The sequence below is a fragment of the Cryptomeria japonica genome, chromosome 6 (assembly GCF_030272615.1).
Source record: "Cryptomeria japonica chromosome 6, Sugi_1.0, whole genome shotgun sequence".
NCBI classification, from domain to species: domain Eukaryota; kingdom Viridiplantae; phylum Streptophyta; class Pinopsida; order Cupressales; family Cupressaceae; genus Cryptomeria; species Cryptomeria japonica.
This window is the reverse complement of record NC_081410.1, coordinates 653960007-654032095: the sequence shown is the minus strand read 5'-3', so window position 1 is coordinate 654032095 and position 72089 is coordinate 653960007. Positions and strand designations below refer to the sequence as shown.

At 37.1% G+C, this 72089-nt stretch overlaps 1 protein-coding gene across 1 annotated transcript; it reads right to left on the bottom strand.

Annotated features, from left to right (window-relative positions):
- Positions 1–38612: 38612 nt before the first annotated feature.
- On the bottom strand, positions 38613–71641 carry LOC131033193 (uncharacterized). The gene is made up of 2 exons (XM_057964338.2): positions 71416–71641; positions 38613–39041 (listed from the first exon to the last, which is right to left on the bottom strand). Exons 1-2 carry the CDS (start codon positions 71532–71534, stop codon positions 38897–38899), a joined length of 264 nt encoding a protein of 87 aa, XP_057820321.2. The 5' UTR covers positions 71535–71641; the 3' UTR covers positions 38613–38896.
- Between the last annotated feature and the right edge of the window lie 448 nt (positions 71642–72089).

Here is a 72089-nt window from a genome sequence, read left to right as displayed (position 1 = left end):
GTTACAAGTTTGATGTTTGTGTAGCTCTAGTGAAAGGAAGTAAACATGATATCTACAAGTTTGACAATCAATCCCTTGGATTGAGTGATGTTTTATAATATACTAATATTTCTTTGGAGTTGATTTCGAAATCAACAAATTCTCCTTGCACCTTATTCATTGATGCTTTCATGGATAGCTTAATTTAGGTTATTTAACAAGTCACAAATTTCTTTGATGTGCGTGTTGATTTGGATGGCACTTGGAGTTTTGGTGTGCACCTTGCTAGGTATGCAAGAAATTATTCTTGGTTTTGTACCCATGCTTGGGGTTCTCGACAAGAATTGATAGAGATTATTGGGAATCATAGAAGTTACCTTCGGAGAAAGGTTCAAAATTTCAGACCTAATGGTGTTATTTTTTTCCTTACTAGCCACTATGTGATTCCATTGGTTCATCTACAAGTGGATTCAAGAGAGATCTTAAGTAAGAATTGGAGCATTGATCAATTACATACTCTTGAGAGTGATCATATTTTCAGATTTGACCTTGTTGATTGGTTGCAGATCAGTCAATTTGCTCTTATTCAACGAAGTTGGTACAATTTCTTTTGTCAAGGAAGTAATGGTTTTTAGTTAAACATTGCTTGGGGGTGTTTTCTAGCCACTTCCAAGTTATTTTTTAGCATTGCAACGCTCAACTTTCATGCTTATTCTTAGAATCTCCATTCGTGCAACTATTGTTGTCTATGCAGAGTACATAAATCAGATTGCAATTTGTAGTCACATAAATCTGTCCACTTAATTAAAATGAATATTTAGTATTTATTTGATTATTTAACCATCAATCAATAATTAATTAAATTAATATATTTAATTAATTTATCTTAACCCTCTTCTCCTATTAATTAAATAAATTATTCAATTTATTTGATTTAATTCACTTAACCAAATTCAGACCATTAATTAAATAAATAAATCATATTTATTTAATTAAATTTTCTCTCACATTTAAATAAATTAATATTTATTTAAATTCCCCCAAAATCCCACCCCTCACATTTAAATAAATTAACATTTATTTAAATCACCTTTATCCTCCACCCACTTGCATTTTCCTACAAATGCAAGTTGCACAACTATTTTAAATAAATCATTTATTTAAATCACCTTTATCCTCCACCCACTTGCATTTTCCTACAAATGCAAGTTGCACAACTATTTTAAATAAATTATTTATTTAAAATCCTATTTATCCTCACCCACTTGAAACCTTTAATGATTTCCCTTAAAGTCTTCAAACTTAATGGCTTCCTTCTAGAGTCTTCTCAAACCTTTAATGGTTTCCTTTAAAGTCTTCAAACTTAATGGCTTTAAAGTCTTCAAACTTGATGGCTTCCTTTTATAGTCTTCTTAAGCCTTTAATGGTTTCCCTTAAAGTCTTCAAACTTAATGGCTTCCCTTAAAGTATTCTTAAGACTTTAATTGCTTCCCTTAAAGTCTTCAAGCCTTTTAATGGTTTCCCTCAAAGTCTTCAAACATTTTAATGCTTTATCTTCGTTTTTCTCATTTAAATAAATTAATATTTATTTGAATATTTATCCAAATGCAAATTACACCATTTAATTGAAATAAAATATTTTATTTTAATTGAAATAAAATATTTTATTTTAATTGAAATAAAATATTTTATTTTAATTGAAAATACCAAAATTCCTTCCACTTGCATTTTCCTACAAAATCCACTTGCATGCCTAAACCCCTTCTAGATTCTTCTAAACCTTTCCTAATTAACCTAATCCATCCCCTAAATATTGTCACATTCCTAAGCAAATTGAAGTCACTTCTCAAAGACTCCAAAGTCTTTGAAAAGTAATTAATGCTTTGTGTATTCAACAAATTAACCTCTAAAGTCTTCCAAACCACTTATGGCTCTTACATGACCATTAATGGTTAATTCCACTTGCACCCATGGTTAAGGACTTTGACCCCTAACTTAACCCTCATGTAACCCATGTGTCTCTTCAAAGCATTTATTTCTTTGACTAGGGTAACCATCATGTCCCCTCAAGCATTTAATGCTCCTTATCTCTCCTCTCAAGCCTCCTCATGGTGACACTTGTCAACATGGGATTGGGTTGAAAGTCTCACATGGATTGAATATCTTTCAATCCTAACCCTTGTTAAGATTACTCAATCTTAACCTTTCATTTCCCCATTTCTTCTATAAATAGAACCCTTCTCCTCAAGCAAAAAAGAAGCATTAGAGTATTGTTGTTATACTGGCATTAGCATAGAGCTTTTTCATAGCATCACTATCTACACTTGCATAGCATTTGCTTATCATAGTCAACCATCTTGAATCTCCATATGGCATCCATGGCTAGTGCTAAAATCTGAGAGCTACACTTATTTGGGACTTGGAGAGGGGAGAAACAAGGGAGAAGCATCGAAAGGCATCATGGAAACATCTTAGGGAGGCTCTTCTCCTTTCTTTTATTTTGTTAAAGTTCTTTCATGCTTTTTGAAATCTCTTTTGATATGTTTGGAATGGTTTTTAGTTCTTTGTTTTGTTTTTATGGTTGAAACTAACTTATTAACATTGAACTTTGTTGTTGCCTTGTCCCCATTTCCATGACATCACAATTCGTTGATTAAGCCATGTATAGCAGTATTTATTGTTTATTTTAGACCATCCAAACTTAAGGAGTTCACCTTATGAAAGTTTGTGTCATAAGTTTTGGCAGTTTACCCTCAAAGTTGGTTTGGGGCATAAAACTTCCTTATACTATGGTTCATCTTTTAGAGGCCCTTAAATTTTTAACAAAGAGTGTTAGCACTAGTGTCCCCTTTCCAATTAGCTTACAGATGAGTTCTAATTTTGATCTTCAAATAAGTTGGATGGTTTCTTTAGGCCAGCAAAAGAGTAATTTTTGATTGAGGATTGATGGTAGAGGATATTTGATCATGGGAAATGGCTTTTCAACTACTCACATACTCATGACTTCTATGTATCTAGTGAGATTTCAGATTATTTACTGTTGTCCTAATTTTTTCGCATTATTTATGGTTACCTCAATCTTTGGTTAATTTGGTTTTGAGCACTTGCAGACTTCAATGCAATTAGTTGTAGGAGATCCTCTAAGTATAGTTCAGTTATTTTTCAATTCCACCTGGGAGAGTATTTGTAATAACCCACCATAATTAACTCAACAAATTTGACCATTCTTTTCCATTTAGAAAGAAAACATGAAGGTACAAGTATTTTAGAAAGATTAAAAGAGAGAGGAACCTGGATCTACATGATAAATGAAAACCTTGTAGTTGAATTGACTCTCGTTTCCTAGCCAACCTTCTTCATTCCTCTTCCTATAATCTAGTAAAAGAAATCTTCTCCAAATCCTCTAAAATCCTATCTCATTTTATGCAATATGTCTACAAAATTTCTCCTACAACTAACATGGTATTGAAAAATAAATTCATAAGAATTTCAAGACTACTTTATCATCCAAAAAACAATGAACTCCCCTTTTCAAAAATTTAGAATTCAATATATAGAAAAGAGAGTCATTTTCCCACTACAAAAGAAATTAATTGATTTCCATATTCTTTTCCAAAAATAATTTCATGCAAAATGATTAATTATCATAGTGGGGGTTACATTTGACCATGCATTCAAAATTCAAATTTGAGTTCTCTTCCAAAAATGCATTTTGTAACTCCTTTGTCATAAAAATGCCATGAATAGAATTATTCTTATCATAGAATAATTTTGTAACTCCCATGTCATATATTTTCTAAATATAATATTTATTCTTTAATATTTTGAATTTCTTTTCTAGAATCTTCTTATTTCTCCTACACCATGTGCTCAATTAAGATATTGAGAAAATAAGAAGTTTCAAATAAATTATGACCTCATGTGTGTGTCACCACTTAAATTCCTTGTTATTTAAAAACTTCAACCTCATTTCAATATATCTTTTCTTTCTAACATTACTCATAAAATTAATGTAGTAGTAGTAGTAGTAGTAGTAGTAGTAGTAGTAGTAAGTAGTCATATCAAGGTCCAAAAAGAGGGTTATGACAGTATTGGTCTTTATAGTTGCTTCTTAATGTTAGCATGCATTCTTCCATATGATGATCGGTTGGTTGCAGTAAGTTGGGCTTGTTTGTGTACTTGAGTTTCTTACCATGTCACTTGGTGGTTAAGTGTCGAAGATATTATTACAGTTGTTGATCATTGAGGGATTACTTGGTTCGCTAATTTCAGGGTTAGTTAAGCAAACATCTTCCCTACTAGACCCTTGATAGTGATAGATCCATTTCTCGTTTAGAACTTCATGAAGAGATATAAAGAGGATTATGGTCTTGGGCTAAGCAAATATTTCTTTGAGTTGCCTAGAACCATGTTAGTTACTGCAATTGCAACCATGGATCTCACTAGGATGCCTCTGCATGAGATGTTTCATGTTGTGATCAGAGTGATGCAGTATCAACATGGTGGATCCCATCTGAGATTGATTTGGAGCTCTAGAATCACTCGAGTTTACAATTCAACAATTGAGAATGAGGAAGCCAATGTTGGCTTACTAGGGTTTACTTATATGGTGATCCAGTTTAGTTATTTCAGAGTGTAGTTTCTTGAGGTGTTGACAAAGTTGGTGCAATATTTGATTCTCTTCTTACTAGTGGTTATCAAAAGGTTTATTGTGCTGGCATCATGCATGGTGCTTTAAGAGGTTGGTGTTATAAATCTCCTAGGTTTACTTGGGACCCAAGATCATTCTTAGTTACAGTTTGGATCAGTCTAATGATTGTGGAGTTGTTTTGGCATTGTTTCAAGATGAACAATCTTTGGGAAGGATGGACTCTCATGTCCCCATTTTCTGGTTCTCTTGTGCATCTAGAGTTGGTGTTTTGAGTTAGTGTCAACAAGATCACAAGGGTATTTCAATGTCACCAGTATATTCAAACAGATTAATGGATATGAACGACACTGTCTAAAGTAAATTACTATTTTTAGATTTACTATTTTTAGTAAGTCACTATTTTTAGCAAGTTACTATTTTTAGTGTTAATTTGGACACCTATTGGTTAGTTCAGATGTTCTGTTGACTTTCTATTTCTAGCAATCATTATTTATAGTAACCACTATTTATGGCAATTGGTCATAGCTTCAGTGCAACATCTTCAGTTTCAAGGTTTGGGTAGTTCTTGCTATTTTTAGCAAATTACTAGTTTTAGTGAGTGTTATTTTTAGTACTTGGTCATAGTTTCAATTCCTCCCTTAGATCAATACAATGGATTTCAGTTGGACTTAATGAGTTATATTGCTTTCTAAAGAGATTTATTTTATTTTATTCACTAAGTCTTTATAAAGTGATTTTTTGAAATATCACCTCTTGGCCTAGTAACAAGAAGTTGTTTTTAAAAGGGTGGCCATTTGACATCCAAAATGGACACCTAAGGAAGACGATAAATATTTAATTTATTGAACTTATATTATGCTTCCAAAGGGACATCAAGAAGGAATAATAAAACATGAAGTAAATTTTAAATGTTTTATTTGAGAACTCAAAAAGGTTTGAACTTCTATGAAGATTTTAAAGTGTTTTCAAGTTTCAGTTTTGGAGGAAAAGATTTCAAATTGAAGGATGGTTGCCCTAATTTCCTTTTCACTCTATATATTCATGTTTTGATCTCTCATTTGACATGCTTGATTTGACAACTTAATGAAATGTTGCTGAAATGAGATCAAGCAGATCTTTTGTTGGTTGAATATGAAAACCCTCTTTTAGTCTTGCTAGTTTTGGTGGTAAGAGACCCACCATAGCTGGTTGGTGTTTGTGGTTTAAAATTTACAAAGATTTTGGCTTTGTGGGTATTTTTGGGTTTGAAAAATATGAAGATTTATACAATTTTCTGATATGTGTTTTACGATATTGGTATGGTGAGTGCTTATTTGGAGTGTGGTTCAAGTTTGATGAAGTTGAGAAGCAATTTCAGTGTGCTAGTGTTAAATTTCTAAGTAGTTGGAAATTAGATTTATGCTCATAACTCAGTAGGTTTGCTTAGATTCATTCTAGGTATCATTTCATTGCATTCCTCATAGATGGGCGCCTCTTTTCAATGTAGTATATGCCTCTTTTGGTGAAGGAATAATTTATTATTGCAAATTGCTCTCCTAGGGAAAAGCTCCAATCCTGCCTCAGCAAGTGGGAGCTGAATGTGGGAGTTTCTGAGCATTGTGGTCTGCAAATTCTTCCTAAAGCGTTGTTGCAAACTTTCTGAGATATGTTTCTAAGTATTATGAGACTTAGTTATTGTATTTATGACTGGTGATAAGATGGAAGCTTCATGGAAGACCTATAGCTACTTGTATGAGCATTTTGAAGGTGATTTCAATGTTGTATCAAACTTAAGACAATGAGTAGAGTTACCTTTCTGAAGGTATTTTATGCTTAGTCTTTCATGTCAAGTGTTTACTTGTTGTAATACAAAGTTGAAAGAAAAAGAATATTGATTTTATGATCAGCAGTACTTGTAGCTCTTATATTTCAGTTCTGATGAGGTGTAGATGGCAGATATGCAAAGAATAAATAAATAATACTTTGTTTTCTTTAAATAATGGCAATGCAATGAACTATAGTTCACGAAGGGGTAGTTAGTAGTTGTTGGCAGTTGGCACTCTTAACCATAAATGGCTCACTCGTCGGACAAGTTTTCAAACTCTGCGAGTAAAAAAGACTTTTACTCGCCAAGATTTCGGCGAGTCTGAGACAAAAACTCGGCCGCAACAACATAATAGAGAAAAACGGCAAAAACACATTTTATTTCATCATTTTAGCTTGGTTTTTTTGCTAAGAAGCGGGAAGAGTGACTCCAACACTCTTGCAAGGTGATTTCCAGTTATTCTTCCCAATTCCAAGTGGATTTCAAGGGGATTTGATGTGGTTTTTCAAGAAAAATCAGATTACCAGGTTGGTTTTTTTATTTTTTTTCTATGTTTTTTTAAAACATTTTGTTTATTTTTCGTTGCATCTAGATGAACTAGAAATCATTCCTAAGTAGTCTAAAATATTTTTAAGTTATTTGAACAAGATTTAACACTTTTTGACAAGTTTTGTTGAAATTTTCACTATTTTTTTGAAGAATCTCTAATTTTCAAAAAAAATTCAAACCCTAATTGTTTTTTGTTTTTTTTAACTTTTAATGATGTCTAAATTTTTTTCAACTAATTTAGATAGTTTGCTAAATTGTTTAACTAAAATGTTAACTTTCTTTTTTCACTTTGTATGTGTAGGTTACTTACACATTAATTATGGCAAGTTCTGATTGGCCACTAGAACCATGCCCATCTGGATATATAGGCACCCGTTCTAAAGGTGCTAGAGATAGGGCTTGGAGGTATGCCTATTAGGGACCGAATCCTGAGACAGTTATTTGTATAAAGTTTGAAAAAAATACTTCATGGAGGCATCAACCGCCTCAAATACCACCTTGCAGGCATAGACAAGCATGATGCTAGAGAATGCCAAGGGGCCAATCCTGAAATAAAAAGACAAATGAATGCCCTACTTGCAGTTAGGGAAGAGAAGAAATTGCAAAGGGAAAGGGCAAAGCTAGCCATGAGATCAGCCATAGATGAATCTCAAGGTGCTTCTATTGATATTGAAGAAGAACAAGAAGCACTTGATGGCATAGTGGGCTCTCGGCATGGCCCACGTATCTGCAAACCCACCACCACCTCGCCCATCGCTTTTGCTTCCTTTAGTAGAGTACCTGGGGCTGGCAGAGGCACTGTTGCATCACAATCAAGATCCACAGGTGATTATTTTGTGCCCAGGAACACACCTGAAGAACAACCATCATTAGAGGCCACTGGATGGAATAGGGAGCCACATGAGAAAACCAACATTATAGCAACTAATTTTTGGTACTTCAACAACATTCCATTCAATTTGGCAAACAATCCTTATTGGTTGAATTTGGTGACCGCGATGATAGTTGCAAGAAAGAGGTACAAGGCCCCTTCTCGCAAGGATTTGAGTGGGATGTGTTGATGTGTTTTTTAGGCACATGTGAACACAGTATAAAATACCCAAGAGTATCTTATCCTCTCATGAACAAAATATCTCAAAATGAAGATTAGCTTAAGGATAACTTGAGAAGACTCCAAGGTTCAAGAATGTAGGGTCACTACGTGTGGATAAGCTCTGTAGGTTGATGTGATTGTTGGTATCACAAGGGGACTTACATTTGAATGTCAGAGTGCTTGATTTGTTGGAACTTGATCATCTGATATTTCAATATGGTGATGCTTTTTTTATCCTAAACTAACTTGAGTTTGAAAAAATGGCAAAAGATGAAGGATTGAGAGAGTCTATTCTAATCCTAAGAATGCAGGAAGATGAATGAATGATTAGATGGAATCCTATTGGGCAAGATCTCACCATCAACCTGAACAATTTGACACAAGCTCAATGCAATCTTCTAAGGATATTTCAAAGATATTCGAATCAATACCATCAAACATCGATCACCATTCAAGTTAATTTATAAGAAATGAATTTAGAATGATTCGAAGTTAAGCTCATATCATTCCAATTGACCACACAAGGCACACTTACAATCAGCAAGAGGCTAGTGGTATGGACAAAACGGATTCAACACAAATACATTCAACAAATTCCTCCACTCAATTTAATCAACATGAAAGCAAATTGAGAAGCAAAGACCATGCGAGTTGTTGAAGTAATAAATCAAAATCATCATGACTTCAATGAAATCAATTGTTCTTTACAACAAGGTTTGGCAACAATATTTCCCTTCTCCTACTCTAACTTCTATTCTAATTGCTATTATATTCACTATTTGCTAGCTATTAACTATTCTCCTCACTATCAACCTGTACAAATGAAGAGCTTGAGCCTTTTATAATGCTCTCATACAATTCAATGGCTCAGATCCATTCGAAATCAATGGCCAAGATTTTACAATGAACACCCTAATTAGGGTTTGTTACAACAAACTCAGCTCTAGCCAATGAAATGATTACAACATTTTGGCATGACCAATAGATAACAAGGGTAGGTGCCTCGAAGTTTGTGTCATCACTAACGAGTCATGTACATTGCATCTAGACATGTTGATGTGGAACTTCCTTGATTGGTAGAGATAGTGACTGAAATGTTGACTAGGACGCCACCTTTAACTTGCACTTGTAGGTTTGATAGATCATCATGAAGGAATATTTCTTGATACTCAACATTGTCCAACTTCCACGATGATGATGATGATCTTCTAACTTTGATTAACTCTTCTGAAACTCTCTTCTCGAATGCTTTGATCATGGCAGTGCAAGGTGTAGATCTTAGTTTTGATAAACTTTTGATGGCACCATTGTCTCTCTCCTTCAGAATTCCTTCTCTTGTGACTCCCTTCATGCTGTTGATGTTGTAGATCATGTCTTTGTGTAAGTGAATGCTTCTCGTGTGATCTCCTTAATTATTTCTTCATCTCCTGCAAAACAAACAAGCAAGTATCAAATACACTTGATATATAGGTTTAATAAGAGCATATAAAGAGAATTGGCCCTCATGAAGCAACAGTTGAAGTTGTTTTTCGCTTGTTGGAGAGGAGTTCTTGAAGTTTATTCCACCCTTGATGTTCATTAAGTTTACCTCATCTTGCCTTTGAATTTACTTTCATTCTTACCGGTTGATATGGACTCCCGACTATCTCACTAATGGTGGTGCTCACCGGTTGAGTTACTTGTCGGTTGCGTTCTCCATTTCTCCTTCCGGTTGAGATTTTTCTCCGATTGAACTATCGGTTGTGGCGCAAACTGGTGCATTACCTCCTCGGTTGCCGCTATATTTTTACTTAACCTAATGGTCGTGGCTCCCGGTGGATTGATCAACCGATTGATTTGTTCACCAGTTAAGGTTTCTTCTTGTCACCGAGACATGGCTCGCTACCGTCATTATTGGTCTGTGCCGGTTTGGGCCCCGTGGCAATTGGACATGTGTGTACTTTTAATTAGTATCTAGTTACGACTAGATTCTTTCAAGATATGCATATAATTACTTGATGGATAAAGTTGGTCGACATTAAGTTGACGAGCTTTGGCTCAGAAGATGTTTGGACACTGTCATTTCACGCGTGTGTGTATTCAATTGGCATGAACTACTTGCCTAGCGTTTGTATCCCCTGGTTTGATGACTTTCTATTTAACAATGGAATGCCCTCATTTTTCCATCAAACATTTGCATTCTTCACTCAGTGACTTGCTATGGAGACCCCAATTCTCCTTGAAGCTACTTGTCGACAGATGGCCTTCCTAGGCGAAATCACTGACAAACATCTGTAGGAGGTCCTCTACTCTCAACACCCTCTTATTCTTCACAGCCTTAAAAGGATACTGGGGAAGGAATTCCTTATGGCTTATCATAGGTACAGAGCCAAAGTCGATATCTCGGCCTTTTTCCTTGCAATGGTGATATACATGGGGACTAGCAAGCAGAGAGTGAATCTTTTAACTCAAATGGTGTTTAAACATCGCCTGCTGAGGGAAATTGATGTCGCGTTGGACAATATTGATGCCAACCTGAGAATACCGCTTCCCCAAAATTACTATATGTCCTTGGGCAATGGGGCGGAGGTGAGAAAGTTAGTGATTATGAACTCTCTAGACTTTGATGCTCTTCAAGAAACCTGGCCTGCCATTACCAGGAATATTGAATTTCTGCTTAAGGCGGTAGGCATTCAAAATGGCTTCACGTCAGAATGGAGGGAAAATATCTTCGAAATGAAGGGTTAGCGGGTGCAGAAGGATTTGGTATTCTGGAGAATGGAGATTTGGTTGATGGCAATGACTAGGGGTTTGGGCTTGGCGAGGAGTGGTTCCCAAATGACTACCGACTCCCTAGGGAGAAGGCAGAATCGGCGGCTCACTCGACCTGTGGCACTGAATGCCCTATAATCCTGGATGCGGCTCATGCTCCTGTGGATGAAGACTCTGAAAACTGCCATTGATTCTGGTTGTCACCTCTCTCTGGTTTCTCTGTTTTGGTTACTGTTTTTTTTTTGTTTAAAGGCCTCTATTATCTACTTCCAGCATTTGTTGACTGGTGTTTTGTACTTATCCAGCCTCCATTGCTGGTTTTTTTTTGTATAAGGAATAGAGCTAGGGTAGGGGGTTTTCTTCCTGGTTCTTTCCCCCTACCGCTCTCACTGAACCAAGCCTTGTATTCTCCTATTTTGATTAATACAAGGGTGCTACCCCTCTGCAGCTATTTACTTATTTAAAAAAAAAATACTTTCATTCTTGAACTCCGCTTTTGCAACTCAGAACATGAAGTTCGCTCCCTTTATCCATTCATGAAGTTCACTCTTGCATGTTGAGTTTGTGAAGTTCAATATGAAATTCATTCATGTATGCTAATTCATGAAGTTGAGATTTTCTCATGTAAGTTTGAACATGAAACTGAGATTCGCTTATGTATGTTTGAAGATGAAGATTGCTCTAGATGGTGTGCACGTGAAGCTTGTTTCAATCAATTTGATCCAATCTTCTAAGTCATGAAGTTCACCTTTGTAGAAATTCGCTCCAAATCCTCGACTCTTGAAGTTCATTCCAAACCTTGAACTCATGGAGTTCACTTAAAATATCTCAAACATGCAGTTCGCCCAAATTATGAATTCATGAAGTTCACGACCATAGGGAATTCGCTCCATTTTCTCAAATCATGAAATTCGCTCTCAACCTCTAACTCATGAAGTGCATTTATGCTTCTCAATACACTTGAATTCGCTCTTCTACCTGTGATCATGAATTTCGCTCCATTTCCCTTACTCATGAAGTGCATTTTGTATAAAGTCTGCTCCATTTCATTGATTCATGAAGTTCTTTTGAATGGAATTCGCCCCTAATAATCAACTCATGAAGTAGACTTGCATGAACTTCGCTCTGTTTTCATGACTTGTGAAGCTCGCTTGAAATTTCTCAAACATGAAATTCACTCCAGGCCAAGTCATGAAGTTCGCTCCAAACTTGCAACTCATGAAGTATGAAATTCGTTCCAAAACATGAAGTCATGAAGTAGGAAATTCGCTCCAATTTGTCAGTTCATCTAAGTGGTGTGCACACGAAGTCTTATTTCAATCACCTTGCTTGCTAAGCTTGCTTGCTTGCTTGCTAAGCTTGCTTGCTTGCTTGCTAAGCTTGCTTGCTTGCTTGCTAAGCTTGCTTGCTTGCTTGCTAAGCTTGCTTGTCTCTTCCAAACATGAAGTTCGCTCCAAATGTTGAACTCATGAAGTTTGCTTGAAATCTCTCAAACCTTAAGTTCGCTCCAATTCCTTAAGTCATGAAGTTCGATCTTGAATGTTTGATCATGAGGTATTTGCTTCATTCCTTTATTCTGAGCTTCGCTCATGAAGGCTAGAAGGTGAAGTAAGTTCGTTGTTGTATCATGAATCTTGAAGTCTACTGCCCTAGGTGAATTCATGAAATTCGCTCATCTATGTGGATTTATGAAGTTCGCTCTATTTGCCCGACTCATTCAAAATCATCTCCTCTTAGGCATCAAATTAGCTTTAAGGAAAATGCATCTATTTAGCTGCCTTGTATCTTGTCTTGGGTGCATTCGCTCATCTCCTTTTAATCATGAATTTCACTCGAAACTCACAACTCATGAAGTATGAAATTCACTCCAAAATGCAAAGTCATGAAGTTCGCTCCAAACTTGCAACTCATGTAGTAGGAAATTTCGCTCCAATTGCTGAACTCATGAAGTAAGAAATTTTGCTTCAATTTGTCAACTCACGAAGTGCATTTGGAATTGAATCCTTTCAAGACAATTGCTATCAAACATCCTTCATTTCTCCTTCAACTTCGCTCATGTGGACTCGCTTATGTATGCTCATTAATGAGATTCACTCCAAAAGGTGAAGTCATGAAGTCGCTCCAAGAGGTGAAGTCATGAAGTCGCTCCAAGAGGTGAATACATGAAGTTCGCTCCAGCATGGCAAGTCATGAAGTAGGAAATTTGCTCCAACTTGTCAACTCATGAAGTAGGAAATTCGCTCCAAACTCACAGCTCATGAAGTCGCTCTTGATCATCAACTCATGAAGTTGCTTCAATTTTCAAACTCATGAAGTCGCTCAAAATCTCCAACTCGTGAATTTGCTCCATTTCTCCAAGTCGTGAAGTGCTGAAGTGCGCTCATCTGTGGTGATTTGTGAAGTACTGAAGTGTGCTCATATCCTCCAATTTGTGGAATACGCTCTTCTATTTCAGTTTGTGAAGTGCGCTCTCATTGGCCCGAACGTGAAGTAAACTTCTTATTTGCCCTTCAAACACGAAGTCAGAGTTTTTTATTACATTAGGCAATTTTTTTAAACTTTATTTATATTTCAGGGATGCTAGGCGGTCTTTGAAGTTTCTTTGCATCCTCTGACTTGAGCGGCCATTTGATGTTGCTTTGTAGTTTGTTGATATGAGCAACTTTAATGCCCTCCTTTGCAACTTGACACTTTGATCAGCTAATTCGAATGTCTTCGCATCTCCCCATTTGATCAGCTAACTCGGGCAGCATTGCAAACATGATAGGCCAGATTAGGGGACCTTTGCAAACCAAAACATGATCAGTGAAATTGAAAACCTTCAAAGCTTTGTCGACTAGCTGGCCTGGTATGTCATACTTTCAAAGGCACAATATCATTTCCAATGAAGCCACCTTGATTGGACTTGGATAACCACTGGAACGATTCAAGTCTCAGATCTGACCTTTATATTGCCATCTTGGAGGTCAAATTTGCTGAAGAGTGACAAATTCACTGCCCTTTCAATCACTGTTGAAGTATCAAAACTCAATATCGTGGTCCTTCAAGCCTGAGTTCAAAACAAAATCTCCTTGATCATATATCGGTGAGTGAATCAGATTGCCTTTGGGGTGATCTCTGATGATTATCATTGAAGTAAAAGATCAAGATTGCTGCCTCAAAACGATCAAGAATTTGATCAAAATCACAGTTGCTGCTGTATGCACTAGTTGGGTGATCCTCAGTGAAATGTCTTCAAAAAAATGATTTCACCACCTTTGAAGCGAATCTTCTCTTGTGAACCTGGAGATTTGGATTAAATTTATAGTGAAATGCTCTTTATATTCTCCGTCCTAAAGTTTTAGTGGAGCCCAAATATGCCACGGGTGTGAAAAGGGAGTGGAAAGGTGTAATAGAAAAGAGGATATTGTGGCAAAGAAGATGGGGTGATGTGGTAAAGAAGTGCCACCGAGGGGATAAGGTAGAAGGGATGAAGGGGTAGAGTGAGGTGGATGCTCCTTTTATTTAAAATTCATTAAAAACCTTTTCTTTCATTTCAAAATTTCGGTGGAGTCAATGCTTAATAATAAATAAATAAATAAATAAAAAAGACAGACGACGACGACATTCTAAATTCCCAATGCAAAAGTTAGTGGGTCCCAGCAAAGAGTCCTTTAAAAACTTATTTAATTCTCTATTTTGGAGTGTGTGGGGCCCAGCATGTAATGTGATACGGTGGAGAGAAATATGAGAGGGGGACTGGTAGGAAATGTTAAGGGTAGCTGCTACGTGGAGAAAGTGGGAGAATGGGATGTTGGAGGAAAGGGGGACATAAGGGATATAAATGATGGAAGTAGGAGATAAGTGGGATTAGGAGGTATAAGGGGTAGTGGATGGAGTTAGGGGAGGTTGGGGGAGTAAAATGTAATGGGAGGTATAAGGGGGGTAATGAAAGCGTAGAGGGGTGTGGGTTATAATGGGATGGGGTTTAGGCTAGGGGAAGGAAGGTGGGATAGGATAGCATAGGATAGGGGTAGGGGTAAAGTGGTAGGTAAGGGAAAGGGTAGGCTAAGGGAAGTAGAAGGGTAAGGGGTGAGTATTCTAGGATGGGAAGAGGGTTAGGCAGGTGAAGGTAGAGAGGTGAATGAGATGGAAGGGGTAATGGAGGTAAAGGTAAAGGTAGTGGTAGGGGTAGGTTAAGGATGTGGGATGGAAGTTAGGAAATATAAGGTAGGTTATGTAGGTGAAGTAGGTTAGGATATAGGGATGGGTGGAAGGAAGGGTAGATGGAGTATAGAAAGGTAGGTGGGTAGAGGATATGGTAAATGGAAGTGAAGCATTGTAGGGGAGGTGGAAATAGAAGGAAATGGAATGGTGAAATGGTGATGGTAATGATGAGAAATGGAAATGGGAGTGATTGGGTTTGGGCACCCATTGACAGGACTTTGAGAAGTGGAAGGGATTAAGCCTTGGCTGGGCAAAGGGAGTGTTGAAACTCACTTCATTCTTAAGAGGGGGACTTGATCATCTCCTGAGCAACTACGAACAAAAGGTTAATTGCAAAGACTCGACCACAACTAACAACTAAACTAAGACGACTAACCTAGAAAGCGAAAAAGTGGGTTTGGCTTAACCGGCACACTCAAAGCGTTGACTGCGTCGGTGTGTCAGTCCGTGGGCCCACTTAACCTAACCTCTCTAGTCCCAATCCTTTCCATGCTTCCGTTTCAAATAGATTCTGTTTCAATAATTATTTTTAATTCCTTCGTTTTCCCATTAACTGATTCTGTTCCTGTAGCAATTTTTGTTCCCTTTTTCGGTTTCTCTTTCCATTAAAATTTGTACTCCCACATTCAGTGCGGCTTTAACCAAGCTGAAATTAACCTCTTATAAATGTCGTTTGTACGAAAAAAGATAAAAGTGCAGATTTGGAGGCTTTCTTTAAAATGTGAAGCCCCTAAGCGAATTAACATGATTGTTTAAAATTTTGTGTTATGACCGGATTTGACATACCTTTGGCTTAAAATAATATATGTTCAATGAGTTTAAATGAAAAATGTTGAAGTTTTATACAATAATAATATAACATTTATTTTTGAGATTTATTTTTTTAAATAATTTTATAAAATAAACAATTTTAAGCACAATCAATATATATTTGACATTAAAAATTAATAATTTTAAAAACAACCAATATATCTTTGAAAAAAATGAAATTATAAAACAATTCAAGTAAATAATTATTATTATAAAATTATTCTAAGTAAAAAACGAATAATTCTTAGATAGTTTTAATTTTTATTTGAATACTTATTGATTGTGTTTTGATTCTTTTAACATATATATAGACATTTAAAAAAATTAACAAAATTAAACAAAATTTATTAATTAAATAAAAATAAATATTAATTAATTTTTATGATATAAAACAAAATAACTTTAAAATAATTCTTAAATAAAATCAAAATCATAAAATATTTTTTTAAGAAATAATTTAAATTTTATAGAATGTCTCAATATAATTATTGCAAAGCAATTGACATATGTATAAAAATTAAAAAAATCAAACACAAATTTTATAATTAAATAAAAATAAACACTACTTAAAAATTATTGAACAAATAATATAATAGTAGTTAGCATATATATTTTTAGTACATCTACCAAAAGATGTCTAAAGATACCAACCTCGTCATATTATAAAAGAATAGTCATGTCCATTTTGACCAAGGCTTCTTCAAAGTCAAGATTGCCATAATTATTTGAGAAAATAACTTTTCAAAATCAAAATAAATAAACATTTCATCAATTTTTTTCTTTTTGTGCAAAGTTTTTTTGTATTTTATTACTCATCCTCCTATCCATTTCATAATTAAACATTTAGAATAGTTCGTGGCTTTACTTTCAACTATACTTTAAAATTATTTGGTCATCAATATTTAACAAATACTTATTCAAAGGAAAAAAATAACTTTGACTTTGCTAGTAATAGTCATGCCTAGTACTAATTAAACCCTATAATATCCACCAAGTCAAAATGTGATATATTACCTTTTATGAAGATCTATTGATCTTATTAATGAAATATCTATTTGATTATCATAGCATAACATTACAATCCATGACACTTGTACAACCTAAAGTTATTCATAATTATAATGCCATCATTCACCAACAAATCCCACTTTTCAAGCTTTCCAACTTTTGTTATTAAAAATATAATATATGTTTGATGGTGGAGGTCCATTCCAAATTGTTTGGAATAAATCTTAACATTTGCTAATAACTCATTATTGATATCCATTAGTTGTTTAGAGTATAAGAGGAACAAATATGGTTATGGTCTAATAAAAGTCATTATTGTTTGATATTTTAAATTTAATAGAATTCGAACTTTTAAACACCTAAAATTGACACGGTCTATTTTTCATCTTCCTCTAATCTCTTACTAAATTCCTTCATTTTTTAATAATATTTTATTATTTAATTAATATTTCATATCTTTCCCTCTTATAAGTTAAATAAATGTCTCCATTTATTCAATTTTGGATTAACATGCACATGATTATAAATTTGGTCAAAGAATCTTGTATAAGACCCATCTAGCTTTGGAGCCTTCTTACCCCTAATGATAAGGTAGTGTTATTAATAGCATCCAAAGTAAATGCCTTCATTACCTCCCCGTTTTGAAAATCCTTCACTTATTTAGGGATATTCATCAACATTGTTTCCTAAACAAATAAATCTTCTTGCAAGGAAAAATAAAATAATTGGACTCAAAGAAATGTATCCCTTCCTTTGAATAGCCGAAAATACTCCCCATGGGAATATTAATAATTACAACCTTACTATTTTTGCTTCTCATATTAGTTGAAATACGAAAAAGTTTTGTATTACAGTTCTCTTCTTTAAACCATTTTACTTTAGATTCCTACAATTAGAAAATCTCTTCTATTCTTGGAATTCCATTAAGATCGTTCATAGAAAAAAAATCACAGTCTCAAGTTATTTTATTTACATTAGAATTATTTAATTTATTTAAGAGTTATTTAAATTATTCTTTTTATAGATAAATCATAGTCATGTCTAGACCACTCCTATTCTTAAAAAATAATAAAAATAAAATTTTGTATTAGACCCATAAATAAGGGTGTGTAACAACAACTAAAAGGACCTTATCAACTAAAAAAACCTTAGATATATCTAACAAAATCCAAAGCCTTCTGCTACTTATGGAGTGTGATTGAAGATGCATGTTGTGGGTGACTATATTGTTTTTCTATTTATTTTTCACAACCATCAAAATTTTATTGGAAATTTCATCATATAAGGACGCACATTTAGAAGTTTAGGTATCAACATTCCTATCCTCATGAAGCATTGAACCATCATATGTTACTTCTGAATATGTGATTTTAACCTATATTAAAAATAGAATCCTTTATTTTTAAAGAATTAACACAACACATCCTAGGAGGAGACCCACCAATAAATACAATTAGAGATGAAGAATTATGGGTTGAAGCTTTTCTAAAGACTACCACTTTCAAGAAAAAAATTATTTTGAGAGGGATAATTTTGGGCTCTCTCATAAAATAGTACCTTGTGATGTAGGACTAGATTCCTCTAATTCCATATACTAGTGGTGGAGGGAATCATCTTTCCACCACAATATATGAATACTCATGACATGTGAATATTGTTTATCATCTAGGAGAGTGGTGACAATGTAGAGGCACATCAAGCATGAATGACCACATGTTTGGAGCTAGTGACTAAAGGTTTGGAAATCCTAAAAGAGGTGACTAGGTGAATGAGAGAACTAGAGAGACCTTTGGCTATCAATTGAGTGGAAGATAAGGGGCACACAAGTTAGGTGGGGAGGTCAATTTTTCTATTTTATGGTCATGTTTTTATCACTAGTGTTTTTGACTCAATGGTTTTGGTTCTTTCCTATGACTTTGTGTGTGGGGGTATTTTTAAGTATTTTTTGGTCTTCTAGGAAGCCATCGATTCTAGTCTTATAAATAGGAATGGCTCTTTTAGCCAATTTTATTTAACGGATTTTTTTTATTTTTTTTTGATAAAAGGTCGTAGCCTGAAATATATATTTAGTATTAATAAAAGAGTACATAGATTCAAATACAATGAAAATAACCATATGTGAGGAGAAAAAGACATCCTCAAAGTTGCCGACCCTAATCACTACCATAACTACCCAATAATTACAAGTTGGAATCAAGATACTCAATATCAAGCGTCCAAGATTACATCAAATACAAAAACTGTCCCGCTCAAAAAAGATTTGAGCTAGAGTATGGACTCTGTAAATCAAAAAGTGTAGCTAACCAAGTGGAATAAATTCCACTTAAGCCATAAAACTATAGAGAGACATGGGCCCATGGAAGTGTGATAACAAAACACTAAAGAAAGATAACAAATCTAAAGGAACCACCATGAAGTGCTCAATCAAACAAAAAAATAAATAAATAAATAAGTTACTCCTCAAAACTATTTAATTTATTTAAAATTCATTTTATTTTATTTTATTTTATTTGGCAATCAAACTAAAAATAAGGCAATAGAACTGTAGGCTCTTTATGAATAAATCATTTTCTTGTTAATTTTTTAAAAGCATTTAATCTAATTTAAATTATGGTATCATAAATTGCACCACATGAAATTTCATGCTACAGAAGTGCCTTCACTTTATGTTGAATGGACCTTCTTCACCTCTTTGTCCTTTTGTCTGCGTGGCTTGCTCCATCACTCATTATTTTGGCCCTTTCTTGAACCTTGTTGATAGTATGACTCATGGACACCAGCACGTCATGCTAGCATCGCATGAATCTATAGTCTACAGGTGGTCATTTGAGAATTACACTTGTGATTGACAAAGTTCATAACACCCCTCTTAGTGACCAATAAAATCATTTTTGCTCCCCACATGTATATTTTCCATCAGTGGCTTCATTTTAGCTCTCTAGCAACTCATTGGATAAAGCTTTTAACCAATGGTTGGGAGAATGTGCAAACGTTAAAGTGGGGTTTAAGATGGTTAAAAACCTTGTGGGTTTTCTTGTGGAAGAGAGAATGCATTGAATTCTTTGTAAGAGCCTTAATCGTTGAGAGTTGATTCCTTCCTTAATCCTATGGATTAGGAATGTGCAAACACTTAAAGGGTGATTAAGTTAATGATGAGGGGTTTAGAAATGATTAAGGGGAGGGTTAGTGTGCAACTTGCATTTTCTAGAAAATGCAAGTGGATGAGAGGATTTAAATAAAATAAATTAATTATTTAGCTAAATTTATGTGTGGGACGATAAAGGGATTTAAGTGGTTTTAGGATAAGATGAATTAATTAAACAGATATGTTTTGTTTATTTAATTAATAAGCAGAACATGGTTTAAAGAATTAAATTGAATAACTTATTTAATTAGTAGAAGAAAATAGCTAGGGTGAATTAATTAAATATTAATTTTATTAATAGTTGAACAATGGTTAAATAATCAAATAAATACCAAATATCTATTTAAGTGGATAGAAATGGGTGTCTATATTTGCCTGTCTTTGAGATGGTGTGGTTTATTGCATCTTTTCAAAGAAAAACAAATAAGAATTGTGCCCCGACATGCATTAGGTTGGTGGCAAATAAATACCAAATACCTATTTAATTAAGTGGATGGAAATGGGTGTCTACAATTTCCAATATAAAAGGTTCCATAACCCCCCAAGTACAAAACTTGTCAATGAAATGACAACATAGGAAGACTCACCATGCCAGGGGGGACTCTTTTGTATACAACTTTTTCCCAAGAAATGGTTTGAAAGAACTCGTTGTATAATAAAATAGAAAACATTAGTGTGTCAAGTTACAACACCACCAGAAAGGACATTAGCATGTCAAGACACTAGTGCCCAAAAAGGAAACTAGCACACCACTACAAATGTGTCCTAGCAATGTGTCATCATCTTGGAACTACATGAATTTCCCAAAAAGATGGTGTGGAATCTATGGAGTAATATTATTTTTATATTGTGGTCCTAACCACATATTGTAATCGTAGACAATGACTAAACAAATGATTGTTTCTGAGTCTCATACCTAGGAAAAACTATTGGAATAAAAAATAATAATACAACACAAATGACTCCCAAATGATAAAAAATAAATAGAAGCTAGGAGGGACAACCCCGCCCAATCTTCAACACATTGAACAATAAAAGAGATGATTTGCACGGAATGGGAGGCCTATAAGAAACTCTAAAGTGAGTTCAAGGACACAGGGGACAAGGAGAAACACACCTAACATACACTACTAATCCTTCAAACAATAGGAGAACTACAATGACACCACCATGTGGTGAGTCATCACCAACACACAATCCCTAAACTCAATAGATGAACCACACAAGATCATGCAAGAAGCGATGCCAAATTAAATGCTTTATATCACAATAGATTCATTTTAAGCTCAAATCCAGGAATCCTTTATGTTCGTTTTAACAACATCATTGGAATGATAAATTGCAAATCAAACAACATAAGAATTCAACACCAACATCCAACTGAAAGGCAAACAATCCAACAATCCTCTCATAGTGCTTCAATTCACAATAAATCAAAAATCAAAAACTAATGAAATCAATACAATTCCCAATTTTTAGGTTAGGATAAATAAGAAGGAGAACAAGTTTTCAAAGAAACATGAAATCAATAAAAGACTATATTTTCCCTTTAATCACTTTTTCATTTTTTTGAAATAAGTATATGAATTTTTCATAAATTTAAATTAAATTCCTAAACTATTTTTTCAAGGAAAATAAAACAATACTAATTAATCATTTCAAGCAGTTATGATAATATCAATTTTTTGAAGTCGTCGTTTTTTTTCAATTAATAATTTTTATAAGCATAATCAAAGTTGATTTTTTTTTGTTAGAATAGGTTTTTGTTATTGATGAGAAAAATATTTATAAGTAAAAAGTCTTCAAAAATTTGTTAGTTGATTTTTTTTTTATAGCTAAAGCCTTAAGAGTGGAGTTTCATTTGTCTCTTACAATAAATATTTGTTAAATATTGATGATCAAATGATTTTGAAGTATGGCGAAAATTAAAACCATGCACTCTTATAAATTTTCAAATATGATATTAGTTAGAGAGGGAGTAATAAATTATAGGAAAAATTTTGCACACAAAGGAAAATGTTGGTCAAAGTTTGATTTATTTTGAAGTTTGAAGAGTTATTTTCTTAAAATATTATGTTAATCTTGATTTTTGAAGAAGTCTTGTCTTACATAATTTATTTTAACCAACCACATGCCATTTAACCTAAATTAGCATGAATTGATCTAGGGACCTGATGGGAATGGGCTTGGGATAGACTAGCCTAGTCTATGCTCTTTGATCCTCCCCTTGGATCACCAGGTGTTCCAACCACACCCTAGGGTCTCTAGGTCTTCCCTTGCTTGTGGGATCCCCTGACCTTGCCCAATCCACCCACCAACAACATGTGATTCTTCTCCTAAGCTCTCACCTACTCACAAGCTTCAAAAACCCTTACATAGGCTAATAAGGGTTTAACTCTTCCTACACCTTCTCAGGTCCTAGCAAGGATAGGACAGGTCTTTGACATGTTTCTCCAACCACTCATGTGCCCCCAAGAGGTTTTGACATTCCTTCTTGTTACTGATTTCACAATTTTGCTTCTTTCCTACAAAATAGGGCTACAAGGAATGAGCCCCTATTAGGCCTCCATTCCGGACTTTTAGGGCTTCCTCTTGCAAACAATGCCAAAACTTGTAAAACTTCCCAAAGAGACTGCTATTCATTTATCAAATGCTCAAGGATTTTCCTGGTTTTGGGCCCCCCAAGTGTCCATACATTGCCCTAGGTGAAATTAAGGGTTTTTAAGGGTTTTTAAGGGCCTGGCAGGGTCACAGAGTTGGTTTGCTGTCTTCACCACCTTGTCTGGATTGGTGGAAGCTCCTCCTTCTCGCCAATGTTGCTCAACACACCCCTCTACAACTCCTCCAAAGGGTGCCTCCTTCCTTGTCCTTCCTTGCTCTCACGGACCTCTGCAACCTTGACCCTTCCTAGCCGGGCACAGACTAGTCTCGCCTAGGAGTGGGTTTTTGAAAGGTTTTCTTGCATTCTCCAGGGCCCTGCTTCCTCTGAGATACTATACAGGGTCTGTACTCCTATACCCCATGGTTTCATGGTGTTTCCACAATGGGGATAGGAGTTACCAACCCATTTTCACAAAGCAGTCCAAAACTGGACAGTGAAGAGGTAACTACAAAATATTTACAAGCACACAACACCTGCAAAACAAAACCTAATCTAAATGCTCAAAATGAAAGTATAAACACTATACAAGACTCTCAACACAGCTTAGTTTCCAGAACAATCCATTATCAATCCTTTAATGCTCCATTTGTGCCGACTGGCAACAAAAACACAGTCACAGTCAAGGTGTATTTCCTTTGGGTCGTACAATCTGACATCTAACCCATCATTTTAGGGTTTGCAACAATTTATAATGTATTTGCCTCGATTTGTGTGCCAAAGTTAGGGTTCCCAAAGCCAAGCTAAGGTTATGACCAATTTGGTGGAAAAGTTGCATGACAACTTTGAAAAGTTGTCATGCAACTTTTTGCAACTTTTAAGCAACTTTTGCAATGTTGCTTTTCTTGGCTTTTAGGCCTTTATTAGGCTATCCTCTGGACACAACCATGCCAAAAGGACCCCAAACTCATCAATAGGCCCGCATTCCCTCAACCCCAAAAGAAAACTCAACCTAGACTTGTGAACCTAGGACCTAAACTAGGACCTAAACAAAACCAATGAGCTCTTGGCTCTTGTTACATTACATGGCTTCATGAAGAAGCAAAATCACAACAAAAACAAATGGTGGGAGCCCTTAGAAGGGTGCTCCTGCACCGGGACCTATATGGGAAGAACCTAAAGCCCTTGACCAACAATGTTGCTCCTTTAACCTAATCTTGTCTTACATTATAATTGTTTATAGTTTTGATATGGCTACAATATCTTTCAATATCTTTTGGAAAGATGTATATAATATATCTATATTAATTACTATTAGATATTTTCAATGTAATATTTTACTAACATTTTTTAATATAATTAGAAATTTACAAGTGACACAATTGATATTTAAAAATAAATAAACATATATACATATTAATAAAATTAACAACTAATTTTTAAGTAATATTTATTTTTAAATTTTATATATATATATGTTAAAACAATCAAAACACGATGGAAGACTATTCGAACAAAATTAAAACTATTTAAGAATTATTTGGTTTTTCATTTGAAATTATTTTAATTATTTACTTGCATTGTCTTATTATTTTCTTTTTCAAAGATATATTGATTGTTTTTTTTTTAAATTATTTGTGAAATTAAATACATATTGATTGTACTTATAATTGTTTATTTAATAAATCTATTTTTTTTTTTAAAAAGAAATTCAAAAATAAATATCATATTATTATTATATAGAACTTCAACATATTTCATTAAAACTCATTGAACATATATTATTTTAAGCCAAAGGTATGTGGAATCTGGTCATAGCACAGTTTCCACTATCAAAATTTCAAACAATCATTTTAATTCGCTTAGGGGCTTCACATTTTAAAGAAAGCCTCCAAATCTCCACTCTATCTCTTTTTGTAGAAACGGCTTTTATAAGAGGTTAATTCCAGCTCATTTGAACCCGCATTGAAATTTCTAGGGAAAGAGAAACCAAAAAAGGGAAGGGATATTTCTACGGGAACAAAAACAGTTAATGTGAAAACGGAGGAATTTAAAAAAAAAAATTGAAATGGAAGCGTGGAGAGGATTGGGACTGTAGAGGTTGGGTTAAGTGGGTCCCACGGAACGGCACACCCAAGCAATCAACGCTTTGAGTGTGCTGGTTAAGCTGGGCCGAAAAAGTGGGGGTCCCCATTTGCAATGGGGCGATGTGTGAATACCTCACAATAGGAGGTTAGTAAATTACTAAATAGTCCACTTGATTTCATTTTTAATTGTTTTTTAGATTTCTTGTTTATTAAATCAAAATTGTATACTAAGACCTAATTTCACTTTGTTCTTGTAGATTGCTCACAAATGCAGTTGCTAGGGCAAAAGAAGTGGTGAAGGACCAAAAAAATGAATGGACAAAATATGGTTGCACCATTCTTTCTGATGGGTTGACAGATGGCAAGAACTACACCATCATTAATTTTTTGGTTGCTTGTAAGGACAATGTAGTGTTCTTGAAATCGGTTGATGCCTCCAGTGAAGTGAAAAATGCAAAAACATTGACTGGAATGTTGGAGCACATTGTCATGGAGGTGGGAGTAGAGAATGTGGTGCAAATCATCACAGATAATGCAACAGCATATGTGGCAGCAGGTAGAATCCTTTTGAATTACCACCTTTAGCAATATTTTCATTTATTGTGGCTTTGTTTTTCTTGGTTGAATCTTTCTTAAGAATAACTTCTTTTGTAGGTAGAATCCTCCAAGAGAGCCACCCAACTCTTTTTTGGACACCTTGTGCAGCACATGACATTCTTCTGGAGGACATAGGGAAACTTGAGTGGGTGACTCTAGTTGTGGAAGATGCAAGGAGGATCACGAATTTGATGAGAGAGCACACCCAAGGGAAAGATTTGGTGAGAGCTGGTGTCACAAGGTTTGCAACGTCAGAAGGAGAGGTTGTCGCATGCATAGTCTCCGACAGCCAGTTTGCACAAAGGGTTGCAGAGATTGTGAAGGTAACTTCAAAACTTTAATTTTTAATTATTATTGATTCAAGTCTCTCATTACTATTTTTTAACTTCATTAATTAATCTTTTTGTAATTTGTATTTTTCAATTGTAGGTGTCAGAGCCCTTGGTTAGAGTTCTCTGCTTGATGGATGGGGATAAAACCCCAATGGGGTATATTTATGAGGCCATGTATAGGGCCAAGGAGTCTATCAAAAATTACTACAAGGGGGATAGACTCAAATTTGATCCCATTTGGGAAATTATTGATAAGAGGTGGAACAATCAGCTCCACCAACCTATTCATGCAGCAGGGTACTTCCTCAACCCTCGTTTTAAGTTCGGGGGTTCTTACTCAGATCCTAATGGAGAGGTCATGGAGGGCCACACTACATGCATTCAGAGGATGGTACCCGATGTTGAGGAGAGAGACCTCATTGTGGGCAAACTCCAAAATTATGAGGAAGCAAGAGGTAAGCTATTCTCTTCAGAACTAGCTAGGAGAGGAAGAACCACTCAATCCCCAGGTATAACATTTGCCATTTGGATTTTGGGATCTAAAGTGATTGATAAATTGATAAATTATGTTTTCTCTTCTCTTTGCTTTCTAACGTTTCAAAAAAAAAATTATTTTGTAAATGCTTGGTAGCAAAATTGGGTTGGAAACACCCCACATCTCGAAAAATTTGCTCTCAAAATCTTATGTCAGCCTTGTAGTTCATCCAATTGTGAGCGCAATTGGAGCTTGTTTGAATCAATCCACACAAAGAAGAGGAGCAAGTTAGCGCAGCAACGCCTCAATGACCTTGTCTTCGTGCAATATAATCTTCGATTGCGTGCAAGGAAGGTAGAGGAAGTAGAAGGTGGTCCAATTGACTTGGATGATATAAATCCTTACAGTGATTGGACATTGCAAGAGCAGCCTCCATTGTTTTCTAAGGATGACATCACTGATTTGGAGAGGCAAGCTATGGAGGAGGAGGGGGGTGAATTTGGTTTCACACTGGATGACATTGAGGAGGAAGAGGATGAGGATGAGGAGTCATTGCCAATCCCAAAAGCAGGTGGAGACATAGCTTCATCCAGGATGGAGAACAAGTCAGCCATACCGAGCGAGGAGGCACAATCATGCCCACTGCAGACTTCTAGGACTAGACCCTCTAGTTCTACCTCTCCCCTAGTTTTTGCTAGAGTTGGGAAGAGGAAGTTGTAATTGTAATGATGTATTTACTTTTGGTTTTACAAAAACTATTTACTATTTTGCTTCCAGCCCTCAGCATTCCTCATGAGGATGCGATTTTGTAGACATTGCATTTAAATATATCTAAAATCAGCTCGTTTCTTTTGTGTTCTCATTTATTGACTCATCGGATGCATCTTATTAATTTTTGCAAAAAAAAATGCATTTTTAATTACATTTAAGCGTGTTTTTAAGTTGCCGAGTTTTTCGCCAAGTTTTTCCCGAGTTTTTTTTTCAGGCGTTGGCAAGTTTTGTCAAGTGGCGAGTAGTTCATCTATGCTCTTAACCAATCGTCGAATGGTATATATATCTCATGTTGTATGGAGAGCAAGGAGGTAATTGTTGTACTCATTACATGTTTTGGAATACAAGATAGATCATTCTACCATACGTTGCTCTGAATTATGTATTGTTCGTGTTCTTGTTACATTTTTGTTTACATTCAGTAGTTAAAGCACATATCCTATAGGGAGTAAACATTTTGGCGTTGTTGTCGGGGAGGTCACTCATCCCAGTACTAGTCCAACTCGAGCATGCTTAACCATGGAGTTTACTCCAAGGTTAAGCCCACTCAACTAAGGCATCTAGTGGACATGCGACACATGAAGGACATCTTCGGGTTTCAAAACCCGACCCATAGGATGCCCTTGGTACCATTCAGAGGTACCTCACAGAGATGGATGAGATTGTTGCAGTCACTCGAGAGGTGGTTGAACTAGCCAAGCAAGTCAACAAAGGCCTAATACCAGCTGAGGCAGAAAGACTTCTGACGTTTATGAGGAGTGGATACGAAGTGGAATTTGTGTGGCACTTTAGAGCCCAGGAGTGGCCAAATACTGAGACGCCTAAAATGGTGGAGTCATGGCATCAGCCGCATGTTGGTGAAGGACCAAGTGGGGTACTACATACCCTACAGAGCATGGAGGGCACATTTCGTGATATTTTTTATGAATTGCAAAAGATAACGCACTTGGTAGGGGAGGCAAAGGCAGGCAGACTGGCCAAAATGGAAGAGTTGATATAGCAGGAGCACCTTACTAGAGCAGAGAAGGAATGGAGAGTGGCGTTAGAGGCCCAATTAGAGCCACAGCGGGTGGCCATTTTAGAGCAAGATACATACCTAAAAGAGTCTGAGACCTGTCTAGCTGCATTGTCTAGGCAGTTGGAGACCACACAAAAGGACCTCATGGAGGCAATCTAGTTGGTGAAGGTAGCTCAAGAGCACCAAAGGATTGTTGGGAGGGACCTCTGGATTTGGGCTAATCAGGTGCAACATCTCTGTCAACAACTTTCCACCTTTCTGGATGCACACAAACTGACCTCTTCAACTACTCCAAGGACATCCTCTCACATCCCCTCTTCTCAGTAGTTCTAATTGATTAGCCCCATTATGTTTTCGTTATCTTGAAGACAACTTCTTTTAGGGGGGGTTGATGTAGACGACAGATATGTCGTGAATAAATAAATAATACTTTGTTTTCTTTAAATAATGACAATCTAATGAACTATAGTTCTCGAAGGGTTAGTTGGTAGTTGTTAGAAGTTGGCAATCTTAACCAACCACCGAGTGGTATATATATCTCATGTTGTATCAAGAGCAAGGAGGTAATTGTTGTACTCATTACATATTTTGGAATACAAGATCTATCATTCTGCCGTTGTTGTGAATTCTATATTGTTCATGTTCCTATTACATTTTTGTTTACTTCCAATAGTTAAAGTACATATCCCATAGGGAGTAAACATGAGGTTTATGTTGCTTTCTATATATGTATGTTGGCTTTGAATGCTTGGGAAACAATCAAATCAGATAATTACTTGCAATTCCTTTGTATTGGTAAGCCATTGCTTGCTAAACTTTACATTAGCAAAGACCAACACAAAAAAAAAATCAGGGGAGGGGCATTACATTATATGTGGATGACTTAATCATAACAGGAAGTGCTGTAAGTGTGGCTCAGACAAGATGGTAAGACTTTGATTACTCAAAGTATGCAAAGAAGTTGATCCAAAGGTTTAATATGCAAGATTATAAAGCAGTATGTACTCCATTTGAACTGGATTTCAAGTTTTCTTATGATAATGATACTTCAGAAGTCAAAGGGACTTTGTATAGACAGATGGTGGGAAGTTTGAACTACTTGACCACTTCAAAGTCTAATATTGCATATTCAATCAGCATTCTTAGCCAATTCATGGCTAATCATCTTGAAACTAATTGGAGAGCAGCAAAGAAAGTCATTTGATACCTACAAGGTACCATAAATTTTGGCATTGAATATACAAACCATTTGAATGTTGAGTTGACAAGTTATTCAAATTCTGATTGGGCAAGTGATCCAAATGATCGTAAATCAACAACTGGTTATTCATTCAGCATCAGGTACTGTTTCTTGTAGCAGTAAGAAGCAACCAACTATTTCTTTATCATCCACTGAAGCTGAGTACAAAGCATTGTGCAACGCTACCTGTAAAGCTGTTTGGCTAAGGCGAATTCTCGAAGATATAGAACAAAAGCAAAAAGAACCAACTCCAATCAAGTGTGAAAATCAAAGTACAATCAAATTGGCAAACAATCCAGTTTATCATGCAAGATCAAAGCATATTGAAACTCAACATCATTCTGTAAGAGAGAAGATTCAGTCTCAAGAGATAGAGCTGCAATATTGTAAAACAAATGATAACATGGCTGATGTATTCACTAAGCCATTGGGCAAAATAAGGTTTGTACTATTTAGAAATATGTTAGGAGTCCATCAAAATTATGTTAATCCTTAAGGGGGAGTGTTAGAATAAGTCATAACAGCTGTTGTGCCTGCGGCAAGTAAAGTGTGTATGTGTCTTTCACTTTCGGTTTGTTGGCAGCAGACATCAAGTTGTTTTCAAACTCTTTAGTTTCTAGTCCATCATCTACAGTTCATTGTCACTCTTCAGCAGTTAGTTGTCAATTTGTTTAGTAGATTTGTAGGGAGCTGTCTTCTATGTTTGTATAAATTAGTATCATTTGATCAATAAAATGGCATTGGAGTTCCTCTGTTCCCTGTTTTTAATTTCTGCAGTTTATTTCTGTTTAACCCACCCATAAAAATGTATTTTTTATTTTTATATCATTCTGCAATCTAAAAATCCCACACCATATTTGTTCACTGCTTCTTCGTCCAACATAAACAAAGATCTGAACTGTTATAGCCATTTTCAACAGTCTCCCATCTTCTCTGGTCCACATGACACAAATAATATCTCGAAGAAGGAAGCAGGAGCGGGAACAAAATTCTACTTTAATCTCCACTTTTAACGTGACCAAAAATTTGCAATTGTCTTCTTTTTTTCTTTCTGTGAACGGTTGCAAGCAGGAAAGAAAAAATGAACAAAAAAAAAAAAGTATTTTAATCTAAATTTTAAATGTTTTGCATATTGTCTACTTTTCCTTAAATCTTTCACTCATGTATGGTGTGAAATGTGTCTTGAAGCATACGGAGGGAAAAGAGAGTCAGACATTACCAAACAAAAGCAGAAATAAAAACTAACACACCTTTAATTTTAATTTTTTTTAATAAACATTTACACTTAAAGTGGAAGCGGAGATGAGAATAGAGAATGTGCATCTTAGGAGACCACAAGCTTGTTTGTTTAATGTTAGCCTCTTCGCAATGAGTGCTATGAAGCAGCGAGGGTGCCATAGAATATGGAGAGAGGCATGTAATATATTCCTTGGCTTAAATGTGATTGGCTTCTTTACAATAATAAATACCTTTTGGACATGTCATATATTGCTTGACTTAATTTAATTTTTTTGTCGTAAATATGTATATAATTTTTATTTTTGTTGTAAATATGTATATATTTATGATTTTTATATATTTTTATATGAACAAACCAAAAAGAACAAATCACTCATCATATAGATAACAAGATGACTCTTACAAGTAATAAAAGTTCAGGAAAATTTACACATTGGAAAAACTGAGCTTTTGTAAGAAGAGATGAACCCCTTAAATCCTTGCCATTACACAATAAGACACAAGCATTGAAGTTACTGAGTATTTAGCAACCTGTCAGTAGCCCAAGTGAGCTTTTAAGGTCCTTAAGATAGAACCCAGCACCAATTCATGGAATTATATCTATCAAAAAAAACCGCTTCAGAGTTTTCTCGAATGTTATATTGGTCCTCTATTGGAAAAACATGCCAGGAGATAACAACCTTTACAGGTTCCTATCCTAGATTATGATTTCTGGTCAACATTTACCATATCTGTTTAGCATTGACTACTGTATATACAAGTTAACTATTTAGCATTATCCTCACCCCGTTTTAGGGGGTCAAAAATAAGCTACAAACCTGCGCAATAAAATGAGGATCTTTTCCACAATATTAATGATTCTATGATGACTGCTTCAATAGTCACATCTTTTGCCCAGAGAGACTTCTTGTGATGCCCAAAGGACTGCATAATATGTTTTATGCCAGAAAATATTATGTTTTTGTACAAAACAGCAACCTTGGGATTTGCATACCATGAGAAACAATTTAACAATATTTTAATTTAAGGATTTTTGGGGATATCGTCTAGCCAACCAGCAAAGGCTTTTGGTGGGCAAATATGGACACTTCTATATTAGAGATATTATTAATAAGGCTGGCATAGGTGCTTTATGGGAACATCAATTGTTTTAAAGACAGCCAGCTAACATATACAAGATATTTCTGACATGAAACTTCTTCAAGCATGTACTTGAAGTTACATAATTGATCTTATAGATCAGACATCATACAAATAGTAGCATTTATGATTTCAGTCCTTTATAATCATATTGTATCTTCTTCCCCTCTCAGGTCTCCTGTTAAATTTCCAGATGAATTTATGTCTTTTAAGTTTAGGTCTTTGGGCCTGTAGTAAATTCACTAGTGAAATATGACCTTCTCCCCCAAGCCTTACAAATTTGGCTGTGGGATGCTACCCTGGGGCCTATTGGACCTATAATAAATTCAATTTTATGTTGTTATAGATCTCCCCTTAATTTGTAGTAAATCTATGACTCGTATTATCTTCTCCCCTGCACCTGTTCTAAATTTCTTGGTGGGATAATAAACTGAACTATGTGCTAAACCTACCAGTTGATCCATTGAAATATTCTCCCTAGGTTTGAAGTAATTATATGAATGAGACCATCACATACATTTATAAAGAAGAGTTGGACATGACAAGTTTGTTAGACTCCACACTTAGTGAACTTCAACACTCAACAGGTGGACTGCTATGATCATCAAAAGATTCCTAGCCATAAATGGGGTTGGTGTCAACAATGCCAAATTTTAATCATCCACAATCCAGCCACATGTTAATCATCACTGATCTGACTTCACACCCTATGCTTTCATTCCCCAACCTAATGTAATAATGCTTATAATTGCCATAGCCATAGTGTGTTTTTCCAGCTATAGGAAAGGTAGTGTTGATGGGTATTTTGTGACACTCTCAAACACAGAATAAAATACTAAAGTATTCTATCCTCTCTTGAACAAAAAAACCTCAAATGCTGAACGATGTGATCAACTAAGGTAACTGTTATCACAAAAGCTTGCACCCTTGCTAAGCTATCAACTCAGCAACCTTGTGAAACATGGAAACAACCCCGAAGTGTGGGACCTTGCGCAAGGGGGTTGAATCTCCAGAGAAGGTCGTCTTCCTTCTCACTCCAGGTGCAAGTGTTGAACCAACTCAACACTTTAAAACTAATTTCTAAGCCTACCTAAACAACTTGCAGAGGTAAAGGGAAGAGAGAATGCTGGAAATAGAAGGAGGTGATGCACCAAGAAGAGATTGTTCCTCTCCCCGCCGAGATGACACAAAGAAATAACTAAAACACCCAAGAGATGCACAAAATTCAGTTGCATGAGTGACTCCAATGCATGTATGGAGGTTAGAATTTGCTAAATGTCAAGAAGGGAGAAAGATTCCCACAAGTCACTCTCAGAAAACAAGTTAACACAGCATATGTGGAAAGAAAAGCCACAAGACATACACCTATAATGAAGGTAAGAAACATACACAGCATACATAGATTGAAAGAAGGCAAGAATGGTGATTTTCAATTAATCATAAGGCCAAAGGCCAATCTTACAGTTGCAGAAACGCAAAAGATTACAGGCCTCCAAGAGAAGAGAAGAGCATAAGAAAGCTCAAGGCAGCAGGGAGAAAACCCTTTACAATGAGGCTTAACAACCTTATATAGAGAAATGGGTTACAATGGTGATCATGACCCCTGCATGTCAATCTGGAAGTGCAGGGAAGTGCATGCACTTGGCTTGTACATGCAAGCAACCTAGCCATACCTCCAAAGGCAATTCTGAGGAAGATAGATTGATTGACCTTCCAAAGTCAGACATGACATAAGTCACCCAACATGGCCCCTGTACCTCCCTTGATGGAAATCCTGCCAAAACACTTAATGCACCCTTGTGGCTCCACAAAAGAAAGTGTACAAGTCACCAAGTTGTCGGAGCATTAAAAGCCTTGAGTGTCAATCACGCCATCCGAAAGTGTCACCAGGAGACTTCGGAAGCTCAGACTCCCGAAGTGAGGAAGACAAGGGAAGAACTTCGGAACCTCGGGGTTCTAGAGTTCCGGGATAGAGAGAAGAAGAGAAGGAAAAAGCCTTCGGAACCTCTGGGTTCCGGAGTTCTAGAGGAACTAGAGAGAGAAGGCAAAAGGGGAAGGAACTTCAGAACCTCGGGGTTCCGAGGAGAAGAAGGAAGAAGGGGGACGAGGGAACCTCGGGGTTCCGGGAAAGGTAAGGGAAGGGAACTTCCGAACCTCGAGGTTCTGAAGTTTCGGGGAACTGCGCAAAGAAAATTTGGAACCTCGGGGTTCCGGAGTTCCAAAAAGGGAAAGGGCTAAATAGAGAAGAAAACTTTGGAACCTACGGTTCCGGAGTTCTGGGCAAAGGAGAAAAGAAAGGCTAGGAACTTCGGAACCTCAGGGTTCCTGAGGTTCCGGAGTTCCGAAGAGGGAAGGAGAAAAGGGGCAAGGAACTTCGGAACCTGGGGGTTCTGGAGTTCCTTCTTTGCCTTAGCCGCTATCTTCTTTCTCTCTTTTCCCCCGGAACTCCAGAACCCCCAGGTTCCGAAGTTCCTTGCCCCTTTTCTCCTTCCCTCTTCGGAACTCCGGAACCTCAGGAACCCTGAGGTTCCGGAGTTCCGAAGAGGGAAGGAGAAAAGGGGCAAGGAACTTCGGAACCTGGGGGTTCTGGAGTTCCGGGGGAAAAGAGAGAAAGAAGATAGCGGCTAAGGCAAAGAACTTCAAAACCTCGGGGTTTCGAAGTTCCGGGGAAGAAGAAAAGGCCAAGGGAGGAACTTCCTCCGGACAAGGCAACACTTCACACTTCATGATTCTTTTCTTCTTCATCAACTGGGGCCACACTGGTCCATGGAATATATCTCTGATCGGTTCTCACTGATGGACCAAAGGTGTCATAAAATGACAACAGTAACCCCCAAGTTCCTATTGTCAGGTCTTGATAGTGCAATGGATAGTCTCATTGAAATGATGTGATTTGATGTTCTCACAAAGGGACTTATGCTTTTCACTTCTACAAAGCAATTGGAACTTGAACATCCGATATAGCAATTTAGGTGATGCTTTCTTCCTAAACTAACTTGAACTCTTCAAACAAAAATCAAAAGGATAAGGATAAGAGAATCTAATCTAAGACCTATGAACAATGATAATAACGGATACTGCTTTAGATAAATGGATTCCTTAAATCAAGCTTTGCTTCGTTGTGATAACAACTACACAAAATTGATGGGATCTACAAAGGTAATGAAAGATTTTCATATTGTCAACATCCATCCAAATACCCAATGTTGGCACAATTCAAATCATCATTCAAATCAAATCAAGATCCTAATAAGGTTCAGACTAACCATACGCTGCAATTTGCAATCAACAAACCACAAATGGTATGAACCAACGAATTCATCAAATATCTTCACATTTCTCCATTAAAATCAATGAACTTTAACTAAAACTCAAGAAGTAGAAACCATGCAAATGTTGAAACATCACACAAAGATCCACCATATCTTCAATGAAAATTATATATTGATTTTGAAATAGTCTTGGCAACAATTTCTAATCTCCTCCTCCTACTACTATCACTATTCCTGCCTCTATTCACTATTAACCCTCGCAAATGAAAAGGTCGGGCCTTTTATAGACTTTGAGTTACAAAACGAAGGGCCCAACTTGATTCTAAATCATCAAACAAGATAATTCAATAAAACCCTAAGTGGAGTTGGTTATAACTACCACCTCATACATTTAATGTCATCCAATGAGGAAATTACACAACTTTGAATGCATGTCCTTTTAGGGAAAGGACCAATAAAAAATGAGTTGTAACATTTTATTAAATGTAATTCCACATGCCAATTTCCTTCTTTGTAGGAGTCAGGTTCAATGAATCTAGACATGTAGACCTTGGATGGCTTGATTGGTGGAGATGAGTAGACGCCACCTTAGCTCTTGCATGCCTTGTAAAGTTTCCCATTTCTTCTCTTTGTTTCAACTCCACTTCTATATCATCATAAAGAAGTTCCATCCTTCATATCTCCATCGGATGAGTATCTAACTTTGATTAACTCTTATAAAACTATCTTGATCATTCATTTCGCATTTCATCTTCATCTTCGGAATCCTTTGCCATCTTCCTCGATGCCTTTGGTCTTCTCAACCTTAGCAAATTTCTTGACTTTATATCATCTTGCATTCCAGGTTATCTCCATCTACCTCTTCAATATCTTGGACCTTGATCTTCTTGTCATAGTTGTATCCTCCATTTTGTAATGTTCTTCCTTGTCATCATCTTGAAGTGTTTTTCTTCATGTTTCACCATCTTCCTTCTTGGATACCCATGACTTTGAGCTCCTTCACATTGTTTCTTTCATCCAATTCCCTACATTTCCTTCAATCAATCCTGAAAAAGAAAGAGAAAATACTTTGGATCATAATTGTGAATGAAACCCTAGGTGAAATTTGGGAATTCCTTAAAAGAAACGCAAGAAATTAATGATAAGCAAATGAAAGCTCAACCTCGCATTCCTAATTTATGTTGAAGATCTCTAAAGAAATTGTCATCACAATCACTCTTCAATGGAAATTAACAGATTTTATCTTAAAGTACAATCAAGAATTCACCAAAAAATTGTTGAGACATGGACCAGCTAGGACTCGAACCTAGGACCTTCCATACGCTGCTGGAGTGCTCTACCACTGAGCTACTGGCCCCTCTTGGACCAGTCCATTGTTGGTCCGGGTGTGGCTTATTTCCAACACCAACACCCCCCCTTAAGCCACACCTCTCGTGTGCTTGGGGCTCCTAGCCTAGACCTGGCTCTGATACCATGTTGAGACATGGACCAGCTAGGACTCGAACCTAGGATCTTCCATACGCTGCTGGAGTGCTCTACCACTGAGCTACTGGCCCCTCTTGGACCAGTCCATCGTCGGTCCGGGTGTGGCTTATTTCCAACACCAAAAAAAATGCTTCACAAACCCCTTCTCAAACCCTAGAAATGACACTTTCAAAACTTATAATTTACTAGAAATGAGGTTTCAGATCTGGAAAATGCATAAATTGGTGCGGAAATCAACTCAGATCTACATACGAATTGCTTGTATTTCTCTCAAAATCGCCTTCTTAATTTGCTTCTAACCTGCTCCTTAGCAAAATTCACTCTCCTTATTGGAAACTTGGCCTTGGATCTGATTTCATTGCACTGAGCTCCTACCTGCTAAAAATTGTTCCTCTGCTCTGCCTTTAAATGTTCTGATCTGGATTGTGAATTGATTGTTTGATCCTTCCAATATGTGCACTCAATGCATGACTTTAAAATATGATCTCCTTCAATGGTTTTGTTTCGAATCTGATCTGCTTTGCAATGAAATTTGCTTTACTCTGCTTCCAAATTCGCTTCATCAAGCACTTCCTTTCCATTCCACTTCTTGTCTTTGAAACCTGATTTCCTTGTAGATAATAACACTTATCTGCTGGAAAATTCGCTTTTCCCCTGCTCTTGAAATTGCCTTCCTCTCTGCTGTAACTCACACCTTATTGGCTGGAAATAGCCTCTGCCATGGAATTCGTTTTTACTTTTGGAATTCACTTCTGTAATTTGCCCCTAATTTCTGCTCCGCTCCTTATTTCGCTTTGAATCTGCCATTGATTTGTTTGAATTGATGTGAAATGATTCAAATCACCCTACATTAATAGGCACCTCACATGAAAATTGTTTTCTTTCCAAAAGGATGTCGGCTAGGTAAGGTTTTATTTCGTTTTTCACTTTGCAAATCGCCCCTTATCTCAAGTTGGCCCTATTGGTGATGGAATTTTGCATTTTAAATTGACTTTTTGAAGGGAATTTTATTGTTTCTTTACTAGGTCGGCCATCCATATTTCACATTTGCATTTTATTTGAATGGGCTATTTATATAGGGTGGACGCTCACCTTTCCAAGCAGATTTTCATGTGCTTATTCATTTATTCATGCAAATTTCTGCCCTAGGTCTAGTTTTTCCAGCAGAATTTTCACATGCTCTTGCACAGTTTCATCCAATTTACCCAAAAATTTTGGGGATTTTAACAAGTTATAGAAAATTCCAAATCCTTCAAAAATTTCATGGATTTTGTCTATCCATGGAAAATTCCAAATCCTTCAAAAATTTTGTGGATTTTGACCTATCATGGATTTTCAGCTTCATCCAGATTCCTAAAAAAAATTGGGAATTTTAAGATGATGTGGATTTTTGCAAGGAAACTCCAAAAGAATTTGAGACTTTGACACTGATTTTTCCATTTAGTTGACATGGACACTTGAATTTTTTCCTTCATTTTTCTTCATTTTGTATTGGATTTTTCCTTCATTTTTCCATTGTTTTTCTTTCATTTTACTCTTCTCTCATGAATAAAATCCCTAGTTCAACTATGGAATTTTCAAATAATCCTCATCTCAATTCTGGATTTTGAAGGGGAAACTCAATCTTGATGTGGATTTTTTGAAAGGAAACTCATTTTATCCAAGGATTTTAAGTGAAATTTAAATATCAAGCAAAGATTTTCCAAGAAAACTCGACTTACTCAAGGAATTTTGAGCAAATTCAATTTTAAAACATGGATTTTCTATGGAAATTACAACTTCAACATGGATTTTCAAAGGGAAAATCGACCTTGATGTGGATTTCATGAAAGGAATCACGATTTTGTTATGGATTTTTCAAAGGAAATTCACTCTAGACTTAAATTTTCCATGGAATTTCACCCTTGAGATGGATTTTGGGCACATTTGAATTTTGTCTAAGGATTTTAAAGTCGTTCTTAGAATTTTTCCTTATTTCCCTTTCTTGTCGAGATCGGAAATCTGACCTCGACAAGAATTTTTTCTTGTAATTTCATCCTCAAGTTTTAGAATTTCTCTTTTATTCTCATCTTTCAATTCTTCCAAGTTTCAAGTATTCATTTTTCAAAAGCGCAATTTCATAACTTTCATCCTTGTCTCCTATGCTTACACAAGACTTTTCTTCTACAAGTTCATCCCTTGACTCACACCTAGATTTGAGAAAACGAAACCCTTCTCATTCTAAAGCCGGAGACTATGAAATCATTGTCAAACCTAAACTAAACAAAGCAAAACACTAAGCTATCAAGCAAAAAAGAGGGGTCCCCATTTGTAATGGGGCATGTGTGTTTACAACACAACAGATAGTACATCAAGCTAGTGTAATAAATATTGATTATAAAGATACACTGTTGAAGTTGATGACAACTATTAAATGTATATGTTTCTCCTATGATACTCAGGGAAAAGTAGATACGCAAGATTAAGGTTTCCCATCATGCAGTATTTTAATGACCACACATTAATTGAAATTTTACAAATGAAATACTTAATGCAAGTAAACCTTTCCCTCACCCTCTCTCTTTCTCCAAACATACAAAATATAGAGGATCTTTAAAGATATTTCAATTTTCAATGTTCGGGATGATGTCTACCTAGCTTGGGAGCTAATCCAACACACCAGATATATAAGCCTCTACTCTTGCAAGAGGATTATTTTCTCTCAAGATACGAAATCCTCTATCAATACAAGCATCCATGTATTCAGCTTTCCAAGCCTCTCTCAGCTCTGCAGAGTCAGCATGCCATTGCCTACAAAAAAAAAATCAGGAATCAATGTATAGTCTAAAACATTGATCAAATGTTCTAATCTTCCAACATATAAATTTTAAAACATGTACATGTTTCATTCTAGAAAACCCTATGAATAAGTAATTGCATACATACAAATGAGAGCAACTGTCAAGAGTTGAAATTTTATAGATCCAAAAAAAGAAGAGTAAAACCGAGTTCCCATCTTAGTAGTATTATCATTATATTATCAAGCCAACGAACATTACATTGTAGAATGGCTTATTATGTAAGTCAAAGAATGAAGCAACTATTCCTATTTAGGTACAAACTCCCAACAACCTACAACCTATGTGAAACAAATTACAACAACGTGCTAATGATAGCACAATAATAACAAATATATAATGCTAAGATATATTCTACAATGCTAACATTAATCTATATTAATCTAATATCTCCCTGTTGTGACGTAATCAGACATCGCCCCATTGCAAATGGGGACCCCCTTGTTTTTGCTTTTTAGGGTAGCGTTTTGGCATCTTGGGTTTTGTCTCTGGTCTCTCACCTTCACAAATGAGTAGTTCTTCAAATTTGGAGGAGTCATCAAATCAATAAGGAGAAAAAATGATCAAAAGAGCATTTTGATGCTACAGATGTGCTCAAGCTGGTTGAAGGAGTAAAAACACAATTTTCCGAGATCAATTCTGACAACTTCCTATTTTTAGGAAAAAAAAAATTCCTACTTTTTCTAAAAATAGAAAGTTTTGTTTTTGGCATTTTGGGGCCAATCTAGGAGCCTGCTTTTCCGTCCTGCTTTTTTCTAAATATAGAAAGTTGATTTTTTTTACTTTTTTGGGACTGTAGGTAGTTTCTGAGTCAGAAGAAATGTCGGGCCAATTCATTGTGAGGAATGCTAATGGAAGATCACAAGAAAAATGGCTAAGAATGAAATTTGAAAAATTCCTATGTTCCTTGGAAAAATTCCTTGTTTCCTTGAAAAAATTCCTTGTTGCCATGGAAAATTCCTTGTTGCGCATATAGTCCGCCTACGAATCAAGGAATTTCCTCAACAAAGCATGAAGTCCACCCTAATTTCCATGGAAAATTCCTTGTCCAAATAGCAAGTCCGCCCAAGGTGAGGATAAAAAAATTTGGCTAAAGTGGTGATGGATTGGAAAAATAAAAATTGGCCAAAGTGTTGATGGATTGGAGGAAAAAATTCAAATCAAGATGAAGTTCGCCAATAAGAGAAACTTCTAGAAGAAAACACAAGAGTTCGCCTTCTTTATAAACATGAGCATCGGCATTTCTTTTTCTCACAAGTCACGTTTCAAGGCTGGAAGTTGAAGCTTAGGAAATAATTTCTTAAAACCTCAAGGCAAATTTCGAAGTAAATTGCAAGTACAAGGCAATTTCTAGGAAAGTATCAGATCAATTTCCGCACACGGAGGCAAAGTTGAAGTGATTCCTTAAAGCAATTTAAGGAATTTCATCAAAATTCTCAGGTTTACTAAGGATTGAAGACAGATTTTCATTCAGAATTCCAATTTCTTTCAGCCTTCGGGACAACTTTCAGTTTGAATTTCAAATTTTCCAGACTTGGGTGGGACCTTTTCGTCTCAAATTCTTCGAATTTCACTTAAGATCAATGTTGCTTTTTTATGCTTTTTACAGTTTTGGAGGCAGAAAATTTCATAATCAGACTTAATTTTAATTTTCAAAATTTCACTAAGTCTGATTTTCAGTCTGATTTTGAGAATTTCATAAGTTAAATCAGAATTATCCTTTGAAATTCCATCAAACTTTGCACTCCGGGTTGGGAACAAACATCAAACCCCTTTTTTTTAACTTAGGAATTTTTCATGTATCTCAGGTGATAGATGACAGCTCAAGGAGGGATTTCCAGAAAGACACAAAAGAAGTTCGATAACAAGGGACGACAATTGGTCCAAGATTGTGACAAAGTGGAAGAAGGTTGGAGATACCAACCTTGGCCATGTGGACCTTGATGACTTCAAGAAAAGAAGGCAAAGAAATATTCCTTAATCCATAAATAAAGATGAAGATTGATGGTGCCAAAATTGAATAAACAATGAAAGCAATCCAAGACAAGGTCTTTGTCACAATCTCCAATGTGCTTGAGTAGGAAATAGTTTGAGGCAAGGACATGGATGTAGAGAACCTGAAGGCCAAAGTTTAGAGCAACTTCTTCACTTCTACAAATCCAATCCAGAAGCAACATTTTAGCAAGGCATCCTCATTTCTATCCATTGAGGATGGTTTTCGAAAACTGATAAGATGGACTTAATGGAATACACGATCAACATTATGCCAAGTGTCCTAATGTAAGAGCTTGACCCCATAGTGACCAAGTTCATTGAATTTGCTACCAAAGGAAAGGATAAGGAACGCCATCTTCTAGAAGAAAGTTGGATTTAATAGTTGTTTATTTCTCATCGGTCCATTTTGGATAACTATTGTAGCTTGCCTTATTTGGAGTTTAATGTTTTAATCTTGGCCGTTGATCTTAGACCAATCTGGGTCGTTGCTTTGTAATGGGGTGCCTACATAAACCCTCCTCTTTTCATTTATTAGGGAGAGATTTCGGAGAAATTGTTGCAGTGATACTTCTTAAGTAATAGACATAATTCATTGTTCAAAATGTTGGTGAATCTTTGTCTACTTTACAAGTTAGCATGGTTTCTTGGCTCTCATTAGAATAGATTTTATTTCCAAGTTAATAGATTGAATGAAGGATTTGGTAAAATTACTTAACATGGAGTTGATGTGTTCATACTTTTTATAGTTGGATGATTCTCAATTATTTTGCAAAGTTAGCCTAAACAAGTAAACGAAAACTAAGCTTCTACTACTATATTCATTGTCCAATATGTTGGTGAATATAAGTGATATGAAAATCTTTTGAATTCCCTAGAAGATAGCACCACTCTTGTGCAGTTGTTGAATTTGGTGAAACAAAAATTGGTTTAAATTCCACTTTTGCAGTTTTTGTCTCCAAAGTTCACAGGATTAGCTTAAGATTAGAATTATCTTCCTAAACCCTCACCCTTTTTTCCTTTTTTCCAAGTCTTAGTACAAGTAGGATTGGAAAGAGCTTATTGCAAAATCATTCCAAAAAAGAAGAAACTTACAAGTGTTGGCAATCAACAGAATCCTTAGATTGATTTACTCCTCTAATAATTATGTAAGTCCCCCTTGAGATTACCAACAAATCGCAACGAACCAAGACTATCTGTACGCATTAGGGAACCTTGGAGTCATCTTTGTGATCACATAGTTTAGTTGTTTAGCATATAAAAGATTTCGATCAAGAGAGAAAAGGATATATCTGGATATTTTATTCTATGTTGAATGTGCATAAAAATACCACCAACACTCCCCTAATGACTAAACCAGATATAATTCCAAGTTTATCTATGAACATGACAAATTATCTTTACCAAGTGGTTTAGTCATTATGTCTGCAATCTAGTCCTTTGTAGGACAATGATAAAGACAAATGTCTTCATTATCAACCAACTGGCAAATGTAATGATGATAAACCTTAATATGCTTAGTCTTGGCATGCTAGACCGGGTTTTTCACCATCTTGAGAACACTTTAGCTGTCACAAAAATGTGAGATCAGTGCAGTTTGATCCAACTGAATATCAACCAATACCCTTTTTGTTAGACAGTTCAAATAACCGGAAGACAACTGAGAGGGGGGGTGAATTAGTTGTCTCAGATTACCGGAACCTTAAGCAATTAAAACTTTAATACCGGAACCTGTTGATGTGTTTTTTGTACACATGCGAACACAGAATAAAATACCTAAAGGTACCTTATCCTCTCTTGAACAAAGTTTCCCGACTGCTGAAGATCTCGCCGAAGGATCAATCGAGGCAACTCCAAGGTTCTTGTATGTAGGGTCTCTACGTGTAGATAAGCTCTTCGTGGTATGATGTGATTTTGCTGGAATCACAAGGGGACTTACATTTGACTGCCTGAGCGTTTGATTTGCTTTGGATACTGCTGGAACGTGAGATTTTACTGGTCCTAGATTTTGAAAAAAAGGAAAAAGGAGAAGGGTTGAAATGGGATCTATTTCTAATACTAAGAATGTAAGAGCAATGAATGACCTTTGATGAAATTCTAACTAAGTCTTGCTTTGACATCCCAGGACCATCTCCACAAGGTTAGTGCGATCTTCTGAGGAAAGCTTTATGATGTTCAGATCACCGCTACAGGCATGGACACCATCAGGCTAATGCATATCAATGAAGAAGCGATAATTGAAGTTAAGCTTAAGCTGAATGATTCCAGTTGACTACACAAGGCAAGTCTGCAATCAACAAACTGCTAGTAGTATGGATATACAAATTTCACCATCGATCATACACATTTATTCCACTCATCTAATAACATGAAATCAAATTTGAGAAGTATAGAGACCATGCAAATTGTTGAATCGACCCATAGAATTCACCATTTCTTCAATGAAGTTTACAAGTCCTTTACAACAACATCTTGGCAACAATCTTTGCCTTCTCTTTCTATTCTACTCTAACTATTTCCTACTCTCTGACTATTCAGTACTATCTATTCTCTATTAACCTTTACAAATGAGGAGCCAAAGCTTATATAGAGAAACCCTTTACAAATAGACGGCTTTGATTGATTTAGAATCAATGGCTAGGATTACAAGATAGAAACCCTAATTAGGGTTTGTTACAACAAACTTCCTTAGCCGATTAGAAAATTACATTCCAAGGGTGAGGACCAATAAGAAAGGGGTAGGTGCCTCGAAGTTTGTGTCATCCCCGATGAGTCAAGTACATTGAATCTGGACACGCTGAGGTGGACCAATCCAACTAGAGGAATGATGACTGGGATGCCACCTTGTCTGACATTTGTAACTTGGTTGATGTTGAATTTGATGATGCTGAGAAGCTAACTTTGATTAACTCTTCTGAGACTATCTGCTTCTTCAATGGACCCTTGCACTGACCTTATTTGATTCTCCTTTGTCTTTGACGTGATGGATGGGTGGTGTACCTTTCCTTGAAATGCTGGCAACGTCTTTCATTGTCATCTTGCGGTTCCTTAGTGTGGCAAAGTGAAGGTTCTGGAGGTAGCTGGCAATTCCTTGAACACCCTGAGTCTTCCCTTTTGCCTGTGGAACGTCCTTGACGATGGTGGACTGGAAGAGGTCGTCCTTGATGATGCTGGACTAGAATTGGTCGTCCTGGATGATGCTGGACTGGAAGAGGTCATCCTTGCCCTGGCCTGGTTTTTTCCATCTGCAAAATAAACCAAAAGGTGATTAAGTACATATGACATGTCCATTTCAACAAAGCATTTTCCACCTTAAATCATCAACAAGAAGACTTTAAATAAAGTTCGCTCAAAATCCTTCCCAGGGACAAGCCCTATAAGAATTTCGCCTTGGACCCTTTGGAAGGGTCAAGAGCGAATTTTGCATTTTGCCCAATTTAGACCTCTTTTCAACAGTATCTCACAACTAGCTCTTCCCCTGGCCCAAACAAGGTGAAAAATAGGAGTTTCAAAAGATTTCGCCTTGGACCCTCTGGAAGGGTCAGGAGCGAATTTTGCATTCCAGGATAATTCTATCACTTGTTTACTCCAAAATTCCTCCCAAGGCAAACATATGATAGCTTTCCTTCCCCCAAAGCCCAAGGATCCATGCTTTGACCTTTATCATGAGCAAGTTAGGTGAAATTGAGGATTTCGCCCTAGACCCTTTAAAAGGGTCAGGAGCGAATTTCTTCATCATGGACAAAACACTCACTTCTTTCACTCACAACCCCTTCTAAGACATGCTTGTGGCAATCTTTAAGCCCAATCTACCTTGATCATTGTCTTGGTCTAGCACAAATTTGGAAGAAAAAGGATATTTGGTGAATTTCGCCCTGGACCCTTTGGAAGGGTCAGGAGCGAAATTCACGATTTGCTTGTTTTCCTTCACCAAGGTCTATCTTTTTCACTTTCTATACTTGGACTCTTATCCTTGAATCCTTCTCCCATGTTTGCAACATTTTGTTTGACTTCAAAATGACCAGAAAAGAGAATTTCACTAGAAATCATGGCCAAGGACAGGACCTATAATGGATTTCGCCCTGGACCCTCTAGAAGGGTCAGGAGAGAAATTCATGTCCTAGCTCAAAATCATCATTGTTGATGGCAAAAAATCAACTCCAAGGCATGCCTAGGGATCCGTCTAAGCTCTATTCATCTTTATCCATGCTTAGCTTGACACAAAATGAAAGGAAAAGGTGGATTTTAGGAATTTCGCTCTGGACTCTTTGGAAGGGTCAAGAGCGAAATTCTTGTTTTTAGCATATTCCTTCATTCTTTCAACTCCAATTCACCTCCAAGACCAAGGAACAAGGTTTTAAGCCCAAACAAGGTAAAAAATAAGGTTAATAAAGAATTTCTCTCTAGAACCTTTGGAAGGGTCAGGAGTGAAATTTCATTCTTGGACAAAAACCCTCACATTTCAATGCTTCCGATCACTTCCTTAGGCAAGAACATGTCCAAACTTTCACAATATGCCTTAGAAACTAAGATCCTGGTCTAAACAAAGAAGAAATGGGTGCCATCTAGGAATTTCGCTCTAGACCCTTTGGAAGGGTCAGGAGCGAAATTCATCCTTTAGGGAAAAAATCTTCATTTTTTCATGCGTCCAACCACCTTTCAAGGCAAGAACACCAAAAGTTAACCAAACCAAGGAAAAAAATGAGGTTTACAAGGATTTTCGCTCTGGACCCTTTGGAAGGGTCAGGAGCAAAAATCATGTTCTAGGCCAAAATCCTTCACATTTTCACATTCCATCACTTCAAAACTAGAATGTTGGTCTAAACAAGGGAGAAAATGAGGTTTATAAGGATTTTCGCTATGGACCCTTTGGAAGGGTTAGGAGCGAAAATCATCCTTGGGCTCAAATCCTGACTTCATTTTCACATTTCTTCACTCCAAATAAGTGTTTTGCCTTCACAAATGCCTGGGAATGAGCTAGTTCATGACTTTGGGCAATGTAGAATGTCTTATGGAGAATTTCGCTCTGGACCCTTTGGAAGGGTCAGGAGCGAAATTTGACATTTTGGTCTCTCCGTCAGGATTCATGTATGGAATATAACATTTAAGTATAAGTGATACTTTAAGTTATATTCCATATATACTGTCAGGATGTTTGAGAGTGGTTTCAGACCTCCATGAGTTATAATGCAAAATCTAGTTTTTGGAGGATTCTTCAGTTTTCCAGACTTAGTCAAATTTCAGGATCAGGAAGACATTCCAGACTAAGCCAAATTTCAGGGCATTTGAAGATCCAGGATGACATTCCAGACTTCATCACTCACCAACTTGACCTAGCTCAGACCTTCGAGGATGATACTCACTCACCAAGCAAGACACAATTAGCAACAAGAGCAAAACCAGGCCCTAAGGAAGACTCTCAAAGAAACCCTAATTCTGGGGCCCCGTGGACTCACCCTGGCTCAAGCAGAGCCTGCCATCCTAGTGATCCCCCTGGCGACACTCAAAATGCAAAGGCTAACAGACAAAACCCTAAAAACCTAGAAAGCAAAGCCCAGAAAGCAAAAAAGCAGGGGTCCCCATTTGCGATGGGGCGATGTGTGAATACATCACAACAGAAACCAAAACATCAATATCGGAATGCAGTTAAACCAATTAGGCATAAGCAATAATCACAAAATAAATACCATCCACATGACACCAAGATTTATACGCGGAAACCCGGTAAAGGGAAAAAACACAGTGGGAAGCCTACCCACAGTTAGATAATACTTTTGCAGTAAGTATGTGAATTACAATTGAGGGGCCTGCACTTGCAAGAAGGCCAACAGCCTAGAGCGCACTGCTCATCACAAAAAGAGTCTCACTGACTACATAGAAATCCAGACTACAATCCGGAGAAGTGTTTGAACTGCAAAGATAGCATCTCCTATACCTTAGTACAGTTTCGGTTAAGCTCCATACCGGAGGACTAAATCCTCTCACATAAACCCAATTCAATCTCCAATGATCAACCAAATCCTCTGCCTGAATGATATTACATTATTCGCACATTACATATCCATTTCCATACCTTGATCTTATCTACAATGAGATCTTACATCTATATATACAAACCCTCAACCATAAACAATCAGGTCGGCCACCAGACAATAAACCAATTACATAATTACAAAACATGTTGGCCTTAGACCAAACAAATAATATCCAACACATAAGACATCCTGGAAACACATCGAGAGGTCCAATCCACACGTTACATTAAGCCAGTCCATAACCTAGATCAACCGGGACCCAGTATAGGTCCTTACGCTAAAGCAATGATCTCCATCTGCCAAGTCTCGAACATGATCACCAACAACATCCTGAAACTCCACCAGAAGTTGCACCAACACCAATTATGCATATCATCAAAGATCTTCATCAAAAGCTTTGTCGGTGAAACCCTCGCCAGAACCAGAAGCCAAGCTTCTAAGCAAACAGGACAACATCCAATTACCAAACCAAAACCAAGTGACTGAATGTGAACATGAGTATCATGAATAAGCCAATTCCATAACCAAACCATATCGGCGCCTACCGGATCATGCCAGATCCAAAACAACCAGAAACTACTCATCCTACCGGGACTAGAAGGGTGTCAGTAAAGCATCCAAACAGCTAGTGTTGACATCAATGACAAAACATCAATGCAACACATAATCAATTCCACCAAATGGCCAACATTTTTAACCACACTGCCACACTATAAGAGTCACATAAAGACTCAAACTCCTATGATGACCTGCACAACCAAAAAATAGCCTTCTACAAGACAATAGCAAAAAATAAATTGCTTGATTATGGATTCAAAAATGATACAATGATCAAATGGATCGATGATAAATAATGTACAGGAAAGGCCTTGCTTTATTTGATGATAAATAATGTACAGGAAAGGCCTTGCTTATAAAGGCAAGGTAACAGAATAAGATAACATAAGATTATGACATGTGTCACAATCATATGTCATGAGATAAAAAAGTAAATAACCTAAAAGTGCGCTAAGATAACTAACAAGTGTGAATGGGACCTAAGAGGAAAACCAGTTAGATAATATACCCTATTCACACCAACACTCACAACTCGTACTAACTGTTGCTTTATTAACTGCTTAAATGGAAGATTAGGCAATTGTGTTCATAAGCTTGCTTTGCCAAGAAACCACTCTTGACCCAAAAGTGAAAATATAACCTATTGTGGACTTCTTGTATCAACTAATCCAACCGAAATAGAATCAATATATCCGATTAGCATGATGTCAATAGATTTCTCATATAGAATGCCAAAGTCAAGGGACCCTTTGACATATTGAAGGACTTGTTTTGCAGCATGCCAATGTTCCTCTTGAGTTTAGATATAAAATGAGAAAGACAATTGACTACCAAACATAGATTAGGTCTAGTTGCAAGATAAATCAAACTACCGAACAATTGTTGATACATTGTTTCATTGACTAGACATGAAATGTTGGTTGAGAGCTTGATCCCAACTTCCATAGGTATCGATGTAGGATTACATTTAGTCATTCAATTTTTTTCTAAACGAGATTTGGTATACTTAGTTTATGATACATTTTTTTTATGATTAGTTTGCCAAAATTCTACACCTAAAATATATTGAAGAAAGCTTAGATTTGTCATTTCCAAAATCAAACATATATCATATTTTACTATTTCAATTAAAATAGCACTACTTCCACTGATGGCAATATCATCAACAAAAACAATTAGGATCACTATGTCACCACCATTGATTTTCACAAAGTAGATTTAGAATAGCACTTTCAGAAACCTAAATCTCTAAGATATTGATCAACTTTTAAATACAAGGGTTGAGGAATCTACTTAAGTCCATACAAGGACTTGACCAACTTGCAAACCAAAAGTTCTTTGTCTAAACCTGAAAACCCTATGGTTGAATCATGTAGACCTAATCCTCCAATTCTCCATCCAAATTCAACAACAATTGAGATAACCAACCAAAAGGTTACCATTTTTACAATAGGAGCAAATGTCTCTTCATTGTCTATCCTTTCGCAACAAGACAAGATTTATACTTATCTAAAGAACCATCTAATTTACACTTTACTTCATAAATCCACTTGCAACCAGTGGATTTCTTTCCTAGGGGCAATTTTGACAATACCCAAGACATATTTTATATCAAGGCATTATATTCCCCCTTCATGGCAGCTTCCCATTCAGACTTCCCTTTGGGCTCTACAGATTTACTAGACTCGAATATTTGTGAAATTGCAAAAGTCAGCAAAATTTACCCACTCACCAACTTTCCCAAGTTGTTCCTAAAAGGTGTAAATAGACCTTCCATCATCTTTGACAACTAATCCTCCAAACATCATTCATTGTGATATAGTACTACTTTGGCCTCTTTTGTTGGCCCTCCTGATTGTATTGTGGAGACAGAGTATCACTCTCTTCTCCAACTGATCCCTCTCTAGAATATGATTTTTGTAATGTTTCTTGTTTGATGTCAACAACAAAAATTGTTCCAAAATCACAAGTAATTACTCATTCACTACTATCTATAGAATTAGATTAACTGACAAGAATGGTGCTTTCTCATCTACAATAACATCTCTATGTGATGTTCCCTTTTTTAATATTATGCTCATATTCTGATTTGTTTATTAATTTTCTAATTTTTTATGTAAAGCACCAACTGAAATAGTGAATCAATATTGAAACTAATCACTATAACTTGTTACCAAAAGCCTCAATTAACTCAAAACAATTTCAACTCCACACAAAATGCCACTAACCCAAATGAAAACAGCTGGTTATAGTCCAATATGAAAGGAACAGACAACTTATCTTCACCCTTATCATATAAATATATTCAGATCTGAATGGTTAGTCCTCACATTTTCAAGTGTGATGAGGATATGACCGAAAAAATAGATGAATTTACTCTCAATATCAACAATATTCAAGAATGAAACACTAAGGAAGTAAACTTGCATGGAACTCAGTTAAACATCTTCAAAAGGCAAAATAAACCAGACTTGAGCAAGATTACATCACTGATAATGACTGTTAAAAATCTGATTGCATGATTAAGCTAAGCGCTAGTAGCTGATTCTATTCAGATCCGAATCTTAAACAATCACACAAATCCACTAATGCTGATCCCACTACAAGAACCAGGAATGCATTTAATATGATGCCCAGATCAGACTTGAAATGATCATAGAAATTGCCAAGTGTGATGCTCATAATGGTACGACTACCCTTGGAGGAGTACAGCAGCAACAAAGGAATATACAGCTGGGCTATGGAAGGCTGTACAGCTGGTGTAGCACTGGCAACAGCCATAAATCAGTTCCAAACACCTGTATAAATGTTCAGATCTGCCACTCAACTAAAATTGCCACCCAAGGATGATCAAATATGCTCCTGAAATAGCTGATTTAAAGATAAGTACTGTAGTGACATTGTAGCACACTGCAGCTGCAACATGAAACCTTCAAAATGCTGGAATTTCAATTAGCCACTGTAGCGTCACTGTAGCATACATATAAACTTGAAACTTAGCCAAATATGTTGATTTGTTGATGTAAAACAATATGAATTGACACATGCAATTGATAAGTCCAAAAGCAATGTAAAATTGCCTCAAAGGATATGAGGGTTCTTGTCTTCAAAGCCAAACAACCAACAGTTTTCAACCTTGGATGCCTTAGATTAAGGAATTGCTCATTTCTGAAAATAGTATGCCAAAAGACAACTTGAATGATCCTGAAACGAGAGAATGTGCTCCATTTGTAGTTGACTTTTCCGGACTCTCCAATTATTTTATTTTTTTTCTCTCCAAGAATTAAAAATTCCTTTTTTATATTTATGTGTTTAAAAAACACTTTTTTTAATTTTAGCCCCAAAAACACAAGTGACTGAGTCCAACTTTAAAAAGATTATTAGATATTTTAATCCAAAAAAGGAGGCATGACACTCTATTAACCACAATTTTACCTGCAGAAACATCTAATTGTTTGTATACTTTGTATTGTTCACTGTATCCAACAAACATATATGGTTTGCTTTTTGCTTCTAAATTACTTCTCTTTTCTGTCGAAATGTGTGCAAAAGCAATAACAAAATCTCAAAAATCAGTTATAGAAGGTTTTATATCTAACCATGCTTCCTCAAGAATGGTATTTTGCAAATCTTTACACAAATTTCTATTAAGAATGTAGATTGTTGTACGTGCAGCCTCTGCCAAAACCCATATGGCACATTTCAACTGCACCACACACCTTGTCATCTCCATAACTGTCTTATTCCTCGTTTCGATAACTCCACTTTGTTGCGTAGTGTACGAAGTAGTATATTGTCAGTGGATACCTTCCTTTTTGCAAAACTCCTTGAATTGTTTCAAAGATGAACTCACCTCCATCCTCTAATCTGAGTGTCTTGACTTGTTTACTTGTTTGTTTTTCAACAAAAGATTTCCATGCCCCAGAGTTAGAAAAACACTTTGACTTATTCTTCAAAAATTAACCCACATTGTTCTAGACTAGCAACAAGAAATGCTTTGCACCAAACACTGTAGGAGTCTTTACAAGACCATGCAAATCAACATGTACTAAATCTAAAACCACTTTGGCTCGCCATACCTTATCAATATTAAATTGATGTCAACTTTGCCCATCTAACACCCAATCCATACATTCGGACTTTCCTGAATGAAATGGAAGCCCATCCACCAGATTAGTCTTACTGAGCATAGACAAATGCTAATAATTCAAGTGACCATACCCTTCATGCCAAAGTTTACCGGTATTCTCAGCTGCTCCAAGTGCACATATCAACCAATTCATACAATCCCTTTTCACCAATTCCAACAACAATCACTTTGTTATCTTGAAGTGCAGTTACCAAACATTTGTTTCCTTGAAACTTTATGCAGATTAGGATTATCGGTGATCTCGCTTACAGATAGTAAGTTTCTATTCATATCAAGGGCATACCAAACATTCTTTAATGTGTAATTTACACCATTATTCAATGTTACCCAAACAATCCCACATCTTTTTACAACATGAGTCCAACCATCACTTAAAAAAACAGATTCACTTCTCAAAAAAATTAACACACCAAGTTGTAGACTCAATAGATTGGTTATGTGATGCCACAAAAGCAAAGTCATCTATTGCTCCTTGTTCATCCTTAGAAACATTTGGATAACATGACTTATAGTTGCTTTTGACAATCTTTCTTTAATTGTCCTGGCTCTTTACAATAGTAGCAGTTCCACTTGAACCTTTGCATTGGCTTATTGCCCTTTGAAGATTCGCCTGATGAGCTAGTTGAAAACACACAGACAATACTGAAAGGGGGAGGGGTTGAATCAGTATTGTAAAACACAAGAGATTAAAACAAACATTCAAAGCACAGTCATAACACAAACACAGAATTTGCTGTGGAAAACCCTTTCAATTAAAAAACCACATCTTTTCAAAAGCTTTGATTACTAAAAATGGGCACCAATCCGCTGAGCACCAACTCAGTTTACATGACAGGTCAACAACCCCCTAAGAGCACCAACTCATACAGACAGAAGCTTCAACCTCTTATACACAATAGGAACTCTCAAATACAAGAACTTTTGAATAGGAATTACAATCTCTCTTGTATAGACAACCTGCAAACAGTCTGTACATTTGTAAACTTAAGAACCATCTTCACATTCCATACACAGTCAACTCAGAGATTCATGAACTACAGCAAATTAGCATCACATAAAATTTATTTCCTTCTTTCCTTTTCCTGGACCCAACACTTGACGAAACACCATGGTTTGAAGACATTGATTCATTGGTCCCCATGAGATCATATGTGAGATTGGTACCTTTAGATTTAAGATCTTTTGCCTTCTCACTTGCCCACCATTTTGAATATTCAATTATTGGTCTCATAAGGTCACTCAAGTCCGACCTTTCAAAATCTAACCAATTAACCAAGGCAAGGGACTCATTTCTTAGTTTGTCAAAGTGAGGCTGCTCAAACTCGGGATCCTCTTCAAGTTGATCTGCTACCCTAAATACTTCTGTTGCTCTAATCAAATTCAAGGGAAGTCTGGACCACAATCTCTTACTGATTTCAAAACTGTCAGCTGCATCAGCCCAATAGTCTTCGAGATCTAGTCTATGCTCGAATATTTCACCATCAACCCTTTTCATCTGGTGAAAAGGGTCAAAATGTGCTCTAGCCTTATACTGGAATAATGGATACCAAGCAAGCTCCTTTTCAACACTAGCAGCAACCTGTGACGATGGACATGTCTCCAATCCATTCCCAATGGTGAGAAAAGATGTCCTTGCCTTCTTTTGTTTCTCTCTCTGAATGATCACATAATTTTCCAGTTGCCTAACAACTTCAAGCAATACTACCCTGTTGATGGGATACATAGGTAACTTACAAGGAGATCCAGAGAATCCTTGAATTCTTAGATAAGTAAACTTGGGATGTTGGATGTACCAATGCCCGAATCTGCTGATAAAATCTCTAGATTCCTGAGAGAGCCTGTGATGTAGACCACCTTGGAGTGTCCTAGTAATGTGCATTAAGAATGCATCATTGACTCTTTTGAAGTGAAATTTTTCCTCTAAGTGCAACTGCAGGTAGCAATCATGGACAGCAAACTGAATTTCTTTATTTCCCACTTCCCCTTTGCAGGTGAGTCCTCTATATCTGTAGGTTCAAGCAAGAGAGTACACCAAATAGGAACTCATATAGAATGTCCTGTTTTTCTCTAAATCCTTCAGTTGGGCATCAGGATTATCACTTATAATCTTTGCCCAATCAATCATCTTCACTCTGGTGTTTATTTCATTGATGAAGTAGTACATCCAAGGCTCAAATGGCGCGCCTTGTGGACTACCCATGACCCTGTTTAGCAGAACAGAACTATCAAATCTCCAATATATTCCTTGAAATATGCTCTTATAAGATCTTTAGGTAACTTGGAAACACCTTTCCAAGGTTTTTCCAACCATTGATGGTTGATGTTGGCCTCATATTCTTCAATGTTGTCCTGGTATAGCCGTGTTGCTTCTTCCTTAGTCATGTAAACAGGGTTATGATACTCAGGGACGCGGAAAGCTTCCCTAATAAAAACATCCCTGACATTCGCCAAGACTCTCCCATCAAGTGCTATGATCTCTCAACTTATAGAATTATAGTGTTTAGAGCACTCCACTACTAACTCAACACACTGCATTGCTGGAAGGAAACCAGCAGCCTGTACAATTCCATTTCTCATCATCTTTCTGGCATTTGCGGTAGGCATCAAGTTGTCAAGGCCATACATTTGCTTCTTGAACTCCCTCAAGTTGATATGCCCCAGGTTCGTGTCTCCAACCAGCTTCCACTTAGACCTCATCTTGGATTCCAGAGGGGAATCGTTATCCACCAAAAACTTCATCCTAGCTACGAGATCTGCAAAATAATCAAACCAACTTAAGTTAAAATTTATACTTTTTAAGAGTAATTTGTGAGTTTGGTGGCTAAGTGGTTCGTATTTTCACTTTGCTCTCGACACTTAGTCATAAAAATGAAATTTTCACATGTAGGTATTCCGAGAATTCTGAAGAATATGTGAAAACCTAGAGAATATCAGATTCTGATTTTAAACTTGAACTCAGATTATAACTTGGAAGACTTCCTTCAACCTTGCTTGGATAGGCAGAAAATAAGAAAGAAGAAAGGAATAGTAAAATTAGCATGATCTTTCTTATTGAAAACTTGGATAAAACCTTTAGAATCTGCCAATAAAGAACTCAGAAAATTCAATAAATCTGCCTTCAAAACTGTTGTGACATATTCACACATCACCCCATTGCAAATGGGGACCCCTACTTTTTGCTTTCTAGGGTTAGTTTTCTTTGCTTGGTTGTCTGGTCTTGGCTTTTAGCCTTTGCATTGGAGAGTTGTCAGAGAGATCATTAGGATAGCAGGCTTTGCTTAAGTAAAAGGGATTGAGTCAGGTGGATCTCCTCAAGAGGTCAGGTCAATTTAGTGATTAGGGGTTATTTAAATCATTCCTAGGGTGTTTTTGTGTACTATTTGGTCGCACTTCAAGTTGCTAAATCAAACCTTGGTTGAATGCATAATGTCCTCCTAGGTCCCATCCCTTACATCAAGAACAGAGCAAATTCTCCTTAAGGAGTCTAGAATGTCATCCTGATCCTCAAATGTCCTAAAATTTGGCTAAGTCTGGAATGTCATCCTGAACCTGAAATTTGACTAAGTCTGGAAAATTGAAGAATCCTCCAAAAACTAGATTTTGCATTATAACTCCTGGAGGTTCGAAACCACTCTCAAACATCCTAACAATATATATGGAATATACTTAAAGTATAAGTGACATTTCCTTATACTTAAATGTTATATTCCATATATGGATCCTGACAGAGAGACTAAAGACAAATTTTGCTCCTGACCCTTCCAAAGGGTCCAGAGCGAATTTCCTAATATCTCCCTTCCTAGTCTTAATTTGCCTCATAAACCTTGTCCTTATGGCGTAGATGAGAGAGTATTGAGGTGTGAAACAAAGTGAAGTGATGAAAAGTAAGGAATTTGAGCATAATTGCAAATTTCGCTCCTAACCCTTCCAAAGGGTCCAGAGCAAAATTCCCCAAAATACCTATTTCTTCACTAAGGACATCAAACAATGGACATACATGGCAAGGAAAGGGATCAAGGGTTGAGTCTAAGGCAAAGCCAAGTGGAAGAGAAGTCAATTTGAGCCTAGAAGAGCAATTTCGCTCCTGACCCTTCCAAAGGGTCCAGAGCGAATTCCTCTATAAAACACTCCACCTTGACCCAAACTAGGAACTAGCTCATTCCGAGGCATTAGTGAAGGCAAAACACTCATTTGGATGAGGAAATGTGGGAAATGAAGTCAAAATTTGAGCACAAGGAGGAATTTCGCTCTTGACCCTTCCAAAGGGTCCAGAGCGAAATTCATATAAGACCCTATTTCTTCACAAAATCTTGAAGTGAATGCCAATTTGAATTAGATGATGATAGGGGGGACCTGAGAAGTTTATCCAAGCCAAGGAAGGGTAAAAAAAGGTGAGAAATGAGCTCAAGGAGGAATTTCACTCCTGACCCTTCCAAAGGGTCGAGAGCGAAATTCACATAACCCCTATATTGCTCCTTGTTATGGCTAAGTTTTGGACTTCAAGGCATGGTTGGAATGACTATGATGTGTTCTTGCCTTTGAAAGGTGAATTGAGACGATGGAGTGGTGAAAATTAATCTAAATCTAGGATTTCGCTCCTGACCCTTCCAAAGGGTCCAGAGCGAAATTCTCAATTTGACCCCCTTTTTTTGCCTAAGACATTGAAAAGACCTTGTTTTGAGCTAAGTGGATGGCAAATGGACTTGATTGTGGTGAGGCGAGGTGAGTTTGATCAAGTTTGAAGGTAAATTGAATGGAAGAAGTGTGAAATCAACCTAAATCTTGAATTTCGCTCCTGACCCTTCCAAAGGGTCTAGAGCGAAATTCCTAGAAGACACCCATTTCTTCCTTGATTAGACCAAGATCTTAGTTCCTTGGGCACATTTGGAAGAAGATTGACATGTTTTTGCCTTAGGAAGTGAATGAAGGTGAAAGAAATGAAGGATTTTGTCCAAGACATGGATTTCGCTCCTGACCCTTCCAAAGGGTCCAGAGCAAAATTCCTCAAAAACACCTTTTTTCCTTTGTGTGAAGTCAAAACCTTGGCTTTAATGGCATGGTTGAGGGTGGAGTGATGTATTCTTGCCTTTTGAGGTAGATTGGAGTTAAAGAAATGAAGAAATGAGCTCAAAATATGAATTTCGCTCCAGACCCTTCCAAAGGGTCCAGAGCGAAATTCCCAATCTCTTTTTTTTTCATCCAATTTTGTGTCAAGACAAACATTGACCAAGGTGATTGAGCTTGGAGATACCCCTAGGCATGCCTTTGAGTGGCTTATGAACACCAAAAATGAAGATTTTGAGCTAGAGCATGGATTTCGCTCCTAACCCTTCCAAAGGGTCCAGAGCGAAATCCTAAATAGGTCCTGTCCTTGGCCATGGTCTAGAGCGAATTTCTCCTTTCAGGCCTTCCTGAGAATCAAGCGAGTGTGGTCTTCATGAGAGAGGAATCCAAAGGTGAAAATCATGGCAAAGCAAGGTAAGAAGAAGGTAGAATTCAACCTAAAGGAAGAAAATCGCTCCTGACCCTTCCAAAGGGTCCAAAGCGAATTTCTTCACCAGACACTATTCCTTGCTCTAATCTACAAGCTAGTGCATTCCCAATCAATTTTGAAGCCCAAAGACTTGCTCTTAATGACTTAAGGGATGAAGAATGAAGCTAAATGAGGGAAAACAAGCAAATCATGAATTTCGCTCCTGACCCTTCCAAAGGGTCCAGAGCGAAATTCTCAAAATCACCTAATTTGCTCATGTTTAAGGCCAAGATATGGATTCCTAAGGTATTGGTGGAGAGAATACTAATATATTTTTACCTTGAGATGCAATTTGGAATAGGGAAGTGGTGGATTGATGTCTTAACCATGAAAATCACTCCTGACCCTTCCAAAGGGTCTACAAGGCCAAATCCTTTGAAATCCCTATTTTTCACCTTGTGTGAGCTAGGAAGGCAAGTTGCAAGGTCATGATGGCAAGAAGGTTTGAAGGTTATGTTTAGGATTGTGAAATGTTGAAAATAAGGTCTAATTGAGCAAAATAGCAAAAATCGCTCCTGACCCTTCCAAAGGATCCAGAGTGAAATTTCCTATAGGGCCTGTCCCTAGAGAGGATCCTAAGCGAATTCTATTTTGATGCCTTCTTATTAATGATTGAAGGTAAGAGATGCTATGATCGGGATAAATATATCATGTGTACTTAATCATCTTTTGGTTTGTTTTGCAGATGGAGGAGGATTAGGCCAAGACAAGGACGACCTATTCCAGTCCCATCATCATCAAGGACACTCCAAATGCATGGAGGAAGACTTCAAGTGTTCGAGAAAAGCATTGGGAGATTTCAAGTGTTCAAGGAGTTCTAAGCTATCCTCAAGGACTCCATTCTACCACATAAAGACCACAGGATGACAGAGAAGAATGACCTTACCAACACTTCAAGGCGAGGTATGCTACTGGAGAAAGAAAAACTTGACAGTAAGGAAGCCTCATTAGGCACATAGAGAATCAAGGAGTACATCATTCATCGCATCAAAAGACAGACGAGGATCGACCAAGACACAAACATCAGACAAGGTGGCATCCCAATCACTATTCCTCCAGTCGGATAGCTCCACCTCAGCATGTCTAGATTCAATGTACCTGATTCATCAGTGACGGCACAAACTTCGGTGTACCTACCCCTGCTTCCTATAGGTCCACACATTGAATGTAATTTTTTCATTGGCTAAGGAGTTTGTTATAACAAACCCTAATTAGGGTTTCCATCTTGTAATCCTAGCCATTGATTGTAAATCAATCAGAGCCATTGAATTGTAAAGAGCTCCCTATATAAGGCTTTAGCTCTTCATTTGTAAAGGTTAATAGTGGGTTAATAGTTAGGAATTAGCTAAAAGAGAGTTAGTGAATAGTCAGCAGATAGAATAGAAATTAGAGTAGATTAGGAGGACAAGGCAAGAAATTGTTGCCCTTGATTGTAAATAAACCCCATTTTCATTGAAATCATGGTGAAATGTGTCGTTTCTTTGCAATATGCATGGTCTCTTGTTGAATCTTCGTATTAGATGGTAAATAATTAGATTGAATGGAGAAAATTGTTGAATGCACTTGTGTGGAATCCGCCTAGCCCAAACCACTAGCCTCTTGCTGACTGTAAGTGCACCTTGCGTGGTCAACTGGCATAGAATGAACTTAATTTCAAGCCATTACACGTCTATTGTTCATGCATTATCTTGAATGGTGATCAGTATTTGATGGTGTATGATTTGAATCTATTTGAAGTATCCCTTAGAAGATCGCACTGAGTTGGTGTCGGGTTGTTCAATCTGATGGTGAGACCCAACCCAGTAGGACTCCACCTAGTCATTCATCCATCTTCTTACATTCTAGATTAGACTTTCTAAGCCTTTCATCTTTTGATATTTCTTTATCTCCCAGTTAGTAGATAGGACTTGTGATTCCAGCAAATCAAACACTCAGGTCATCAAACGTAAGTCCCCTTGTGATTCCAATAAATCACATCATACCACAAGAGCTTATCCACAAGTAGAGAACCTACATACAAGAACCTTGGAGTTGCCTCGATTGATCCTTCGGCGAAATCTTCAGCATTTGGGGAAACTTTGTTCAAGAGAGGATAATATACCTTGGTATTTTATTCCGTGTTCGCATGTGCATGAAAAACACATCAACAAAAACCAACTTCACCTTCGGTGGAATGAGAAGAAAAAGACAAGAAGATAGAAGGAACTTTCAAAAAACTCAGAAATTTCGATAGATCTGCCTCCTATCAGCTGGTTTATCTCCTAAATCTGTGTATGTTGTGGGAGAATAAGGTTGGAAATGACACTAAATGCTCTTAACTTCTCCAAAAATACGTTCAATCTGCAGAAATATCCTTCGAATACCCTTCAACCTGCAAGAATGTCTCTTAACCTTGCTCTCAACACTTGAAAGTTCGAACTCTTGTGTGTAAAAATGAAGGAGAGAATGTCTTATTTGTATTGAAGTCAAATTTCATAATTAGAAACATGCAGATCCTCTGCAAAATCTGTTTCCATTTTGATTTCAGTCTCAAATGTTTATGAAGAAAGTTTCTAATTCATTTTCAAGTTGCAGTCATCATTTTCCAGTTTGAATCTTTTATCTCACTTCACAAATGCAAGTTTCTAATTCAGTCTTCAGTTCATATTAGAACTTAATCTGCAAACATCTCTTTTCAAAACTTTCTAATTTGATTCCTAGTTCGAATCCTATCTTAAAATCTAGCTAACATCACTCAGGGAATATTCCATTTTTCAAATATGTGTCGACTTGCTTGTTTTTCTCATCTACATATCCTTAGGCGAACTTTGTTAATTTTAGGTGCCAAGTGATATGTCTTATAGGGCGGACTTAATGAATTTGATGGCTCACCACCAAGGCGGACTTCATTGAAACTCTTGCTTGCACATCACCCATAGGGCGGACTTTTAAGGCCTTGTGTCACAAGATAAGGCGGACTTTCTTTATCTCATAACTTGCTCATCACCCATAGGGCAGACTTTGAAGGCCTTGTGTCACAAAATTGGGCGGACTTTCTTTGTTCATGCTCCATTGCTTGGGCGGACTTTCCATTTCTCCTACATGGCGGACTTCATTGATCTCACAACTTGCTCATGGATGGCGGACTTTCTTTCCCTTCCCTAGTCTTTGGAGGGCGGACTTGTTCCAACTTAGGAACCATTTTACATATCTTTCAAGGCGGACTTTTGGAGTTAGGCACCTTGGGCGAACTTTTTACCTCTTGGGAACTTTGAGGGTCTCCATCAAGGCGGACTTTCATACCTTACTTTGGGCAGACTTTTGGCTTCCTAGGCACCAAGGAGGGCGTAGTTTAGGAGTTCATAGCCTTCTCCATGGGGCAGAGTTTTGGAGTCTTGTGCACCTTCACCTTGGGCGGAGTTTGAGCTGACCATGATGTTAGGAGGGCGGACTTTTTGGACTCAACTTCAAGGTGGACTTTGGAGGGTCTTGTTGATGTGTTTTTTATGCACATGCGAACACAGAATAAAATACCTAGGGTACCTTATCCTCTCTTGAGTAAAGTTTCCGAATGCTGAAGATATCGCAAAAAGGATCAATTAGAGAAACTTCAAGGTTCTGTTATGTAGGTTCTCTACTCGTGGATAAGCTTTTTGTGGTATGATGTGATTTGCTGGAATCACAAGGGGACTTACACTCGATGACCTGAACATCTAATTTGCTGGAATCATAGGTCCTATTTACTAACTGGAAGATAAACAAATGGTAAAAAATGCAGGGTTCAGGAAGTCTACTCTACTACCTAGAATGCGAGAAGATGGATGAATGACTAGGTAGAGTCCTACTGGGCTGGGTCTCACCATCAGGCTTGAACAATCTGACACCAACTCAATGCAATCTTCTAAGGGATGCTTCCAATACGTTCAAATCATACGCCATCAGACACTAATCACCATTCAAGATAATGCATGAACAATAGATGTGTAACAACTTAAGATTAAGCTCATTTTATGCCATTTGACCACGCAAGGCACTCTTACAGTCAGCAAAAGGCTAGTGGTTTGGACTAGGTGGATTCCACGTGAGTGCATTCAATAACTTCTTTCATTCAATTTAATTATCTATCATCTAAAATGAAGATTCAACAAGAGACCATGCATATTGTAAAGAAGCGACATTTTTCACCATATCTTCAATAAAAAAGGGGTTCATTTACAATCAAGGCAACAATTTCTTGCCTTCTCTTCCTACTTTACTCTAATTGCTATTCTATCAGTTGACTATTCACTATTAGCTAACTATTCACCCACTATCAACTATTGACTAACTATTCGCCTTTACAAATGAGGAGCCAGAGCTTATATAGCGCTCACAATACAATTCAATGGCTCAGATCAATTTGAGATCAATGGCCGAGATTTTACAATGAAAACCCTAATTAGGGTTTGTTACAACCAACTCAATTCTGGCCAATGAAATAATTGCATTATTTGGACACATGTCTTCTCTAGAATATTCGACCAATGGAGAACCAAGGTAGGTACATCGAAGTTTGTGTCATTTTTGAGGAGTCAGGTAAATTGAATCTGGACACGCTGAGATGGACCAATCCGACTGGAGGAGTGATGACTGGGATGCCACCTTGTCTGACACTTGTAATTTGGTAGATGTTCAATTTGATGATGTTGAGAAGCTAACTTTAATTAATTCTTCTGAAACTATCTACTTCTTCAACAGACCCCTGCTTTAACCTGCTTTGTCTTTGATGTGCAGGATGGATGGTGTACCTTTCCTTCAAATGCTGGACTGGAAGAGGTCGTCCTTGATGATGCTAGACCGGAAAAGGTCGTTCCTGACGATGCTGGACTAGAGAAGGTCATCCCTGTCCTGGCCTGATCTTCTTTCATCTGCAAAACAAACCAAACGATGATTAAGGACACATAATAAATTCATTTCAACATAGTATTTTACACCTTAAATCATCAACAAAAGATATTAAAATGAAGCTTGCTCAATATTCTCCCCAGGGACATGCCCTATAAGAATTTCGCCCTGGACCCTCTGGAAGGGTCAGGAGCGAAATTTGCATTCCTGGCCAACTTAGACCTCTTTTCAACATTACCTCACAACCAGCTCCTCGCCTGGCCCAAACAAGGTGAAAAAATAGGAGTTTTTAAAAGATTTCGCCCTAGACCCTTTGGAAGGGTCAAGAGCGAATTTTCTTGGTTAGGCCTCAATTACTCCATGTTTTGACTCCAAAATCCTCCGGAAGGTGAGCATATGCTTGTTTTAGTCCAACAAAGTCTAGGGATCCATCCTCCTAGTTTCTCACATGGGCAAATTAGGTGATAATGGGAATTTCGCCCTGGACCCTCTGGAAGGGTCAGGAGCGAAATTCCAATTTTAGGCTTGATTTTACACTTCCTCTATCTCAATTCATCTTGCAAGGCTTAAATAACCTCCCTCCAGTAATTTCATGCCTTAGGAATCAAAATCTTGTCTTGACACAAAGGGGAAATAGTGATTTTGATGAATTTCACTCTAGACCCTCTAGAAGGGTCAAGAGCGAAATTCACTTTTTGCTTGCCTATTCACACCCAATTTCACTTTCTTCACTTCACTTCATCTGGACTCCCTCACATTGAATCCACTTCCCAACTTGGCAACATTGGTTTGATCTTCACAAGGCCTAAAAAGTCAAATTTGCTCAAAAACCTAGCCAGGGACAGGACCTATCCAGAATTTCGCTCTGGACCCTTTGGAAGGGTCAGGAGCGAAATTCCAATTTTAGCTCAAAATTTGCATCTTTGGTGGTCAAAAATCTTTCCAAGGGATTCCAAATAGCTTCTTTCACTCTAGCCTAGGCCTGACTTCATTCAAAATTTGGATAAAAAGTTGGTTTTTAGGGTTTTCACTCTGGACCCTTTGGAAGGGTCAGGAGCGAAAATCTTGTTTTAGGCTTATTCCTCCATCATTTTAACTTGAATCCACCTCCCAAGGCAAGAAAACACTTCTCTCCTCTCATCCAGCCCAAGTTTGACTTGATTTTGCAAGGGAAAATAGGTGATTGGAGAATTTTCACCCTGGACCCTTTGGAAGGGTCAGGAGCGATTTTCATCATTTGGCTCAATTCCTTCAAACTTGATAATTATTGGCAATTTGAAGTCATTCCTAAGGCCTTCTTTGATCCTGATCCACACTAGATTTGGCATAAAATTAAGGGAAAAGATAGGTTTTGCACAATTTCGCCCTGGACCCTCTGGAAGGGTCAGGAGCGAATTTCCCTTTCTAGCCCAAAATCATAAGTTTTTGAGACAACAATCAATTCAAGGACAACCTCAAGGGCATCCCTCACCTTGGTCTAGGCATGGCTTGGTACAAATTTTGGAGAAAATGATGGGTTTTAGGATTTTCGCTCTGGACCCTTTGGAAGGGTTAGGAGCGAAAATCTTGTTTTAGGCTTATTCCTCCATCATTTCAACTTGAATCCACCTTAAAAGGCAAGAAAACACTTCTCCTCACCCATCCAAGCTACAAAAACCCAAGTTTGACTTGACTTTGCTAGGATTATTACGGATTTTAGGAATTTCGCTCTGGCCCCTTTGGAAGGGTCAGGAACGAATTTCCTATTTTGAGCTTGTTTTGACTACTCCACTACCTCAATCCAATATTCAAAGGCAAGAACACATTAAAGTCCTTCTAACCATGCCATAAAACTCAAGAATTTGACCATCTCCAAGAAGAAAATATGAGTTTCCAAGAATTTCGCTCTGGACCCTTTGGAAGGGTCAGGAGCGAAATTCACCCTCTTGGCTAAAATCCTTCATTTTTCAATGCTTTCAAACATTTCTAAAGGCCAAACATGTCCATTCTTCCTTTCAAGATACCTTGCAAATCAAAATTTGGTCAAACAAGGAAGGGAATGAGGTCTAAGAAGATTTTCACTCTGGACCCTTTGGAAGGGTCAGGAGCGAAAATCATGATTTGGGCTTGTTTGTTCAATTTTCAAACTTTCAATCTCATTTGGGAGCAAACATAGATCATTCTTCATCTAAGGAGCAAGGTTTCAAGCTAAAACAAGGGAGCAAATGAAGTATATAATGAATTTCGCTCTGGACCCTTTGGAAGGGTCAGGAGCGAAATTCATCTCCTAGGCAAAAACTTGATTTTCTAAAGCATCCCACTCCCTCTCAGGGCAAGAACATACTAATTCCTCCTTCATCATGCCAACGCCTAGCCAAAACAAGAAAGAAAACAAGAGATATAAGGATTTTCACTCTGGACCCTTCAGAAGGGTCAGGAGAGAAAATCATGTTTTGACCTTGATTCTTGATTTTTCAGACTCTAACCTTCCTTGGGAGGCAAACATAGACTACTTTCCTTTCATTTCCACCTTGGTCCTGACTTTGGCTAAAAGAAAAATGAGTGTTTTCAAGAATTTCGCTCTAGACCCTTTGGAAGGGTCAGGAGTGAAATTCCTAATCTTGGCCAAAATCCTTCACATCACACCCCAAAGGTCAACAAACTTGGTCATGTCAAAGAGCAAAGTGGAGAAAAATGAATTTCACTCTGGACCCTTTGGAAGGGTCAGGAGCGAAAATCATCCTTGGGCTCAAATCCTGACTTCATTTTCACATTTCCTCATTCAAACAACCGTTTTTACCTTCATTCAAGCCTAGGAATGCGTTCATTCTAGGTTTTGGTCAATGTAGAATGTCTTATGGAGAATTTCGCTCTGGACCCTTTGGAAGGGTCAGGAGCGAAATTCGCTTTGGACCCTTTGGAAGGGTCAGGAGCGAAATTTGACATTTTGGTCTCTCTATCAGGATCATTTTATGGAATATAACATTTAAGTATAATACTTTAAGTTATATTCCATATATACTGTCAGGATGTTTGAGAGTGGTTTCAGACCTCCAGGAGTTATATTGCAAAATCTAGTTTTTGGAGGATTCTTCAGTTTTCCAGACTTAGTCAAATTTCAAGATCAGGACATTCCAGACTTAGCCAAACTTCAGGATCAAGACATTCTAGACTTAGCCAAATTTCAGGATCAGGACATTCCAGACTTAGCCAAATTTCAGGGCATTTGAAGATCAAGATGACATTCCAGACTTCGTCACTCACCAACTTGACCTAGCTCGGACCTTCAAGAATGATACTCACTCACCAAGCAAGACGCAATTAGCAACAAGAGCAAAACCAGGCCCTAAGGAAGACTTTCAAAGAAACCCTAATTCTAGGGCCCCAAAGACTCACCTCGGCTCAAGCAGAGCCTGCCATCCTAGTGATCCCCCTGGCGACACTCGAAAAGCAAAGGCTAACAGACAAAACTCTAGAAACCCAGAAAAACAAACCCTAGAAAGCAAAAAGCAGGGGTCCCCATTTGCAATGGGGCGATGTGTGAATACGTCACAACAGGTCTCCATCAAGGCGGACTTTGGAGGGTCTCCATCAAGGCGGACTTTCATGCATCCTATCCATGGCGGACTTTTGTTGGACTTTTCTTGCCTCGGGCACTTGATATCTTTAGTATATACCATGAGGGTGAACTTTGTGAGTCTTAGGCACCACTCACCTTGCTTGGAGGGCGGACTTTTTAGCTTATGCTTCAAGGCGGACTTTTGAAGTTCATGACCTTGGGCGGAGTTTTGGAGTCTTGTGCACCCTCACCTTGGCGGACTTTTTGAAGTTCATGACCTTGTCTTCTTCTTGGGCGGACTTTTCTCTTCCTAGGCACCAAGGAGGGCAGAGTTTGAACTGGTTCAAGGCAAGGTAGGGCAGACTTTTCCCATCTCAGGCACCACATATCAAGGCGGACTTTGAGAGACTTAGGCACCTTCTTCATCATGGGCGGAGTTTTGATCTTTCCTGTCATAACATTCATTGATTAGCCAGACTTAGAGAAAAACTTCAAAATTTGATAATTTCACCAATTTTCGCCAGATTAGAATGATATTTTAAATCCAAGCTCGGGTAACCTATCTGAAGCGTCATGACCCCTAAAATGTAGGAAATTAGCTTTTTGGGTCAAAACTTGGAAATCTTTGATCGCGATCAATGCAAGTTGATGGTACCAGTGCAAACCCTAGGTCCCCACTTCAAAAAAGCAAAAAGCACACATCCCTAAAAATAGGGAAAACTTTCTAAAAATAGCCATACTGGGGATCGAGCTAAAAATGCCAAAAACAAAACTTCCTAAAAATAGGAAAAAGCAAAAAAAGCAAACTTTCTAAAAATAGAAAGTTGTTCAAATTCGTTCAAATCAATTGCGTTCTTCATCCTTTGGCCTTTCTAGGCACTTTGACGATGTCTGGACTCTGCTATCACTTGTCTTCCAAAAACTGACTTCCAATCCTTAGGACTCAAACCATTCAAAACTTGATAGAACCGAGCAGAACTGAAGCGGAAGGCCACGGGGCACTAACAAAAACCCTAGAAAGCAGGAAAGGAGAGGGTCCCCATCATCAATGGGGTGATGCGTGAAAAAGGTCACAACAATTACTTATCTCAGAGATGAACTGATCTAAATTCCTTGTTCTTGTTTGACGCCTTCTGCTAAATGGATTTCTGCCTTGTATGGTCCTCAAGGGAGGATGATGATCTACAATTCTTACCTCTTCCCAAGAGAGGTGTCTTCTCCAAACTAACCGCTGCCTCCTCAAGGCTAATCGCATGCCCCTTCATTAGCATTGTGGCTGATGTGCTTAAGGATTGGTTAAGGAATAAAGATCGTTGATTGTGGAGTCTTTGGTTTGCAGCAAAGGGAAGAGTATTGTGCAAGATTAATTCCTTAGATTGGGCTTCATGGTTATTGAAATTGTGAGGTCTTATTAATAAGACAATTTGCTGGGTAACAGTAATAATATATCTATATCAAAGTCTGATCTTAGTTTATCAGATCTGTCTTCCCAGCCTAACTTCTTCTTTAATTCTCTTCCTTGCTAAGTGCAGGTATATATACATACATAGGCATTATATACATGGATTTCTGATCTTATTCCATCTGCTATTTCTGCTTTCAACTGATCTGCTCTGCTTCTACAATAGAAGGGGATCCCTTTTTCTTGATTCCCCCACACAACTTGTTTAAATAGCTTTCAAAACACTCCTTCACCCAAAGGAGGTGACCTTTCTAAAAGGGTTGGCCTTGTTTAATAGATTTAATTTTATTTAATTTTATTCTTCCCAAAGGTAGCGCTCCACATAGGCAGGTCGGCCAGCTTCAAGCGGTCGACCCATTTAGGATTAAATGTAAATTTATTTATTTTGAGTCGGCCCTATCACTTTAGATGCCCAACATTATTACTTACCAATTCCTGAGTCGGCCCTATCATATATTTATTTTGTTTCCTAAATTCTATTTGTTAAAGATGTGATTAGTTTGTCTAAGTCTGGCAGGGGCATGACACAATCAAGGGTTTTTGTACTACAATATGAGAGAACGATAAAATATTATGAAGACAAAGATGAGCTACACATACCATTACCTCTTCACTTCTAGTAATTAGACTATGTTCAAAAATTAAATCCTAATAAAGTAGACATATAATATGAAGTAGAAACAACGAGCTAAAATATAGACCATTCACTTGTCATTGCAGTAAAATACTCTGTTTGTATAGAGGCCACACAAATATAAAATAGATTTAACATTTTTTATCTCATTAATTTAAATTGAAAGATCCTTGTGATGTGCACATTGAAAATTTTATTTAACATTCGACATAGATAAGAAGTAGGCAGAAAATGCCCGTTAATGGGCGTGGCTGGGTTTAATCTGGCTTTTCTTCTCAAGCTAAGGAAATTTGGTAGTGACCTTCGGAGGGGTGGTAGAAGATTAACTTTGATGGTGCATCTAAAGGGAATACTGGACCATCCGATGCGAGATTCATTGTCCGAGATTGGAAAGGGGTTATGGTGGCTTTGGGAGCTCAAAAACTTGACACAGGTGCTAAGAATGTTAATGTAGCTCTAGCTGCATTGATTGCAGTCAGATTTTGTAGGAAGGTAGGTGTTAGAAGGTTGCATTTGGAGGGGGATTCTCTTATCATCATTCAGGCAATAATGAGTGGAACAATTGAGGCATGGCATCTATAGAATTCAATTCTTAGTATTGTGAAAGAGTTAAATAACTTTGAAGAATTTAAAGTTAGTCATGTTAGAAGGTAAGGAAATGTGGAGGCAGACATTCTTTCTAAATGGGCATTAACCTTTAATGAGATAGGTGAATTGAGATTTGAAGAGCTTCGGCATATAAGTATTGAGGAGTTTTAAAAAAATTTAGAAAATACCAGAGATTGTGTAATCTTTGTTTGGTACACTTCAAGAACAAGCAATGAAGATGTGTCGTCTAGTTTGGCGGCGGTTAATTATGTCGTGCAGGTTCATTAATGAAGGAGGGAGAGCCAAGAGGAGCCGAATTAAATGGCAGGTCATTTCCTTTTTTCATTGTTCGATGTTCATTCTAAAACGGCAGTGGAAAGTGTGGCGAAGAGTGTTTGAAACGTTTTGCAGGTTTGGTGGCTCTGTACAGGTTTGAAGGTGGTTTTTGTGCGCGAGGTGGTGAAATGGAGGCGAATTTCACCTTGCGAACTCGAAAGCAATTATGCCCCTTCTACGGGGATTTAACTATGAAGAGAGTGCGGAGCTTTTTCAGATTTTGGGATGAACATCTTGCACCATGCATTTACCTCATTGTGGGTAAGGCTTTTGACAGGATAAAGCACCGATATAAAACAAGGATGGACATTTGTTCTTTGATAATGGCGTGGGATCTAGAGGTTGGTGAAGACACTGGAACAGTGTGTTGGGTAATGGAGGCTCTAGTTCCAAATGAGATCTGGGTGAAATGGAGACATTTCTGGAATGGGTGGTACCAGGGGAGGGATTCGATATTGGTGAAGGTGTGGAACAAGAAGGGCAAGGAATTAAGGCAGTGACAATCCCGTTCGTGAGATGTATGCAAGAACAATGTAAATTTCATCGCAGTGCAGAGGCGCGGAATGGATGGGATGCCTTGAAGCTCCTAGTGCAGATCAACGAACTGGATGCAATAATTGAAAGAGCTAAGGTCATGGCAGAGAGTGCAGGGAGGAGGGTTTTGCGTCCGAGGAAGTCGAGAGCGTGTTCCAGGTCGGGTGGCGAAGCAAGTTCTTCAAAGAAGTGATAGTGTTGTTTGGTGTATGTAGATGTTTTTGAATTCCAGTGCTTTTTGCCAATGGTGTCTTTGTCAATTCTTTTAGTAATCCTGTTATGGCCGTTATACTGTTTGGTCGGGGGTTTAATTTTGTTATGAATTATGTAGTTTGCAATGTAAACCATGTCGTTTACGGATAGTTGGATCGAATGGGGATGAATCCCGTAGTTAATTTTGGTTGTTTTGGTTTGATGAAATCTGGACTTTAGACTTTGTATATCTTTTTGAATATTAATAAAATCATATTATTACCAAGCAAAAAAAAAGTAGGCAGAAAATTAAACCATGTGTGACAGTGTATTGATAGTATTGACAAAAATCCAAGCATCTGAATATAAGTATAATTAAACCATGATAACATAGACACAAATTATGAAGTATGAGCAATGAGCGAAGATATAGCCTTTGAATATAGACCATTCACTTGTCATAACATTAAAATACTATCTCTTTAGATGGAAGCCCAACCAAAATAAGATAGATTTAACATTTTTTATCTTGTTAATTTAAATTGAAAGATCCTTGTAATTTCAATGTTGAAAATTTTATTTAACAATTTATTTATCTATTTGTATGCGCTGGTTGAATTTTATTTAACAATTTATATGGTGTAAAGTTATAGAATGTATGTGCATCAGTGTTAACTACCTCTGGCTCAAATGCACTGCTTCCCAACTCCCTACAAATTTGCAACTAGTTGTGCCTTCTATGCATGTCCCGACCACTTCCTGTTTATAGTTGTGCCCTAAAAATATTGTACAACTGTGTTATTCATAAAATATTTCGTCCTTTCACAAGTTTTGAGGGTTTCACGAGTTGGCAGGAGATTGATTAAGGTTTTAGATGAAATTTGATTGCGATTTATATGAAAAAGATAAGATCTTGGGAAAAAAATTGACTATAAGAAAGATTTGCGAAAAATCGAATATTATCGGGATTATTTTGAGATTTTTACTTCTCTGATACGAACATAAATGAAAAAAATCTATAATTTACAATTCAAGAGATAAACTCTCACCTTTGTTTCCTCTCTACATCTATATTGTAATGGAATGCCTGTAATTTTTTTTAATAGCATGTTTTTACTTCTTTTTTTTCATTTTTCTACGTCTTTTGGAAATTCAATTTTCCCGATTAAATCCCAAATTTTTAAAATAATTTTGATTTTTGGGTTCGCTGACTTTTCCTCCAAAAGATTTTTGCTGCTATGTATAAGATAACTCAGTTCATTACTCAACTGCAAGATAATATCTGCAACAGAGGATACGCACTGGTCAAGTAGCCCCCGGGACTCAGAGATAGCAGTTTGTTACTGCAGAGACCACCCGCCTTACAAATGGCAAAAGTACAGTAGTATCACCTCCGCAGACCTGGTAAAATCTCATTTTCAAGTCCCACTCGCTAAAATAAAGTATCTCATTGACTAATAACCCTAATGGGCAAGTAGTGAGCTTCCGAATTAAACCAAGCTCATTTATCCTAAAAATAACCCACAATAAACGCAGCCCATATGCTTGCCCAAGATTTTTCTTCGAAAAAAATCGATCAGTTGGTAATCTCCTTAAATAAGCTATAGGATTTCAGTTTCTGAGCCTTCGAAAATAAGCTTTAAAATTCCAGCTGATAAAAAATGCCTCCTAGGAACTAAATTCTCTTTCAGAAACCTCTCCCTCGAAGATCTTTCAAGGCTTTAGAAAATTTAAAGCAAAACTTCTGGTTTGATTGCACTTTTGTCATGTAATAAGCAGGCAGGCCATTGTCCGGTGTACGAGACAAAATTCCATACAAAACCCCAACACAGAAAGTTTCCTCTGAAATTTTGTGAAAAATAAAGCATGTCATGTGTTTGTAAAAGTTAACTGGAGAAAACGGCTTGAATACCTGGAAACAAGAGAACAATGAATGAGGTCAATGCAATCGAGCTGGCAAAAGACTCGTCTGATAACTTCTGTTGAAAGGTTAAGTGCCACGCATCTCCCATGCTCTTCGGTCTCCCTCATTTCACAACCCTTCAATCATATTTGTTGTTTAAACACACTTCTCGATAGGTAGGAAATTTGCATTTAGCTTAGTGGAGGCGGCTTGAGTAATAGGCCTGGAATTTGATGGTCTACCCTTTTTCCAATTTTAGATCTTATATTACAATTTTAAAATTTACAAGATCAGATTGATAGACCTATTAGAAAAAAAAAATTGTCTTTTCAGACTATAGTAATGTATTCACCTATTGATGTTTTCACCTAGTTTAATTAATTCTAATAGCACGCATGAAGAATTAAAATCTTTTTTTTTTTAATATATTTTTTATATTTATTAAATTTATACAATTTTCTTTTAATTCTATTTATATTGGTCAATTGTGGTGTATAGTCATATTGCAATGACCTCAGCTTTCAATTGCTCTCTCCAATTTTTTATGCATTTCTATAATATTATTGGAATTATATTAATATTTAGACAATTGTAATGTTGTTCTCCAATATTACTAATTCACGCAAAAAAGCCAAACACGGAAAATATTATAATGTCTACAATACTCTCTTGAAATGTGACTT

What these genes read in the sequence shown, in the direction of transcription:
- LOC131033193 (XM_057964338.2), bottom strand. Translation starts at nt 71,534, where the DNA reads ATGAGGGAGACCGAAGAGCATGGGAGATGCGTGGCACTTAACCTTTCA. An exon ending in CATTGTTCTCTTGTTTCCAG is followed by an intron (nt 39,042 to 71,415) that starts GTATTCAAGCCG and finishes TTTTTTTTGTAG; the next exon opens with GCAATGGCATGCTGACTCTG.